Raw genomic sequence first — 72,089 nt, forward strand, 5'->3', positions numbered from 1 at the left:
CAGGTCGATGGGGAGTTTACCTGGCCGTGCGCGCATCAAATAAGCTGGGGAACATCCTGTTGAGCTGGTTGGGATATGATAGTAATTTCTCAGGCCATTAATTTATTTCTTCTAGTGGTAGGATCTGCAATAAATTGATCACCAGATGATTCAGTTTTTCACAAAGACCATTGCCTTTTGGATGGTATGCTGTAGTTCTGATCTTTTTACATCCATAGAGGGAGCAAAATTCTTGAAAGACTTCTGCTTCGAAGGCTGGACCTCTGTCTGTCAGCACTTGATCTGGGTAGCCATGGAGTCTGCAGAAATATTCTTGGAATGCCTTTGCAGCTGTTCTTGCTGTTTAGTCTTTCACCGGAATGACCACTAGGAAACGGGAATAGTGATCCACTATTGTTAAGGCATAGGTGTACCCTGATCGGCTTGGGGTTAGATGCATGTGGTCTAAGGCCACCAGTTCCAAAGGTTGTTTAGTGATGATGGGCTAAAAGGGGGCCCTTTGATTTGCAGAATTCTTTCTTCTGAGATTACATGGGCCACATTCCCTACAACACTGTTCAACAGACCATCTCATACCCGACCAGAAGAAGCGGTCGCGGAAGACTACTTCTAGCTTTTTCCAAACAAAGTGTCCCGCTTGATTGTGGTAAGCTTCCAAGTCCATGGGCACGTCTTTTCTGGGGACCATGATCTGCCATACCAGTTCATGCGTACGTGGGTTAATAGTTTTTGGATCAACTTGCTTTCAAAAAGGAACAGCTTCTTTCTCTCTTTCCACAACTGTTGGACATCCGCAGGCGTATCAGGAGCTGGACATGAATCTTCTTCTCCAAGGAGTTCTTTGACCATACATATAGCCGGGTCACTGCTCTGCGTCTCTGCCCAACCATGGTGAGGTAGTGGATTAAACTTCGTGAATGGCAAGACTTCTCCCTGTCACGTGTTTAGAGTCTTGGGAGGCACCATGGCGGTGGAATGCCGGCATCTCTATTTCTTCCAGATCTTCTAGATCTTCTGCTGGATCAGGAGCATTTGGCATATGGGACAAGGCATTGGCATTGGCGTTTTTAGTGCTAGCTCGGTATTTAATGACAAACTCATAATTGGACAACCGAGCCATCCATCTTTGTTCCAAGGCGCCGAGCCTGGCGGTCTCTAGATGGGTTAACGAATTATTGTCCGTATAGATGGTAAACTTAGATGAGGCCAAACAGTGCTTGAACCTCTCGGTCACTGCCCAAATGATAGCCAAGAATTCTAGCTTGAAGGAGCTATAGTTAGTAGGGTTCCTCTCAGTAGGACGAAGCTTCCGACTGGCAAAAGCAATGACTTTCTCCTTGATGCACTTGAGATAGGACAGCTCCTAACCCAACATTGCAGGCATCGGTGTGCAGGATAAATGGCTGATCATAGTCTGGATATGCTAAGATCTCTTCTCCAGTAAGTGCTTGCTTAAGGCTGTTGAATGACTCGTCCAACCTAGCATTGCACTCAATCAGGGGACTCTTGCTTCTGGCCTTTTTGGGTTGGCCAACTAGGAGATCTTGAAGTGGGGCTGCCAATTTAGTAAAGTCTTTGATAAAGCATCTGTAGTATCCCACTAGGCCTAGCAATTGTCTGACCTCTTAGATGTTGGTCGGTACTTGCCATGTCTCTGATGACAGTCACTTTGTCTGGGTCGGGTGCTACTGGGTCACCCTCGCTTCACCCAGGGCTGTGGGATACTCGGTACCGGGCCGGTGTCAGGGGGATGATGTGTCACAGCAGCTGCGACCCGGTCCGTGGCCCTGGGCGCCCAATATCAATGGCGGCGATGTAGTCAATGGTAGAATAGTTTATAAGGAAAGTTCGTGACGCCACCCGTGGTGTTTGGCAAATATGGTGTTGGGCCAACGCTGCATACAGGTCCACTGGGACTGATGGTGTGGTGCAGCAGAGATGGTATAGCTCCCCACAGGTGGAGCTGTAGTCCCAGGGCAGTGTAGGTGCAATGGATGAGGAGAGGCGCAGGATGGTGTAGATGTTGTTACCAAGGAATAGCGATGCGGGAATAACTGGAGGACACCAGAGAATGTGGTTCCAAAGCTTTACTCACTGTTTGCAGTTCACACAACTTCCTGCCTCCGTACTGTGTTCTCCAGGTCCGGGCTCCAGCCAACCTCCAGGCAGGACAGGACTCTCCCTTCCACACTCCACCAATATGTACTTTCACTGAACGACTCCTCAAATGCGCCTTTAGGTGCGAAGCACTCCAGTACTTAGTTACCCTGGAATGCCTCTCTCTAGATGTTCCTAGTCTTTACTTGTATGACAGACAGCTGTAGCCTGCTTCTGGGACTCCTCTCCTGAATCCCGGCTCTCTATCCATTTCGCTGTTGTGTCCCAAGTCTATGGTGGGAGTAAGGCGTTAGCGGCTCACTACTCCTCCGGTGTCTGTTGCCGGATATAAAGATCCAATCAACCTCGGGGACCGGGCCCCGGCCTTTGCGCTGAGAACCTATAGGCAGGGTTCCTATCCAATCCACTCCTCCTCTCTGTTCTCCTCCTTCGTTCCGATCTGTTCTATCTCTCTCTTATGGAATCTGTAGTCTTCAGTCTACGTCTCTTTCTCTTTTTCTTCTCTTCCTTTCCTGAGCTCGTTCCACTAAGACCAGTCCTCAGCCTCTCCTGACTGACTGCCTTCATCCGCCTTGAGCTCCTCTCAGGCTGACCTGCTGCTGTCAGCCTGCTCTCTTCCTCAGACCCTCGTCTGGCTGACCTACTTCTCTGGGACTCACCCCAGACTGACCTTCTGTCAGACTGACCTGAAATCCTACACTTTCCCTCTCTTTTATATCATCTAACTCCACCCGCCTCCCAGAACATCTCGTGTTATGAAGCAGGGTTCCATGAGGGGTGCTCTGCTAACCCCCAGCCTGTAGCTGTTAGGTGGCCCCACTGAACTATCCTGTGTGTGGAATGCAGGTGTGGAGCATGGTCAGGAGTTCCCACCTTACCTGGATGGTGGGGCACTACACCTTAGGAGAAGGTGCAGTACCTCTGTGGCGACTGAAGCCTCAGGGGCGCCACATACCCCCCCGTTAAACACAGCACGTCCGCGGGCTGTAAGACAACAAAAGATACAAGACAGGAACACACAAAAAATTTTAAATGCTGTTTAACAATACTTATCTAATCTTCCTAATGTAGGAGGCACATTTCTTAAACGTTACAAACAGGCTAACTTCCTATCTTAATATCAAAAGTTACTTTAAGTGCAATTCTCAATTATTTATTCAAGTGCAATTCTCAACTCAAAGTGCTATACTCAACACATTTTCTTTATTACATTTTCTATCAGTTATTCTCTTTTTCTTTCTTCTACTACTTCTGCTATTGCTGGACGCAAGACACTGTCCATCTACTCTTGGCCTGTCACCTGTCACTTGCAATTATTCAGTCTTTATTCAATTCTCACATTCTATCTCAAAATTTTCTAAGTCTCTATGTCAAAATATTCTATAAAAGACATTTACTTTTCATAAGGCATAACATTATCAAATACGTTATCAATAAAACATTCACAATTCTTGTAAGGCGCTGAACACTGCTCCCAGCCGGGATCTCTTGCAGTGTCCCTTAAGGTAGACATCATTCTTCGAAAAGTGTTCAAACATTATCTTCGCAAAGAGTCTTTGTATGTAAAACCATTATCTTCACAAAGAGGCTGCATACGTAAAACCAAGAAGGGGCACCAAAAGAGGTGCAAACTATTTACAGGCAAAGTTTTGGACCAATCAATGTCTATGGTCTCCACAGTGCTGTTTGTAGAAATGGCTGCCTATTAAAACAGGGCAACAAAGGTGCTACCGGGAAAACATTATAGCAAAATAGAAAGGCACAACTGGTGCAAACAGAAACCCTTCTGGGTACAAGATCTTCTTTAAGCAACTAGTGGTGGTCAGATTCAAGGTAGTCATTTGCAATCCGCAGGTACTCTTCTTCTTTCGGCGTCAATCCAGAGATCCCTGGTCTGGGCTGCCGAACTGGAGGTGATGCCAGAGTAGCCTGGTACTCAGGAGTAGGTGTTGCAACTGGGGAGGGAGGGACAACAGGCCGCTTCACATTGTATTTCTCCAGAAGCACCTGTGGTATACGGCGGATATTCAGGGCATACCACCCCATGAGGCCCTCATGCCGGGTGAACGTTATGTACTCCCCGGGTTGCAGCTTCCTGTCCGGATGCCCCCTTCTCAAATGGGGCTCCACGTCCCGCCGATTGAAGAACAGGTCGCCGATCTTCTTGGGGTCCGCAATAAACCCGAACCCCTTCTCCTAGTTCACATTCAGGATCTGCCCCCAACCAAGTGCATCCCGGGGTCCATAACGGCCAGCACGGGCCCTCTCCTTCTGGGCCAAGTCCGGGCCCAACACATCCTTCTTCCTCCGCTCCCTCTCCCAGTATTCTGCGGCCATTTTCATAAGGGCGGCCTGGCGATTTTCCCCATATGGCTCTTCCCGGGACCTGTCTTGGTCTACAGCACCAGCATCTCGGTCCCAAACCAGGTCCAAGACGACCTGGCAAGCCGCTGCGACTGCGGTACACCCCAGGGCCTCCCCAGGTGGAGGGACATCTGACATAATTGGGGCCTCCTGGCGGTGCGGTCTGGGTGTCGATAGTATAGCCGTGGCGGCTCCGGGTCTGCGGGGGCTTTAGTCGGGACCTGTGCAGCCGCAACAGATCCAACCGGGAGTTCCGCTTCCACTCCCCGGCCCTCCAGTGACTTCTTCGGTCAAGCGGCACTCAGCTGCACAGAAAGCGTGGAGGTGAAAACAAACGCTGCCGGAGGACAGTCCAATGCAGCGGTGTCAGGTACCGGTGTTGCGGGTACCGCAGGTGTAGGCCTCTCCTGGGCATGCTGCCGTCTCAGCTTCTCCAAGGCTCCTTTCTTCAGCTGCAGATGAGTGATCAGTTCTGTAACCTCATCTTCCAGCTGCTGGCAGATCAGTCTGGAGGTTGGGTCAGAGCCTTCAGCCATGGCGCCGGGGGTTTGCACTTCCCCGCACTCTGCAGGCCTCCTTCCCTCACTCTCTAAGATGGCATTCTGGCAGTCGTTTTCCTGCTCTGCCATTCTTCTCGCCACTGGCTTTCTCTGTCCCTCCTTCCGAGGGCGGCATCTTCTTCCCGCGACTCCATACCAAGCCAGTAGACGAACCCCTCGGGGGGTGGGCCATGCATTGGTCACATAGTAATTTAGGCAGGGACGGCCCAATACCATTCACGGTCTTTTCTTAGGACCTCCCTCTTCACGCCCTTCTTCTCCACACCAGCGGCCATTTCTAATGTCCATTTTACAGTCTATTAAATTTGGTCTTCTGCACATTTTCAAAAATTGTAAATCCAAGGCACACAGAACCCGCTGGCATCGGGTCTCGTTATCCTGTTCGATGGCATCGGGTCTCGTTATCCTGTTCGTGATGCCAAGTTGGGTCACCCTCGCTTCACCCAGGGCTGTGGGATACTCGGTACCGGGCCGGTGTCAGGGGGATGATGTGTCACAGCAGCTGCGACCCGGTCCGTGGCCCTGGGCGCCCAATATCAATGGCGGTGATGTAGTCAATGGTAGAATAGTTTATAAGGAAAGTTTGTGACGCCACCCGTGGTGTTTGGCAAATATGGTGTTGGGCCAACGTTGCATACAGGTCCACTGGGACTGATGGTGTGGTGCAGCAGAGATGGTGTAGCTCCCCACAGGTGGAGCTGTAGTCCCAGGGCAGTGTAGGTGCAATGGATGAGGAGAGGCGCAGGATGGTGTAGATGTTGTTACCAAGGTATAGCGATGCGGGAATAACTGGAGGACACCAGAGTATGCGGTTCCAAAGCTTTATTCACTGTTTGCAGTTTACACAACTGCCTGCCTCCGTACTGTGTTCTCCAGGTCCGGGCTCCAGCCAACCTCCAGGCAGGACAGGACTCTCCCTTCCACACTCCGCCAATATGTACCTTCACTGAACGACTCCTCAAATGCGCCTTTAGGTGCGAAGCACTCCAGTACTTAGTTACCCTGGAATGCCTCTCTCTAGATGTTCCTAGTCTTTACTTGTATGACAGACAGCTGTAGCCTGCTTCGGGGACTCCTCTCCTGAATCCCAGCTCTCTATCCGTTTTGCTGTTGTGTCCCAAGTCTATGGTGGGAGTAAGGCGTTAGCGGCTCACTACTCCTCCGGTGGTGCCTCAGGGGCGCCACACTACACGTTCTGAACTCACGACATGGCCTAAATATTGCACTTTGGGCTTTGGGAGATGACATTTAGATGGTTGTACCTTTAAGCCGAAGTTGGACAATGCCTCCAAGACCTCTGCCAGGTGTTGCAGATGTTCCTCATAGGTCCTGGAACATACACTCACATCGTCCAAGTACAATAGCACAGTCTCAAAGTTCATATGTCCCAGGCAACATTCCATAATTCTCTGAAAGGTCCCAGGAGCACTGCTCAATCCGAACGGCATGTAATTAAATTCACATAGCCCCATAGGAGTAGTGAACGCAGTGGTTAAGTCCTAAGTGGAGAAGTACCTAGCTGATTTTAACACTGCTAGAGACTCCTCTATGCGCGGTAAGGGGTATGCATCTTTTTGAGTAATTTTGTTAAGTTGTCTGTAATCTACACACATGCGCATTGTACCATCTTTCTTTTTGACTAACACCAGGGGAGCTGCCCAATTACTGTAGCTATCTCTGATTACCCCTGCTTGTTTCATTTCTCTTAGGCTACTTTCACACATCAGGTTTTCGGCGTCAGGCGCGATCCGGCGTCGTGCCGGAACGCCGGATCCGGCAAATGTTTAGTAAAACCGGATGTGACGGATCCGGTTTTCTGCCGGATCCGTCTTTTTCTTGACAGACAAAACCGGATCCGTCTCATCCGGTTCATCCGTTTTTCTATCCGTTTTTCGACGGATTACGCCGGATCCGGTTTTTAAAATTGACCCTTGTGGCCTTCCGAACGGGATTGGCTACTGGAAAACTAGATATAGCATGTTCCTACAGCCCTTCTTTGACAGGTTGTAGAGAAGAAAGTGCAGGTTGGAGAGAAGAGCAAGTTACTGGCGAAGATGGATGTTGTCATTGGAAATATTACCACTAGAAGTTCTGTGACGGTTTCAGGGACAATTTTCCACTATACTTTGTCACCTCAAGGCAGAGTACACTGGGATGACAGAGTGTGAGAGATTTTTGCCCTAAACTTGTGTACCTTCTGGACCAACAGTATATACCTTTGCCAACCAAAGTTGGCTATCTTGTCATGGTCTTACTATTTTTACCTTTAGGCCACAGGTGTGTACCTGGTTGTGTTTTATGCAAAGTATTTCACCTTTTAACAAAAGTTGTGTACATTGGTAGGAAATCACCAACAATAAACACAACTTTTTAAGTGAAATACTTTGCTTCAAACACAACCAGGAACACAACTGTGGCAAAAAGCTAAAATTTACCCACAGTTATACCTGGTTTTGAATACCTTTTTACCTTTGAAATACCCTGTATTTAACCTTTTTTTAAAACATAGTTCGCCGCAGAAAGAAATGACAGACAACCATTGTGAAACGATAATTTAACTTTTATTTAAATTTTTTTTTTTTTGTAGAATGTTTTTAAAGTGCAAAAAAACTTTTTTAGAAAGGTTTTAAACCCAATGGGCATTTTTATTACAAAAAACACACATTACAATTCTGTGTACTGTGGGGTGGAAATACTGCTGGAGGGGCTGCGGGACACTTCGACACTGGGTGTGTGGAGAGAGGACTGGGATCTTGGTGGGGAAGGAACAGTTAGAGGTGAAGGTGTGGAAAAAACTACAGAATGGGTGGACATGTGGGAAGCAGAAGAGGTGGTGGGTGGTGGAGTGGAGGGTTGGGCAGGGACTGTAGGAGCAGATGATGTTGATGGAAAGTTGTATGGGGAAGGAGTTTGGTACGGGGAAGGAGTTTGGTACGGGGAAGGAGTTTGGTACGGGGCAGGTTGCTGGAAGTGGGGAGATGACTGGTACTGGGGAGGTTGCTGGTACTGGGGAGGTTGCTGGTACTGGGCAGGTTGCTGGTATGTAGTAGGAGGGGGAGGATGAAAAGTGGCTGGAGGGGGTGCAGATGTAATAGGAGGGGGAGGATGGAAAGTGGCTGGAGGGGGTGCAGGTGGAGGAACTACAGTGGTGGGAGGTGGAGGTTGGGAGGTAACCTGCTGTAGAGCACCGTGGCACGAATGCATTACATGCATCTGCTGGGCAGGAGAGAGCGTTTCCATGCGCTCCACAACAGACCTGAAAAAGGTGTGGTTTGGCGAAGAACTTGCTTCTGAATGCATGGTTTGCAGAAGTGTCTTCACCTCCAGAATGCTGGAGTTGATCTGCTGAAAGCCTGCGGAGATTTGCTCTGACAAGACTTTGAGACAGTTCTGGAAAGATGCATTCAGATGCAATAACTCTTGCGCATAACTCTTTTCCTGACCCCTCTGCCGCTGTCGCCCAGTACCCGCAGGTGTACTAGAGGCGGCAGGGGCAGAAGGGTGGGGTAAAGGGAAAGCGATCTCCTCACCAGCAGCTTCATGTAATGTAGGCGGCCACGATGCTCCTGTGCTGGTGGATGGGACAGATGGGTCGAATGTGTGGGAAGGCAGGGAAGGTGCAGATGTACCGGGGCGGTCGAAGTGTCCCTCGGTGCCGGTCTCCTCAGGGATCGCCTCAGAAGGGTCCAATCGTGCAGGCTCCCGAGTGCTGCTCACCGTGCTGTGGAATAAAGAGAAAAAAAAACAATTAAAATACTGACATGGTATGGCCCTGGCTGAAAAAAAAAAGTTACATCTAACATTTTTTTCACATGTGGTGTGTAATATTTACCTTCTGGTGAGCATTGTTTCCCGGAGGAACGACAGGGCTTCTGCGTACTTGTACTTGCTCCTGCGTCCTCCAGATCCACTCGGGGCCCGCATCTCTTTATTGAACTCCTTCTTGAAACGATCCCTCACAGACCGCCACCGATTCACAATTCTGTTCCCTGAAACGAGAAAGGAGTGGTTAGTATACAACATCAGTGTTTCACAAACTCCAGTCCTCATGGTCCCCAGGGGTCATGTTTTCAGGATTTCAATAGTAAATAGAAATCCTGAACACATGATCCGTGGGGACCACGAGGACTGGAGTTCGGGAAACACTGGTTTACATCAAGCAACCGTTACTGTATATACTTACGCTCTTTAATCTGGTCCCGAGCTTCGAGGTCCTCCCAGCGGCCCACAAGGAGAGAACAGATTTCCTCCCAGAGTCGTCGGGTAATGATCAGGTCAGCGTGGCGGCGGTCAGCCATATTCCAGAGCGGCTCCCTTTCTCTGACGAGATCGATGAGGCGGTCCACATCAATCCCTCCATCCTCACCGTCAGAGTCGGGAGCACGCTGTGAAGGCTGTTAAAGAAAAAGACAAAAATAACATAATTAGCCTCCACAAAAGAAATGAAATAAAAAGTGCAAAAAAACAAAGCCAAAATATTTATACTTACACGCTGGTGACCGCCGCGTTGCTGTCGCCGACGACCCTGGGAGGCACTGCGAGGACCTCTTGGCCGAGCACCAGATTGGGAAGACTAGAGAAGAAAACAAAAAATGTTATGAGTTTGGATGTAGGCATTTGTTTGCTGTGTGTGGTCTGCAGAACATTGTTTTCTATGTGTTGTGTGTAGTGTGATGTTGTGTTTCTGCGTTTGATGCAAAAAACTTACGAATTGTGAGCCCACTCCAAGCGTCTGTCCACCCCTTCCTTCTTCTTCTGGGAGCTCCTCTTCATCTTGTGATTCCTGTTTTGAAATAAAAGGCAATGAATAGACATATATTACAGAGATGATGGATTTTGGAAATAAAAACTTACCGTCAAACGCTGACGATGCGAGGGAGGGCTCCCAGAAGAAGATGTGCTGTCCTGTTGATGGCCAGACTCCATGGCTGTGGGTATTGCTGCTGCCAGTGATGCCATTTCTGCTGCTGCTGCTGCTGCTGCATCTCTTTGGCGGCTGTTGAATAAAGAGAAACAAAGGGCCAATGAATATCTTGATATTCCATGGCCCTAGTTTGGAGGAATGGGGGATTTGATAATTACCGTCTCTCATCTGCTTCTGGACTCCCCTCCCGTTCAGCATGCTGCTCCATTTGGGGTGGTGCTGATGGTGCTGCTGCTGCATCTCTTTGGCGGCTGTTGAATAAAGAGAAACAAAGGGCCAATGAATATCTTGATATTCCATGGCCCTAGTTTGGAGGAATGGGGGATTTGATAATTACCGTCTCTCATCTGCTGCTGGCCTCCCCTCCTCAGCATGTTCTATTTGCTGCTCCATTTGGGGTGGTGGTGGTGCTGATGGTGCTGCAGTGGTCTCCTGCCTTCTCCTGCTTCGCTTGGTTGCTTTCTTGGGTGGCATGTTGGGTGTGGCTGTGGGTCCCACTGTCTTGCTTTTATATATGTCTTGTGGGCAGAGCTACTGAGCATGCTCAGACCAAAAAACCGGATCTGGCCTCCGGATCCGGCTTTCGCCGGATCCGGCGCTCATAGGCTTTCATTGTGTGAAAAAGCCGGACGCGCCGGATCCGGCGTGTCCGGCTTTTTCGCCGGAGACAAAAAACGTTACAGTAGACGTTTTTTCCAGATGCCGGATCGCGACACATTGCGACACATTGCCGGATCCGGCGAAAACCGGATGAAACGCATGGCCATCCGGCGCGATCCGGCGCAAATGCAAGTCAATGGGGGTGAAACCGGATCCGGCATTGCATTTCGCCGGATCCGGTTTCTGTCAAAAGCGCCGGATCGCGCCTGACGGCGAAAACCTGATGTGTGAAAGAGGCCTTAGCATACCTTTTGCACACTGATAATGAGCTGGAGGTACAGGACGATACCTTTCTTTGATAGGTGAGTGATCTCCAGTGGGGATGTTATGTTGAAACCCTTTCACCTGCCCAAAATCCAAGGGATGCTTATGGAAAACTACAGCCTGAATATCATTGTTGCTGACTGTGAATAGTTTGGCTACAGTTGCATAACGGGGCAAGCAAGCTTCCTCCTCTCCACAGTTCTGAACACGTACTGGGACCCTGCCCCTTTTAACCCCTTACCTACAATGGACGTAATATTCCGTCCATGTGACCCTGGACCTAATTACCATGGACGGAATATTACGTCCCAGCGATCAGCGGCCGGGTGTCAGCTGATTATCACAGCTGACACCCGGCACAATGTGTCAGGGGCGGTCACGGACCGCCCCCGACACTTTAACCCCTTGTACACCGCGATCAAACGCGATCGCGGTTGACGGGGGTTAAAGGGAAGCATCGGTAGGGAGGGGGCTCCCTCCGTGCTTCCCTGAGCCCCCAACGGCAGCGCAATGAGCAGCGCTGCTGCGGGGGTCTCTTTCCCTACAGGCCCCCGGATCCAAGATGGCGACGGGGGCCTTCGGGGGCCTGTAGGGAGCTGACTTCCTCACTGCCTGCAGGCATGAGGAAGTCTGCAGAACTGCCTGTGACAGATTGCTGATCTGTCACAGTGATCTGTGATGTGACAGATCAGCGATGTCCCACCTGGGACAAGGTAATAAAGTAAAAAAAAAAAGTGTTAAAAATAATTTTAAAAAAAATCGCTAAATAAATTAGTAAAAAAAAAAAAAAAATATTACCAAATAAATCCATTTAAAAAAAAACAAAAAAACAATAAAAGTACACATATTTGGTATTGCCGAGTCCGTAGCGACCCGCCCTATAAAACTGTCCCATTAGTTAACCCCTTTAGCGAAGCCCTTAAAAAATAAAAATAAAAAATGAAGCAAAAAATAATGATTTATTATCATACCACCGAACAAAAAGTGCAATAACGCGCGATCAAAAAGGCGCATATAAATATCCATGGTACCGCTGAAAACGGCATCTTGTCTCGCAAAAAACAAGCTGCCATACAGTGTCATCCGCAAAAAAATATAAAAGTTATAGCTCGCAGAATAAAGCGATAAAAAAATAATTATTTTTTATATAAAATTGTTTTCATTGCAAAAAACCGACAAAACATAAAAAAACGACCTAAATGAGGTATTGCTGTAACCGTGTCAACCCGAAGAATAAAACCGCTTTATCAATTTTACCGCACGCGGAATGGTGTAAACGCACCCCCCCAAAAGAAATTCATGAAACGCTGATTTTTGTTCATTCTGCGTCCCAAAAATCGGAATAAAAAGCGATCAAAAAATGTCACATGCCCGAAAATGGTACCAATGAAAACGTCAACTCGTCCCGCAAAAAATAAGACCTCACATGACTCGGTGGGTCAAAATACGGAAAAATTATAGCTCACAATATGTGGTGATGCAAAAACTATTTTTACAATAAAAAGCGTCTTTTAGCGTCTGACAGCCGCCAAACATAAAAATCGCCATAAATAGTAAATCAAACCCCCCGTTATCACCCCCTTAGTTAGGGAAAAATAATAAAACTAAAAGAAAATGTATTTATTTCCATTTTCCCATTAGGGTTAGGGCTAGGGTTAGGGTTAGGGTTAGGGCTAGGGTTAGGGCTAGGGCTCAGATTAGGGTTAGGGGTGTGTTGGGGTTAGGGTTGGAGTTATAATTGGGGGGTTTCCACTGTTTGGGCACATCAGGTGCTCTCCAAAGGCAACATGGCGTCTGATCTCAATTCCAGCCAATTCTGCGTTGAAAAAGTCAAATGGTGCTCCTTCCCTTCCAAGCTATGCATATGGGGTATCAGCCTACTCAGGACAAATTACAAAACAACTTTTGGGGTCCAATTTCTCCTGTTACCCTTAGGAAAATAAAAAATTGGGGGCAAAAATTTTGCGGAAAAAAATGATTTTTTTATTTTCATGCCCAGGCGTTATAAACTTCTGTGAAGCACTTGGGGGTTCAAAGTTCTCACCACACATCTAGATAAGTTCCGTGGGGGGTCTAGTTTCCAAAATGGGGTCACTTGTGGGGAGTTTCAATAGTTTAGGTACATCAGGGGCTCTCCAAACGCACATGACACCTGCAGACCATGCAATCAAAGTCTGCATTCCAAAACGTCACTACTTCCCTTCCGAGACCCGACGTGTGCCCATACAGTAGTTTTCTCCCACATATGAGGTATCAGCGTACTCAGGACAAATTGGACAACAACTTTTGGGGTCCAATTTCTCCTGTTACCCTTGGGAAAATAAAAAAATTGGAGACTAATTGATCATGTTTGTGGAAAAAATACGATTTTTTTATTTTCATGCCTGGGCATTATAAACTTCTGTGAAGCCCTTGGGGGTTCAAAGTGCTCACCACACATCTAGATAAGTTCCTCAGGGGGTCTAGTTTCCAAAATGGGGTCATTTGTGGGGGGTTTCCACTGTTTAGGTACATTAGGGGCTCTCCAAAGGCAACATGACACCCGCAGACCATTCCATCAAAGTCTGCATTCCAAAACGTCACTACTTCCCTTCCGAGCCCCGACGTGTCCCCATACAGTAGTTTTCTCCCACATATGGGGTGTCAGCGTACTCAGGACAAATTGGACAACAACTTTTGGGGTCCAATTTCTCCTGTTACCCTTGGGAAAATAAAAAAAATGGGGACTAAAAGATGATGTTTGTGGAAAAAATACGATTTTTTTATTTTCACGCCCGGGCGTTAGAAACTTCTGTGAAGCACTGGGGGGTTCAAAGTGCTCACCACACATCTAGATAAGTTCCTTGGGGGGTCTAGTTTCCAAAATGGTGTCATTTGTGGGGGGTTTCCACTGTTTTGGTACATCAGGGGCTTTCCAAACGCGACATGGTGTCCGATCTCAATTCCAGCCAAAAACGTCAAATGGTGCTGCTTCCCTTCCGAGCTCTGCCATGCGCCCAAATAGTGGTTTACCCCCACATGTGGGGTATCAGTGCACTCAGGATAAATTGCACAATATCTTTTAGGGTCCTGTTACTCTTGTAAAAATAAGAATTGAGGGTGAAAAGATCATTTTTGTGGAAAAAATATGATTTTTTAATTGTACGGCTGTATGTTATAAGCTTCTGTGAAGCCCTTAGGGGTTCAAAGTTCTCACCACACATCTAGATAAGTTCCTTGGGGGTCTAGATTCCAAAATGGTGTCATTTGTGGGGGGTTTCCACTGTTTTGGTACATCAGGGGTTTTCCAATCGCGACATGGTGTCCGATCTCAATTCTAGCCAAAAACGTCAAATGGCGCTGCTTCCCTTCCGAGCTCTGCTATGCGCCCAAATAGTCATTTACACCCACATATGGGGTATCAGCGTACTCAGGACAAATTGCACAATGACTTTTAGGGTCCTGTTACCCTTGGAAAAATAAAAATTGGGGGTGAAAAGATCATTTTTGTGGAAAAAATATGATTTTTTAATTGTACCGCTGTACGTTATAAACTTCTGTGAAGCCCTTGTGGGTTCAAAGTTCTCACCACATATATAGATAAGTTCCTTGGGGGGTCTAGTTTCCAAAATGGGGTCACTTGGGGGGGTTTCCACTGTTTAGGTACATCAGGGGCTCTCCAAACGCGACATGGCGTCCGATCTGAATTCCAGCCAAATTTGCATTGAAAAAGTCAATCGGCGCTCCTCCCTACTGAGGTCTGCCATGCGCCGAAACAGTGGTTCCCCCCCACATATCAGGTATCAGCGTACTCAGTACAAATTGCACAATAACTTTTGCAGTCCAATTTCTCCTGTTACCCTTGGTAAAATAAAGAAAATTGAACCTGAAATATTTTTTTTGTGAAAAAAAGTTAGATGTTCATTTTTTTTTAAATGTTCAAAAAAATTCCTGTGACGCACCTAAAGGGTTAATAAACTTCTTGAATGTGGTTTTGAGCACCTTAAGGGGTGCAGTTTTTAGAATGGTGTCACTTTTGGGTATTTTCTATCATATAGACCCCTCAAAGTGGCTTCAAATGTGATGTGGTCCTAAAAATAAAATGGTGTTGCAAAAATGAGAAATCGCTGGTCAATTTTTAACCCTTATAACTTCCAGACAAAAAAAATTTTGGTTCCAAAATTGTGCTGATGTAAAGTAAACATGTGCGAAATGTTATTTATTAAGTTTTTTGTGTGCCGTATCGCTGTGATTTAAGGGCATAAAAATTCAAAGTTGGAAAATTGCGAAATTTTCAAAATTTTCGCCAAATTTCCATTTTTTTCACGAATAAGCGCAAGTTATTTGAATGAAATTTTACCACTATCATGAAGTACAATACGTCATGAGAAAACAATGTCAGAATCACCGGGATCCATGGAAGCGTTTCAGGGTTATTACCTCATAAAGGGACAGTGGTCAGAAATGTAAAAATTGGCCCGGTCATGAACGTGCAAACCACCCTTAGTTTTTTTATTAACGATTATTTGAATTGTAACACAGATCATGTAGTGTATATTATAGAATGCAAACAGTGCAATTTAAAATATGTAGGTTCCACCATCAGAAAATTAAAGGAACGTGTCCGAGAACACATCTATGATGTAATTAATCCTACGGTGCGCAGCATATCCAATGCTTCCAAACACGTGCAAACCACCCTTGGTTGTGAAGGGGTTAACATCAACAATTCTCCTGGCCGTCAGCACAGTAGGTCTGCCATCTGAATAGACTGGTTCAAGGAGAGCTCTGCACCAGATGAGAGTCTCACTCCTAAGGGGAAGCATAATGGAGTAGGGATCACTCACTCTTAAGGCCCCATCACAAATAGCGATCTCGCTAGTGAGATCGCTGCTCAGTCACAAGTTTTGTGATGTAACAGCGATCTCACCACCGAGATCACAGTGTGTGACAGCGATCAGCGACCGGCCCCCTGCCGGTATCGCTGGTCGCTGTAGGAAAGCCCTGGACATTGTTTTGGTCGCAGGTCTCCCGCTGGCCAGCACGCATCGCTGCGTGCGACAGGCGGGAGACCAGCAATCAGCTGGTAACTAAGGTAAACGCAGGGTTTCTAAGCACTGTGCTGTGCTTAGAAACCCTCTGTGTACCTAAGTTACCAGCGCGCTGATGCAGGGAGCTGGTAACTAAGGTACACAGCGGGTTTCTAAGGGACGCAGGTCCCTTAGAAACCCTCTGTGTACCTTAGTTACCAGCTCCCTGCATCAGCGTGCTGATAACTAAAGTACACAGCGATGCCGCAGGTCCTGATCGCTGGTGACGCTGTCTGTTTGACAGCTCACCAGCGATCATGCAGCGACTCACCAGCGATCCTGACACGTTGATATCGTTGTCGGGATCGCTGTTGAGTCTCTATGTGTGACGGGGCCTTTACACTACCAATCTCTTCACCAGTTAACACCACCTGCTGTTGCTGCACAAGGGCCTTGATTTCTTTATTGAGGGCATGCTGCTCTTTTTACAGGGCCAACTCGGCTATGTCTTTCAAAATGGTGATGACCTCACAATTTTCAATCACTTTTGTGCCCAATGTTATGATAGGTTGACACTCTGCTCTTTCCACCTCTACCACCACGAGACCTTGAGCTTTGAGCTCCACCTTCCTCACATTAATGACAACCTCTTTGTCCCCCACCTGTGTCAGAGGTTGACCATTACTTGCTATTAATGACAAGTCACCATCAGGAAGTTGGATGAAATCAGCATCAGTCCACTATCTCTGGTACAGTGTGTGAGGCATTGTGGTTACCTGTGATCCAGTGTCCATGAGGGCGGTGAAGGGGATGCCATCCTGTTAGGCGTTTGGTTTCTGCATCTGCTCTGCAGGAATCCAGAGCCTCACATTCTACGGTCTCCTGCTGCCCATTCACTGCAGAGAAGATTACTTTGCAGCAGACCGCTCCAGAGACTAAGTTCCTCTGTGCTCCTTCTGAGCATGCTCATGAGACGATCTCCCATTGGCGTTCGGTAGTCATGTGCTCAGGTCCTGCTCCAGATCTCATTGGTCCATCTCGGAGATCTGGAAGCTTCCGGAAGGTCCCGGCTACTATAAAAAGCGCGCATGGCCATTCCGCCATGCGCTAGTATAGACTATACTTGCTATGTGTGAATGGTGACGGATGCATGATTCTGGTGACTGACTCATTTGAAACCCCTTCCCTTTGATAATACGCATGTGGATAGGGAATTAGTTTAGCAGTCAGCGCCAGTCAGTGGCAAGCCTTAAGCCACTCTGCTCACCGCACCGCTACGCTAGCGTCCGACATCACGCTTGCTTTGTCGTCGAGCGGCAGTGTCCTACGCCACACTGTGGTTTTTGTCTGCAGTTGAAAAATCGCATCTTTATTTCTGAAGCATTACGGGTGTCAAAAGTATCCCTTAATTTAGCAAAATGTCTTTCCCAGTCTTTTTATCAGTCACTGGCCAAGATTTAACTTCTCTCTGACTTGTAAGTATACTGACTTTCTGCTCCTCTGACATAGGCTAAATTTCAAACATGCTGCCCAGCTTCCCTTTGAAGTCATTTAAGGTGTGCGATTCGCCAGTGCACTGTGGCAGTCATGCCGCACCCGGTATATAAGGCATGGTGAGAGGCATTATGGGAGCTGCAGCTGCTGCACCCTGAGAGTCGCTGGGAATAGACATCTTCCCCCCCTAGTTAACCTTGCAGGGGTGCAACTCGCCACTTCAATTACTGCAGGTCTTTACTCCTGTAGGAATTTAGGGACACACGGAATCCTGTTTGTGATGCCAGGTTTTGTCTCACCCAGAGCGGGGTACTCAGATCGCCGGACAGCATTAGATTCGGTAAGTCACAGGGGTGGCGGCCGAGCCCGGTGCCCGTGCTCCAGGGACAGTGAAATGGGGATTGAAAAATAAAGTAAAAATAAAAGAAATTGGAAAAAGAGTACGTTACGCCAGTTGGAGTGTTCGACTGTAGTATAGCCGGCACTGCAGATCATCCCTGGGGGAGTAGATGGTGATGACAGTGCAGATATTTAACCCTCTCCCACCAGGGCTGACCCCCAGAGATTGTGATGGAAGAAGAAGGCACGGAGTAATAAGGCAGGAGACAAGGAAAGTCACTTTATCATTTACTGTAGTTCAGGTGCAGTTCAGAGGGGATATTACAACTCACCAGGTTACAGTCTGCTTTGCAAAATGGGAGTTATCCTTCCCTCTACTGTGACTCGGTGTAAGCTTCCTGCTATTCTAAACCCTTCAGGGACCAAGGCTTCCCAGAGTTTGGAACTTCCAGTATAGCCACTACTCACTGTGTTTTCCTCCTCTGGCATCTTGCAGCTTGGATCCTGTATGAAGCTCAAGTTCCTTCTTGCACAATCCTTCACTGATCCTAGTTTGCTGCAGTCTTCCCGGGGAAAACACTCTGCTGTTGGTTGTATAAACCCACACAGTCTCTCAGCTTACCACCCTGCTCTAAAGCATGGATGGCCTAGGGGATGACTCCCTGATTCTTCTTAGCTTTACTCCTGGATGGAGCACATGTCATGGCTTCCACGAGCGTTCTCCATCTTCCTCCACCCTTCTTCTTCTTCACTGAAACAACAACTCGACTCCTTCCCCTCCCAGTTAGGGTATGTCTGCAAACCTCTAAGCTTCGGACATGTAAGGGAGTGAGGTAAATTGTGTGTGTGTTGTGATCTCTAGCAGAGAAAGCATAACTCCCATTGCTCACAAAACACATCAAAAACAGTACATATTTAACACTTTTGTGGTGGCAAAGACATAGGGAATCACATTTGCACTCTGCACACACCTGGCTAAAAATCACGTGTGCGTGCACCGCGCTGCCAATATTCTGCCCCATGGTACATGCTACTGGCATGTATGCTCTGCACACACCCTGGCCTCTACTTCCGGTGCGCTCTCCATCTAGGTGCCTGGGCCGGCACCTCTGTTCCCCGGGTGTACACGCTTCTGCGTGCCCCTGGTTTCTACTTCCGGTGCATGCTCCCGCTCCATTCCTGGCATTCCCACACCACGACACCTGCTGTCCCCCCTCAAACCTGCGGTCCCTCAGGACCCGGCCTCACCGGAGTATCAACGTCACTCTGGCCACCACTGAATCAGGTATCTTACTTCCAGGACTCACGTCCAATGGGGTTTGGCATCTGGGCTCAAAAGGGAGTGTACCCATAACCAAGGCTTCAGAGGAGTTTTTTTAATTCACCCGGGCACCGATGTGCCACACGGGCTGCATGGCCACCATACGTCAACAGGGTGGGTGCACAAAGTGGCCTCTGAGGACTTCCCTGGGACATGTCAGCATCAGGCAGGATACACCCAATGTGGCCTCCGAGGCTCCAAACTTCACCCGGGCATTTGCCTCACGGGCTGTGGCCATGCATTCGCTTGGGGGGCATGGGAATACATGGCCCCCAAGGCAACAACCAGTACCTGGTGACCAATGTAGCTGACCCATCCGACCCAGGCATCCTCTTCTTTCTTCAAGAGTCTTCATCTTGAGGGTTTCCCATCAAGGACAGGAAACCAACTGATGCGGAGAGAAGAGCCGCCCCTTTTATCTTGAAGGTTTCCTGCCCTTGAAGGGCGGATCCCCTCTCTCGTGGTGCCGTCATGTATGATGGAAAAAAAAGTAATTTAACACTGTTACACACAAGTATATTCATGAAATAAAGCACCTCCGAGATGGTGCAGACAGCACAGCAGCAGGTGTCTATTATCTATTGCTGTTAAATGCCATGGGGCCATCTTGGAGGCTTATTGTAGTGAATTTACTTATGGCAAGCAAAACAAGTAGACATTACACATGAGATCATGCTGCAGTGCAGACGCTTTTCTACCCCCCCCCCACACCAATATAGTATTTACATGACAAAGGTGCAGGTCACTGAGGGCTCAGTGGAGAAGAGGGGGCCTGTCACCCCAGGTTCCATACTCTAAGGGGGCTCACCCAGAGTTATGCTACAATAACTATGAGCATGCTGTGCATGCCAATAATTACTCTGTAGCAGAGCAGTGAGAAAGTGATCTCCCTGCTCTGGCACCTGACTGCTATGGGGCCCATGAGCAGGATGGTGGTCTGGTGCCAACACAAGGCCCAGAACCCATCTCAAGTGCAACTAAATAGCCTAGATGCCAATACAGCTGACCGCATTGAGGAGTGTTATGCGTTGCAGGAACACATGACAGCAGCTCAGTATTGGGGTATCAGCAGGATGAGGATTTTGCGCAGGTTGGGAACATATGGACAGTGTTGAAGATATGTGAAATGTGTCGTTGTAATCTCTGCAGCCGAGTCCTGGCTGGAGAAGTCGTCATGTCAGTCTGGGCCAGAAAGAAAAACCATTAAGCAGTAGCGCAGCTACCGGGGGGCAGAGGCCCCACGCTGAGGGGGCCCACCAGGAGCTACACGGGACAGTCCCAATTTGGACCCCCCCACCCGCTGTCCTGCGCAGGATTTTACTTTCCCGCACTGCAGGGAGATAAGCCGCCACACCCACCGACCCCATCCTCGCCTTCCCACAGAGACCCGGCCACCGCAGCTCCTCACAGCCTGCAGTGAGGTTGCTAGGCTGTTCTGTGCACACAGGACATGTGATGAGGTCACAGGAGGGGAGGAGGAAGGGGTCATATGATCAGGGGCCTCCGTGTCTGGACTCTGCAGTGCTGGTTGTCATGGTGCTGAATGATGGAAGTTTATGTGTGGGGTCAGAAGGGGTTTACAGTGTGGATGTAGTGGAGCCGTGTCCGTGCGAGGTGTACGGAGCGGAGCCGCACGTGTATGAGGTATGCAGAGCGGAAATGTGTAAAAGGTGTGCAGAGCGTAGCCGTGTGTATGGAGTGTACGGAGAGGAGCTGTGTGTTTACGAGGTATGCGGAGCAGAGCTGTGTAAAAGGTGAACAGAGCATAGCTGCGTGTATGGGGGGGTACGGAGTGGAACTATGTGTGTACGAGGCATACGGAGCCGGATGTGTTCAAGGTGTACAGAGCAGAGGTGTGTATGGAGTGAAGCCGCGTGTGTATGAGGTGTACAGAGTGGAGCCATGTGTGTACGAGATGTATGGAGCAGAGCACTAAGTGTAGAGAGCTGGGCCATGTTTACAGCGCTGAGTAGAGATGTGTGTACGGAGCAGAGCCACGTGTGTACAGGTTGTGCGGAGCTGCATATGTACAAGGTGTACGGCGTAAAGCCGCATGTGTACGAGGTTTACAGGGTGGACCTATACGAGTGTACGAGGCATACAAAGCAGAATCGTGTATGAGGTGTGTGGAGCCATGTGTGTAAAAGGTGTATAGTGGGGAGCATTCATACCTCCCAACCGTCCCAGATCAAGTGGAACAGTCTTGATTTTGAGTCTGCCCCGGCCAGGAGGTTACTTTTCCCACTGACACGAGTACACAGCGGAGCACTTAAAATTCGCACGTGACGTTACACTGGGAGTGACGTGCTAGAAGCTGACTGGAAAGGAGGCAATTTTGGGAGATTGTCCGGAACCATGGTGGCACTTCCGGGAATGCTTCAGATCCATCACCGTGTCCTCCTCCGACAGCGGGATCGCCTTGGACTCGGTGATGCTGGCCATGTGAGCAGATCATGATATGTCCTGCACCGTGAGGCACTACAGTGTGAGCTGGACTGGTATAATATCTTTATTGAATCTTCCTTTCTTCACACTGTTCCTTTTTCATTCTCTGTTATTTCCCTTTTTTCTCCCCTCTGTTCTTTTTTTCTGTCCACTTTCTTTCCCCTCTTTGTTTCTATTTTCTCTTTTCCTCAGTACCAGTGTGCCAACAGTACCAGCCACTGTGCCCTCAGTACCAGTCAGTGTGGTCAGAAGTGCTAAATGGGTGGGACACAGGGCATTATTAAATGTAAAGTGGGCACTTACTATTAGAGGGGAACTTGAGTAGCTGACTCAAAGGGACACACAGGGTATTGCTTTCTAGGGGGCAAAGTGTGGGCAAAGTTTTCTAGGGCACTTGCACCTGGCATCACTATATTGTAGATCAGTGTTTCTCAACTTCAGTCCTCAAGACCCACCAACAGGTCATGTTTTCAGGATTTTTTTAGTATTGCACAGGTGATGCTGTTAATGCCTGAGAGCAGGTGATGAAATCACCTGTGCAATACTAAGGAAATCCTGAAAACTTGACCTGTTGGTGGGTCTTGAGGCCTGGAGTTGAGAACACTGTTGTAGAGGGTTGCTTTAGAATTTAAAGGGCACAGAGAACCACCCAGCAGGTGCAGTAATATGGACACATACCCCAATGCTGAACCACTGCTGCCATATCAGTAGGATGAAGGCGTTTGAGCAGGTTGGGGATAGATGGTGATGGAGCTGGAATTCTCTGCAGCCGAGTCCTGGCTGGAGAGTTGTCAGTCGGTCTGGGCCAGATGGAAAAGTGAACGATTCCATAAGAAAGTGTCTTACTGCTGACATTATCTGTACTGTAATCACTTATATGTTCTGTAGGACTGGTATCTACCACTGACCATATGGCAGTAATAGCAATATTGGTCTATAGAGATTTTCAGGAACAGCACAGTGACCTGCTGAGGTTCTCCTACATCCACTATTAGGGTGTGTCATCAAGTTGTAATCAAGGTTACCTGGTTAGGGGCCCACTCAGAAGTTTACCCCCCCCCCCAAAAAAAAAACAAAAACAAAACCCTAGCTACACTTCTGCCATCAAAAAGAACATCAGCTGTAAAGCTAGGTTCAGATTTTCGGATGTCAGAGATGGGAAGGGCTGCATAGTTACTCTGTGAAGCTCTTCCCACTGCCATACCTACATAACTGTCTTTAACATTGGGTACACAGGCCATGCGGATTTGTCATTTTGTCGCTGCAGTGACCCGAGTCAAACGCAACATGTTGTGGTCGCCGCAGCATCAAAACGATGCATCCACATATCCTGTATACCAAAATGTTAACGATAGGTACGCAGGCGGAGCTGAATGAGGTGGTGTGGAAGTGGGTGGAGCTTCATGAAGGAACTATGCAGCCCTCCTCAGCTCTGACATCTGCAAATCTGAACCTAGCCCATGGCACCATCTATAACTGTGCTGTAATCTTATATGTTCTGTCAGACTGGTATCAAACACTGACCATATGATGGTAATATCCATATTGGTCATTGTAGAGACATTTTCAGCAACAGCGCAGTCATCTGCTGAGGTTCTCCTACAGCCATTATTAGGGTGTGACACTCAGTTGTCATCAAAAATACCTGGTGAGGGGCCCACTAAAGTTCAGCCCCTTTGGAGCCAAAACCCTACCTACAACTCTGCCGTTAAGTCTTTTCTTGGAGCTGCCAGGCAAAGTGTTTCCATCCTATATTACCGCCTTTGATTCAGTCTTCCACAGGACATTTTTTAAGTTAAATCCAGACATGACACCTAGTAACATTGATTTACCACCATTGATTTATTACCATTATCTGGACAGAGACAAGAAACAGTACAGCAATGACTAAAGGAACCATAACCTTGAGTACTGTCAGTGCACCACACAGATATTACTAGACATGGTTAGGGTGGGAGAATAGCCTCAACAAGATAGTTGGATCCATTCACGGGCTCCAATACTTCCAAGATGAGGAGCCGAGGACCAGCATCAACAAGCTTGTAAATTCTGCTGTAATCCAAATGGAGACAGTTGATCCCGTTTACTGACTTGATAAACTGGCAGGCCTAGACAATGAGAAGGACATTTAGAATGACAATCAATAAGAAGTTTCCATCACCAACCCCTTGACTTTATACCTTCATCCCGGCTACATGAGCAGGGCCGCCAACATCCATAGTTTGAATATAACAAGGGCCTGTTCCTCGGGCCATAAACCCCCAACCTACATCATCACCCATGATCTGAAAGAAAGAATTATTGGGTTAAGACAACTCACTAATGTGTGGCAGAAGCAAAGTTAAAGTGGAAGGCCATTCAACCAGTTCTCAAAAAGGACCTTCGATGTGTAGTATTGAGGGAACAATGGCCCTTTTAAATAGCACATACTCGGGCAGCACGGTGGCTCAGTGGATAGCACTGCAGCGCTGGAGTCTTGGGTTCAAGTCCCACCAAGGAGTTTGTATGTTCTCCCTGTGTTTGCGTGGGTTTCCTCCCACATTCCAGAGACACACAGGGGGGGGGGGGCCCCCCTCACAATCTAAATTCCTATCGGGGACAGTGAATGTGTGCATACTGTAAAGCGCTGTGGAATATGTTACTGCTATATAAATATAAAGATTAAATTACTTGGGTCAGTTGTGAGATTACTGGTGCTACTACAGTCTGAATAGATCAGTGATCTGGCAAACATTTGACTTGGCTGTCAAATGCAATAGCACCTTCTGTCAACAGGCCAGTTGGTTTCAGTTCCCAATTTCATAACCATTTAACTCCTGTTCTTTCCATGGATTGTGGATTTGACATTGCAAACTGAATTTGCTGCTGTAGCCCATTTAATGCCAAGACACGCAACATGTCTTGTTGGCATTTGACATCAAGTAGTAACAGGTTAAGACCCAGATGGTGTCACTCTTCTATTCTAGAATTGTACAGAGAGCTGTGAGGTTTTATTCCAGTTTTTTGGTAGTTTGACAGTGCGGTCAGATGGCTGTATTACTCATGAGTATCATATTGCAATCCTTGGACTGGCCGTCTGCTCTCCTTACCCAAGCATATTTTTAGAGAGCCAATGGCCAGTCTGAGGATTGCAATGCGATCCTCACGTGAGCTGATGCCAGTCTGACTGCACCTAAAGTCCGCATAGTCTGAGGATCATTTTTTACTCCAATGACATTTAGAGTTTGTTGCCTTGTTACCAGAGGTTTGTTAAAGCTTGGAGAGCTCCATACTCACAAAAAGTGTTTTTTGGATGTACATTTTCCCTGGCATCTGCAGTTCCTCTACCGTTACAGGTCTTTTGGGCACTAGAATACAAAACAAGCAATGAAACCTTGGAACGATTGCCACAATAAGTTATGCCAGAAAAAAAAAAAAAAAAAATTAAAAATTTGCCAGATTCAAGTTATAGAACGTGAGCAGCAGCCAAAGTACCTAGAGTGACTCGCTTTATCGGCTTGTTGATTAATGGGTTGGGGCAAGAAACAGCACCTTCAGAACTGCTTCTTTTAAAGACTGGAGGTGGAGGCCCTGGATCATTTTCTCCAAAAGAAAAAAAACAAAAAACCCAAGTCACTTATTATAACGATTAGCCAAGAGTCACTTATAATGCTGGTGCCTCAGGGACCAGTTACTAGTGCAGGGTCTGACAACATTTGTGAGAACCACAGTGAAGCCCTGTGTCATCCTTTGCTTTCTCATTCCCAACCAAGAGTCCATTTTGCATGGACTTCTCCCTTTATGAAGACCATTTTCTGAATTCTCTTACCACACACAAAGCCAATACGGGGAAGCTCAGAGCCTAGCTTGCGCAGGCAGAACGGACTGTCTGGAGAATCTGGTCGGGGCTCGGATGAGGTATGCTCATCAAGGACCTCAATTAGTTTTCTTCTGCGTCGGACATTTATTGCAAACCGGTACAGCATATCTGAGTCGGAGAATTGATATTGCCCAGATACTGCAGAGAGATTAGAGGTCACCATCATTACACTTCATGTCACTCCCTGGGGGGGGGGGGGGGGGGTTTCCTCCTGTGGTTTTAAGTTCTACCTTGCAATCACTTACATCTGCTCCAAGGGAACTCTAGTGGCAATGGCCAACCATCCGTGAGCACCCAGATACTTACCACACTGCTTTAGGCCTGTTTCACACTTCCGTTTTTTCAAATCCGTCAAAATCTGTTGTTTTCCATAAAAAAACGGATCCGCCATTTTTAGCAGGATCCGGTTTTTTGGTCCCATAGACTTCCATTACAGTTACCGCGGATCCGTCAAAAAAACGGATCCGTTTCCGTCAAAAAAACGGAAACGGATCCGTTTGGCGGACACAAAAACGGAAGTGTGAAACAGGCCTTAGAGTGACATTAACCAAAATTAGAAGCCAATTTTGTAGTAGGGGACAAAACCCAACATTTGCCTTTCAGGTGGTCTAGGAAAGCCTGGCAGTGCTTCTGATGCAGTTATATGGCAACTATGAATTTTCTTATCCAGCTTTAAGCTGGTCTTTAGGAACCAATAAGCCAACAAAAAGGCTGAAAGTTGTTATGAGTATCTCAGTCATGACACCAATTCTGTATTACATTGCAATAGTGTTTACATGAAAAGTTCTGGAGTGCCCTAGCCGAAGTTTCCATGCAGCAGCCTTATTGCCCACTTCAAAGCTCTAGTGGAGAACAGCAACAGTTCTAATGTAATAGAAGCACAGCTCGAGATAGCTAGTTGTAGATGTGACTGGCTTCTTAAGCTCATCTGCCTAGTGGACAGATGCAGTACACCTAGACCGTCTGAGGGGGTGGTGGGGGGTAATGAAAAAAAAAATACCGTGCTGGATGATCCCATACTGTAGCATCGTTTTGCATAGTTTTTCACCGTCATCTCTAGAGGTAACTTCACAGTGATCTACCAGCCAATCCAAGACCTGTGAGCCGATGAAAGCCCTTTTATACTGTGCAGAGTCTTCTTCACGGACTTGAAGAATACAGTCTTCTTCCTTCATCATCCTGCCAATAGAGGGGGAAGATGCTTACAGTAATTTATGTTTTTATGACCACTGAACATTTAGCACAATAACTCCTTTAGAGATTAACATCTGTCAACATATGGTGGGTGGAATTACAGCTGTACCAGACCCTGCTGTAATTCCACAGCCCAGCTTCTAGGCCTAGACATATGCTACAAGTGTATGGAAGGTGGAGGATTCATGATTTACATGGAGAAGTTGAGTGAATTGGTATTCATATACAAAAAGAGTGGGAAGGCCAGCCACCTCTCCAGTGGCACATCAGGGCCCATTAGTTGTATCTATTATGCCTTCAGGCACACTGACATGATGTGCAATCCAGCATATAGTATAAACCACAGCTCTGTCTTCCAAAATAAGCAGGCTGTTCTCTGTAGTCCAACTTGTTTGATAAGAGTATAGAACATGCACAGTAAAACTACAAGGAATACAAATATCATGCATAAGTATTGGGCAGATGATCACAGCTAACACAATCACAGAAGTGTACATTGAGATGCAAACATTACATAGGAATACATTAGTTTATGATTACTTTTACTGAGAACTGGAAACTAAAGAGTTAGTGACATCTCTTGTCTGCTAGACAGTAAACACCTCTGAATCACTGCATTGCAAGATTAATCTTACCAGATATGCTTTAGCCGGGTAGTGACTCAAGTAGAGAAGTTGCAGGAAAAACAAAGGTTACACAGGAGGACAACACATGTGCATCCTATGGCCTTCCTTCATCCCAGAATACATTGCTTCTGTTAAAGTCACAGGGTTTATAATGCTATTGAAGACATTGCTATAAGTCCAGCCACCACTAGATGGTGTTATAATTAACCCAGCACATAACATTCTTTGCCCTATTAAGAGGGCAGAACAGTATCTGTATCTCATCTACCATACAGTATATTTTTGCTGTATCCTGTAGAGCTACCATAAATGAAAGACAAGGAAAAAAAAAAAAAAAAAAAACAACCACTTACATCTCAAAGAGCTTCTGACTTCGAAATACTATACTGATCTGCTCAGTGAAGTCTAAGGTGCCGTCATCAGTGCGAAACCGATAATAAAGTGGTTCATCCTTAAACTCTTTATACTCATCACATGCTGTTTGGAGGGAAGAAAATGCATTTGTAAGAATAAAGACAATGTTTTACGACTTCTCATACCTACCTGCTTTCTATGTGATGATTTGTTCTTCTTGCACTTCATACTTATCAAAAGCAATGATACAAAGTACCGCAGCATTATAAGCCCATTTTATTGAGATTAACTCATTAGGGTATGTGCACACGCTGCAGATCTGCAGCGGTTTTGGCTCTGTGGGTCCGCAGCAGATTTTGCTGCGTTGTACAGTACCTTTTTTTTTTTTTTTTCACATGAAATAAAAGTGTGCACATACCCTTAGTCTCCAGTACTAGTGCACTTTTTTTGCTTTAGCACAGCAATTTTGAGGCTCATTGCACTAATTATTCATAGTGATTGTGTTGTGGCACCCCTGAGGGTTCAGTCGCCACAGAGGTACTGCACCTCCTCCTGAGGTGTGGAACACCACCATCCAGGTAAGGTGGAGACACCCAACCACACTCCAATACCTGCACCCCACAAAGTAGTGTAGCAAAGCACCTTCGGCGGCTCCCTGCTTGGAGTGTAGCATAGCACCCCTTGGTGGCTCCAAAAACGTGCTGGGAGATGGGTGGAGTTTAGTTGACACAAAAGAGTGGGAAGAGTTGAGTCAGTCCTTCAGTCAGTGAGTGAGGATGGATGTAGAAGGACAGAGTATGAGACAGAAGATCCCTGGGAGAGGGATGGAAGAAGTGCTGCAGAAGGCCACAGTGATCTGGGTCTGCTAGCACAGGAAAGAGACAGAAAGGAAGCTTGATTCTCCATTGGGAAGAAGGATTAGCACGGAACATGAGAATAATGTGGCGCCCCTGAGGCTGTCACCATAGAGGTACTGCACCTTCTCCTAAGGTGTGGTGCCCCACCATCCAGGTAAGTTGGGGGCTCCTGGCCACGCTCCAACACAATAGAGTAGTTCAGCAAAACCACATTGCGGCTCCTTGCTTAGAGAGAAGCAGAGCACTTTTGGTGGTTCCCCGCTTAGAACACTAGACGTGCTGGGAGGTGGGTGGAGTTGAGAACATAAGAGTGGGACAGTTCCAGGATTGAGGTTCAGTTGAGAGGAAGTCACTCAGGAGTGTGGGGGGGGGGGGGGGGGGAGGGAGAATCCCTGGAAGAGGGATGGAGGAAGGAGTGCTGCAGCTGCCTCAGTGATTTGAGCCAGCTGGCACAGGAAAGAAGAAGGACATTGAACTGAAGCCTGAGCTTCCATAGAAGGGAAAAGACAAGTACAGAACATAGGAGTAAAAGGGAACACAGGATGTGGGTTAGAGGAAGAACCCTGCCTAGAAGTTCTAAGCGCAAGGCTGGGGCCCGGTCCCCGAGGTTGTATGGACACTAATGGTTCTGCAGCAGACACCAGTGGAGTAGTGGGCTGTAAATGCACTACTCCCATCTAAGACTTAAGGGCACAACAGCAACACAGATAGAGAGCCAGGACTTGAGTAGAGAGTCCCCGAAGCAGGCTACAGCTGTCTGCTGTGCAAGTAGAGTTCTTGGGAACATCTGTCAGGAGGAACTCCAGTGTAACAGTACTAGGAGATCTTCACACTTAAAGGCGCTATAGAGGAGACGTTCAGGAAAGGCACATAAGTTGGCAGAGTGTGGAAGGGAGCATTCCATCTTGCCTGGAGGTTGACCAAGTCCCTGACCCGGAGGACATGGCACAGAAGCGGGCACTACATGCCCTGGTGTCCTCCATTCCTTCCTGCGTCCATTCGCCTGGCACTGCTACATCAACTGTGCCAGACACTACACCATCTAAGTGTCTCCATATCTACTCTGCCCTGGGACAACAGCCCTGCCTGTGGAGGGCTATTCCATCCTTGCTGCACCACACCATCTGTCCCAGAGGATCTGTCTGCAGCATCGGCTTAACACCTCCCTTGCCGAACACCACAGGTGGCGTCATGAACTATTCATTTAACATTCCACCATTAACATCTTCCTATTACTTGGGCGCCCAGGGCCACGGTCCAGGTCACCGCTGCTGTGACACATCCCACTGATTCTGGCCCAGTACCGAGTACCCCACAGCCCTGGGAGGGAGACTCAATAAGAGAACAAGGACCAGGGTTAGAGGAGAACCCTTTTCAAGTTCTAAGCGCTAGGCCGGGTCCGGTCCCCGACTAATGGTCCTGCAGCAGACACCAGAGGAATAGAAGTAGTGACCACTTTATTCCCACTCAAGACTTGGGGGCACAACAGCAACATATTAGCGAGCCAGGACTTAGTAGCAAGGAGTCCCCGAAGCAGGCTACAGCTGTCTGCCGTACAAGTAGAGTTCATAGGAACATCTGACAGGAGGAACTCCAGTGTAACTCAGTACTTCATTCAAAGGCACTATAAGAGGAGACGTTCAGAAAAGGCACATATGTTGGCGGAGTGTTGGAAAGGAGTACTTCATCTTGCCTGGAAGTTGGCTGAGCTCCTGACCCAGAGGACACAGCACAGATGTGGGCACCTGTACCTGCAACAGACTGAGTAAAGCTTTGGAACTACATGCCCTGGTGTCCTCTACTTATTCCTGCGCCAACCTGCCCAGCACTGCTACATCCCTTGCGCCTGACACTACACCATCTATGTGTCACTTCTCAGCACTGCTACATCGCTGTGCCTGACACCGCACCATCTATGTCTCCTCCCTATCTGCACCTACACTGCCCTGGGACTACAGCCCTGCCTGTGGAGGGCTATAACATCTCTGCTGCACCACACCATCTGTCCCAGAGAATCTGTCTGCAGTGTCGGCTTACATCTCTATTGCCGAACACCACAGGTGGCGTCACAAATCACACTGAACATTTCCCTTTTACAATGGGCGCCCAGGGCCACGGACCAGGTCCCAGCTGCCGTGACATCTCCCATTGAAGCTCATCGGGCCTGGTACCGAGTACCCCACAGCCCTGGGAGGGCGACCCAGTATTTTACTAGGTCACATAGTGTAAAATATGCTATTTTAGCACCAAAAGATTTTGAATGATTTCTTTATGCAATATTTTGGCACTTTAATATTTATTATTTCATTTATATTGTGTTTTTGGTACCAATATATGTTTGAGTATAAGCTACATTTGTTAGCATGGTATATTTATATTATATTCATTTTGGGTTTGTGCTACATTACTACATGTGCTCCTTATATCAGCTGTATTATATTATATAGATTTTTTGATCATCATCTCAAAATAATTTACGATATTATATATTCATCTTTATTGCACACTTTTTTGGTAGGATTTTACTGCTTTATTAAAGCAGTATGTGAATTAGTGCAGGGCATAATCTAGCCTCAGCACAAGCCTTACATACATGAATATAGTAGATATATTCTTGCAGGTATTATAGCAGATCTATTCTTGTACACAGTACAAGTCAAGAGCCAACAATTGTTCATGCAATGTCCATGTTGTAGACACAGTTTAAAGGCAGCAAAATCATAAACCACCACATATGGAAGGCATGAAGAAGCACTTGTGAAAAACCTTAGGGTTCCTGAAAGTACCCATTTTACTTGTGTAAGCAGGGTGCGGGATGCAGAGCAAGGGTTATTAAAGACTGTTAACTGGGAGTATTCCATGCAGGGGAGGTTCAGTTAGATGGGGGATTAAACAGTACAAATTTGCAGAGGGTATTCTGAGTTAAAGAATAAAGGTTCAGGTAACAGCAGTTCCAGTGAATACAGCTAGCAAGTCAGAAGTCCCTCGACAAAGATAATAGCACCGGCAATGGCTGGCGTAGTGTTGTGGCACCCCAGAGGGTTCAGTCGCCACAGAGGTACTGCACCTCCTCCTGAGGTGTGGTACCCCAGTATCCAGTTAAGGTGTGGACACCTGACCACACTCCACTCACATCCCACATGCACACCAGTAGTGTAGCAGAGCAACCTTTGTGGCTCCCTGCTTGGAACATGGAGTGCTGGGAGGTGAGTGGAGCTTAGACTGATAAATCAGCAAATAGAGAAGTAAAACAACTTTTAATAGTGTATATAAAGAAGCTACCAAAAGATAAAGTGAAGTTAACACTGAATCATTTGCCACAGACTAACAGTGTCTGTATATATTTCCACACCAGATTACCCAGAGTATATACACACACGTGACTTATTCTACTTTTGGACATAGAATAAGTCACATGTATATACTCTAGGTGCTGGTGTGGAAATATATACAGACACTGTGGCAAATGATTGTGTTTTTTTTAACTTCACTTTCTTTTGGTAGCTTTTTTTATATACACTATTAAAAGTTATGTTTCATTATTTCTCTATTTGCTGATTTATCAATCTATATTGTGAGAAACTGTGGATCTTTATTCCACAGAGTGCTGTATTTCCTGGAGCTTAGACTGCACAAGAGAGCGGGAGAATATTAGGAAACCGTCAGTCTGTGAGGGGAGATCCCCTGAGAGGGATGGAGTGAAGGAAGTGCTGCAGCAGACTCCTGTGACCTGGAGCTGCTAGCACAGGAAAGAGCATAGAAAGCCTGATTCTTCAGAAGGAAGAAAGATTAGTGCAGAACGCAAGGAGAAGAGAAGGACTAGGGTCAGAGCAGAGCCCTTCCTCAAGTTTGAAACACATGGCTGGGGTCCAGTCCCTGAGGTTGTATGGATACAGATGTTCCTGCAGCAGAAACCGAGGCATAGAAGTCGTCACCACTTTATTCCCATCTAAGACTTGGGGGCACAACAGCAGCGTGGGTGAGCCGGGACATGATAGCAAGGAGTCCCCGAAGCAGGCTACAGCTGTCTGCTGTACAAGTAGAGTTCTAAGTAACATCAAGAAGGAGGAACTTGAGTTTAATACGCAACTACAAGTACTTCAGACTAGGCGTTAGTGTGGAGACGTTCAGAGAAGGCACATGTTTGAGGAGTGCTGGAAAGGTGTACCTTGCTTGGGAGTTGGCTGAGCCCCTGACCTGGAGGACAGCACCGAAGCGGGCACCTGTGCGCACCAGACTGAGTAGAGCCTTGGAACTACATGCCCTTGTGTCCTCCACTTATTCTTGTGCCTTACACCTAGCTCTGCTACATCTACTTCTTTACACCATCTCCCTACTTGCCAACCTCATCTACTCTGCCCTGAGAATACAGCTCCACCAGGGGGGGGGGGGGGGGCAGGTGGCAAACATCATTGCTGCACCACACCATCTGTCCCAGAGAAGCAACCCTGCAGCGCTGGTCAAACTGACCAGAAACCACAGGTGGCATCACAAGTCATCTCAACAACTTTATCTCCATCACTCTACCCCTTTTACATTGACCGCCTGAGGCCATGGACCGAGTCACAGCCACTGACATCTCCCATTGGAATCAACGGGCCCGGCACCAAGTGCCCCATGGCCTCTGGGGGCGAGTCAGTGTCTTTTCCAAAGGGCTCATCTTTTGGTGGCAGTGGTTCGTCTCTGGTACCTTCTGCTGCCCCTAGTCCATATGCTGCAGTGGCTGACAAGGGTGCGGGCTACAGTCTTGAATGAGCCTAATGTGGCCCAGCAAGTATAAACTGGCATAGTCAGGGTGCAAGTGTTCCCCATACCCGCACCCCCATGTGGCACGTGTGCTGTACTCAGACATGGAGCATCTGGTTCCTTGCTCTCTGGTAGTCAATGGACACACTGCACATCCCTCTTTCTGGTCCCCACTGTTGGCAACAGGAGACGGCGGACACTGGCCTGCATGATGTTGGTGCTCCCAGGATGGAGCGCTTCTCTCCCTGGACTGCTGAACACACTCCCCTGAGTGCTGCAGTCCCTCTGCAGATGGTGGTAAACTCCCCCAATGTGGCCTCTTGCAGCATCGGTGTTCTGTGTGGAGGGGAAGCAGAGCATGCTGCTCACCTGACTGCGCACTGCCCTGGATGGGCACCAAAACTCCCTGCTGTTGCGCACTTTACCTTTTATATCTCCCCACCTCTCCAGGTTCAGAGGATGGTCTGGCTTCCTATGTCCTCCCCCAGGCAACAGGGGATGCAGCCTTGTCAGGTCCAGACATGACACGTAGGTATCTGTGGTCTGGTCATCCCCCTTACACTTGGACAGCCACAGCAATCCTGCAGGCACAGGAGCAGTGCACACACAATCACTGCTTAAGGCTGGGGTCACTTGCAACTGCAGTGTGGGAAACTCTTGCATCAATACCCAGCATTCAGGACCAGAGTGTTCAGCTGCATAGAAATATATGCAGCCACACACTCCGGTCGTGCCGAGTATTGATGAGAGAGACTCGCAAGTGTGACATCTGACTAAAAGATGGTAGTGACAGCCAGGTCTCAGCCAGCAGTGGTGCCTGCACTGCCCTTGGCAGCTTAACTCGCCAAGTGCCATGTTCAATAGCAATTCCAGCATTAAAAGGCAGGGGGGGGGGGGGGGGGCGGGCGAGCTCTTTCTAATTGGTGCGCCTATGACAACATTATGGGGGAATGATGGTTGCAGTGATGCAGGTGGTCACAAGACAACCTCATCATCTGTCAGCTACAGATGCCTGCCTAGACTATGCCCAGAGCATGGTGTAAGGCTTCTGTCAGTTAATGACAGGTATAATGCATTGCAATATACCAGCAATTAGTAAAAACTTAAATTCATAAAGTCACATGGCACACAGATAATAGTGAGGTGTCCAAGCAGGGTTCCAATCTTAATGATAGTAAAGCACACTGTAGGATGCATGGCAATAGATGTGGAGTTTTACAATTTAACCAGTCTGGAGAAAACAGCTAGTGAAGTTTCAGCCCAATACAGAAAATTGCTGTAAAGACAATTGTACAAGAAAGCAAGATTATCCATCTTGAAAATACATTAGTGGGGTCAGGAGAGGCATGAATGGCCATAACAGTCCAATAAGCCTATATACTTTGGACAATTCACACGGTTCTTAAACCGTCATAACATGGCACCTTCATACTGCCCCTTCCCCCCCCCCCCCCCCCCCCATGCAGATGAGTCTCAGCCACACTGCTTTCCACATCTTACTAGAGTCTACAGTAGTAATGAGCACAAGTGCTCTTTACTCATGTTTGTCTATGGTAGTCAGGTACACACCAAGTATCACAGATGCTGGAGTGACATGTTAGAATCCCTGCGGCTGCGTGTTTCTCAGTTGTCTGACAGCCATAAAACACATGGGCCCAGGGACTTAAACAGGTCACCTGCAATATTTGATGTATACCTGAGCACCCTAGGAAAGCTTGAGTAATGAGCACTTGTGCTCACAGGTTGGTTTAAATAATCTTATTGACCTTAGTCCCTCTAGAACACTCACCACAGTACTTCAGTCGTAAAAGCCAATCACATATTGATCCCCTAGCAGTCACTACACTGTTTTTTACATCTCCTTTGCCATTCTGGTCCACAGTTATGATTAACATAATTGGATACTGTATAGATATTTAATCCCACCACACTTCAAAGATCAAACTTTCAGTTGTCTGTGCTGTTCACCTTCTGATCTGTTTATTCTTATTTTGTACATTAACTGCATTTATGCAATTTCAAGATTGATAATGTTTGTATAATTGTCTTCAACAATTATTTGATAAAGGGCCATATTTGATCAAGTTGTTAGCCATTTTGCCAGACTGATTAAGCTGCAAGTAAATGGCACATCTATTGCCACGCATCTTACCGAGTGCAGAGGTCTACCACTTCAGCTGAGAACTGGACTCACCAGGTCACACTTGTGGTGAGCAAGGAGCCATTTTTGCAGCATGCTACAATTCCCCCGTCACTGCTCAGAACAAGCGGTGACAGGAGGTGTAGCGGACACCAAGCAGAGATCCAGGAATAGGACAGTACTGGCAGCCCAATATTGCACTATTGTCAGGCTACCGCACTGTTCTCACAACAGAAGTCCCTGCCGCAGCACTTCTGATTGGAGAAAGCACTGCAAATGGCAGAGACAGCGTGGTAGGCTGGGATTAACAGAACTGCCCTCTTAGGGTGAGTGCACACGCTGCGGATTCACAGGTAAAGTGACCTGCGGATTTGCCAGCAGTTTTTCCCTGTGGATTGACACCTGGACAATGGAACAGGTGTCAAAACCGCTGCAGAATCCACAGAAAGAATTGACATGCTGCAGATTTAAAACTGTGGAAAGATCCGCAGCATGTGCACAGCGGATTTGAAATCCCATTGGCTAACATTGTACTGTACAGTGTCTGTGGAACTACTGCGGATCCGCAGGGCCAAATCTGCAACGTGTGCACATACCCTTATCTAATCCCATCATGTGATACAGTCCATGTACCCAACTCCAGAATTGGCACGGCCAGCTATCCTGACAGTCCACGTTCCAATCACTTTGCAGTCATCAACAAAAGGTCTCCACTCTGAATCTTACCTTAAGCCTTCGTTATCCTTTTGCAAGTGCCCAGGAGTGGGGTGGGGTGGGGGGGGAGGGAGGAGAGAGGATTTCAAATGAAATTACTACAAAGTTTTTAAAAAAAAAATAAAAAAAAAAAAATGAATGCTTCATTTTTAAAAAGTTTAACAAGATAACGAGATATGATGTAATTTCATGTCTCTGCTTTTGATTCAGGCTCAGGAGCCGTACATGCATCATTAGGGAAAGGGTTAGTAGTATTACAAGAGGCATCTCAGTCACTAGATCTCACCATGATGAACTACATTGGAATCCATGAACACTTGCATGATTTTGATTGCAGTTTCTCGATCTGTAGCCTCCTTGTGCTTTATTAGCCAACTAATCAGGTCATTGGCCACAAAGCAGTTACCATAGGTGAATGATAGTCGTTGCCTTTCCTTTATCATCCTAGCATTGTGTAATCGCTGCCTGCAGGGGGAAAAAAAAAAAAAAAAAAAAAAAAAAAAAAAAAAAAAAAAGATAAAAATGGAAGAGGCATCACGTTTGGCAACAAGTAGGTCATTTGCAAGACAGCCCGTGCATAAAGAGGTTTCAATCTTCCTATTGAATACTGAGAAACGTTGTATCACCCTCTCTTGAATGAAGGGTCATAAATTAGGTTGGGAAAAAAAAAAAAAAAAAAAAAAAAAAAAAAAAAAAAAAAAAAAACCAGATGGGACTAGTCTGCAACTTACCACACAGCACATAGGGAATGGTCATAGCATGTGCGCTGCAGGGATATAGTTTGGCAGTCTGACTACTTTTTGCAGTTGAAAACCCTCTAACGGCATGAAAGAATGTCAAATTAATTATTTCACCTATTTATATCAAACTCCTCTTGCCAATAGTTTACAGAGGTGCACAAACTTATGTTCCAAGCCATATTGTTATTCTGGATCCAATTAGACAACACAATTAGTTACCAGTCACCTTTAAGGCACAGCTGTGCCACAAGTGTCTGATCAGCAAATTCTCCTTACAGGACTCTTCCCTCCACTGATCAGCACTTTAAGGCTGTGTTCACACACAGCGTTTAGCGGTTTTTACCGTGGTTTTCACTATAAAACCGCTAAAAATAAGCTTACCCGTCATTTCCAAGCATTTTGCACATTGATGCGTTTTTTACCGTGAAAACTGCACCGCAGCATGCTAATTAATTTTGCAGATTTTTCTGCAGTTTTGGCTTCTTCCATGCGGTTTGAAACCGCTGTGGAAAAAAACGCATAAAAAAACTCCATGGAAAAATAGGTGCGGTTTCTGGGAAGGGATTCAGGTTTTTGAGCAGAAATTTTCTGCAACGTGTGCACTTAACCTAAGGCTCTGTGCACACCATCAGCTTTTGAAGCTGCATCAGACAGCATCTTACAGTTCCAGCAGAGCAGATGGGATTTATACAGGTCATGTCCTTATTTTGTTGCGGTATAAGCCGATCTGCGGTGCAGGTTTCAAATCTGCAACATGTCAGATTTCTCTCGCGAGGACACAGTTTTAGTACAGATATTCCCCACAGAGTAGCATTTAATGCAGCCAAGACCCTAGGCGGGGGGGGGGGGTTCCACATGGAAAGTTTGAGAAAAAAAAAAAAAAAAAAAAAAAAAAAAAAAAAAAAAAAAGGGGGGGGGGGGGGGGGGGGGAAGTTCCCTTGCAGCACCATTTTCCAAGACCTGGGTTTTACACTATTCATGCAGCATCAGACCTGCCTCTCAGCTACCAGCCACTACTCTTCTATATGTGGCTGCACACTAAGGGTATGTGCACACTTTGCGGTTTCTGCTGCGTTTCCGCAGCGTTTTTGGCTCTGTACAGTACCTTTATTTCCTATGGAAATAAAAAAAAGGCTGTGCACATGCTGCGTTTTTCCGCGCATTTTTGCTGTGGTTTTCAAAACGCAGCATGTCAATTGTTTGGTGCAGAAATGCTGCAGTTTTACACCTCATCCATTATGAGGTGTAAAACCGCAGAAAAACTGCAGCACTTTGTCCTGCGGATTTTCTGCGGTTTTCTCTACAAAATCCTCAGAGACAAAAAAAAAAAAAAAAAAAAAACACTATGTGTGCACATACCCATATACTTAGGCAGACAAGCATTTGCTTTCCATCTAGTGGGGGGCCACACATAGCATTACAGGCCACAGCTTGTGCCCCAAGTCTCCATCAGTTTACCTCAGCTGTTCCCCAGCCAGGATAATCTCTGTCTCTCTCTGGTAGGTTTCTGCTCTTTCCTGAAAACTGCTGCTCAGAATCTCCATCTTGTCTCCAGTAGGAGACCCTCTAGGCTTAGGTACAGGTATTTCAGCCACCATGGTACTCAGTTTCTGATCGGGCTCAGCCATCTCAGCTGCTGTTTCCCAATCTTTCTCCTCCTGCAATCCAGAGCCTCAAGCCAACTATCCCATCACTCAGTTCAGTTGGCAATTTATATTGTATCACCCCTCCCCCACCCCATCCTGAACAGATCATCCATCCAATCCACCGCCGCCCTATCTCGATCACCCAGGTGTCCTCTGATGGTAGCCGGAGAGCTAACTGTATGTCTACGTTCACATGTCCTGGAAACGTTGCAGATTTTATACAAGGATCTTCAGGGTGTGTGCACACGCTGAGGAATGCTCTGTGGATTTTTCCGCGTGGATTTAGTAAAATCCGCAGGTCAGAAGACCTGCGGTTTATCTGCGAATTAGCCTGCGGGTTTGCCCTGTGGTTTATCATCTCTACAATGGAGGAGATAGCAAACCGCAGCGGAATCTGCAGAAAAGAATGACATGTCAATTCTTTCTGCGGATTTGAAGCCGCAGAAAATCCACACGGAAAATTCCACAGCGTCTGCACTGCGGTTTTCATTTTGCATAGAAAATAAAGGTACTGTACACCGCAGCAGAAACTGCTGAGGATGCGCAGGGCCAAATCCGCTGCGGATCCGCGTCAGAATCCGCAGCGTGTGCACACACCCTCCGAGCCTGATGCAGAATTTAGTAGCGGCAAAGAGGATATTTTAACAAGTTAAAGGGGTTGTCCACTACTTAGAAGTGAACCCTTTCTTGAAATTCTCCGCACATGTACAGCTGAAGTCGAAAACAGGTGATGTCAGGATCTGTCTCAAATAATCACGGGTGGTGCAAAGCGCTGCCTGCGATTGATAACTTGTTCAATCTCTGACAGTGGCATTTAACACACGCCTGCGTGGGGATGCATCATTCCATGCACGCATCCGCGGCTTTGATGTGATCCCTGATCGTCGATGGGTTATTATGACAGAAGCGGGTCTATGAAAGAAAGACTTCCAAACTTGTCATTCCGGACCTCCCCTGAAACCCATCCTGTGGCCAGGCTTCAAAGGAGACTGTGATATTTGCTATATACAGCAGCTTCAAGTCCCCTAAGGGGACTAACAAGTACAGTGAAAAGTTTTAAAAAGTTCAAATCACCCTCCTTTTCACCTATTAAACATAAAGAAAAAGAAAATTATATTAAAAAATAATAGAAAAATACACATATGTCATATTACTGCATTCAGAAAAATCTGATCCATCAAAATATAACAATAATCCAAACAGTAAACACTGTAAATGGAAAAAAAAATGTTAAAATTAAGTTTTTTTTTGGTCACTACAATACCCCAAAAAATGCTGTAGCAAGCGATCAAAACTTCATATCTATCTTAAAATGATATAAAAAACAGCCGTCTTGCCCAGCAAAAAAAAAAGCTGTGACACATCTCCACTGGCCGAAAAATTAAAATGTTACGAATGTCAAAAAATGGCAACACAACTCCTAAATTTTTTTCCTTTCAAACTTCAGATTTTTTTTCCATACTAAAATAATAATAAAAAAACTTGACATGATTGGTATTGCTATCATTATTACAGTGCAACATGCCCTGTAAAAACAATTCCCAAAAAACAATGTCAGAATTGCCTTATCACAATTTCTCCCCACATGGAATTCTTTTCCCGTTTTCTAGTAAGAGATATGGTAAAGAGAATGGTGCTGTTCAAAAGTACGACTTGTTCCCAAAAAATAAGCCCTCATATGGCTATGGGGACAGAAAAAAACCTTACGGCACTGAGAAGAAGGGGTGAAAAAAAAAATGAAAGTGCAAAACTGGAAAGCATTTCCCATGTGGCACACAAATGCATGAAATGTCTTCTAGCTGCAGCGAAATTACAGCAGAAAATGCCTCCCCAATGCCACATGCCATAGTGGAGCACATCGCAGCAACTCCGGGCATAGAAATCGATCAGAAAATACGTCCCAAAACAGATAAAGAGCAGATTACAGATGGCATTTTCCTTTGCAGAGCATAGATTGGAAGCTGGATTTGTGAAATTCACCCTTCTTGGCTTCTTGACTTTGTTTGTGATGATGTTCGGGGGTCTTACTCACTGGACCATTGCTCTCACAGAGCTCAGACGCAGAGGGGGAATGATAGTAGAGGGAGTGTCAGCAGACGGCTTCTCCCATCATTATTTTCAACTGTATGGGCAAATGGTTGAAAATTCAATGCAGTGGGGGGGTCATTCACACTGACACCAGGTCCCCTCCAACTCGTGATCTGTGGCACTGGTGTGGCGCCCCTGAGGGTTCAGTCGCCACAGAGGTACTGCACCTCCTCCTGAGGTGTGGTACCCCACCATTCAGGTAAGGTGGAGACTCCTGACCACGCTCCAACACCTGCATCCCACACAACATAGTAGTGTAGCAAAGCACCCTTTGGTGGCTCCCTGCTTGGAACACGAAGCGTGCTGGGAGGCGGGTGGAGTTTAGTATGCACCAAAAGAGCGGGAAGAGTTTAGGATTTAGTCAGTCTGACTCAGTCAGTCTAACAGAGTCAGTGGAAGAGTGAAGATCCCCTGAGTGGGATGGATGAAGGAAGTGCTGCAGCCGACCTCAGTGACCTGGGTCCGCTGGCACAAGAAAGAGACATTGATAGGAAGCCTGACTCTCTTCATAAGAAGGAAGGATTAGTACGGAACGTAAGGGGAGGAGGGCTAAGGATTAGGGTTAGAGCAGAACCCTTCCCAAGTTCACAGCGCAAGGCCGGGGTCCGGCCCCGAAAGGTTGTATGGATACTAATGGTCCTGCAGCAGACACCGGAGGAATAGAAGTTGTCACCACTTTATTCCCACACAAGACTTGGGGGCACAACAGCAACATTAGTGAACCGGGACTTAGTAGCAAGGAGTCCCCGAAGCAGGCTACAGCTGTCTGCCATACAAGTAGAGTTCATAGGAACATCTGACAGGAGGAACTCCAGTGTAACTCAGTACTGAGAGAACTTCACTATAGGCGCAAAATGGAGACGTTCAGAAAAGGCACTTATGTTGGCGGAGTGTTGGAACGGAGTACTTCATCTTGCCTGGTGGTTGGCTGAGCCCCTGACCCGGAGGACACGGCATGGATGCGGGCACCTGTATGCTCAACAGACTGCGAGTAAAGCTTTGGAACTACATGCCCTAGTGTCCTCCACTTATTCCTGCGCCAACACACTCAGCACTGCTACATCGCTGTGCCTGACACTGGACCATCTACGTCTCTTCCCTATCTCTGCACCTACACTGCCCTGGGACTACAGCCCTACCTGTGGAGGGCCACACCATCATTGCTGCACCACACCATCTCTCCCAGAGGATCTGTCTGCAGCGTCAGCTTAACATCTTCATTGACGAACACCTCAGGTGGCGTCACGAATCATTCACTCATAAACTTTAATCTGCATTCGCACACTCAACATTTCCCCCTTTTACAATGGACACCCGGGGCCATGGACCGGGTCACAGCTACCGTGACATCTCTCATTGAAATCCACCGGGCCCGGCTCCGAGTACCCTGCCAACCTGGCGGGCCCTCCATTTCTGGCGTCACGAACAGGATGATGAAGCCCGGTGCCACCGGGTTCTGTGTGCCTGAATTTTATTGGACTTAAACATTGCTGAAAATGTGCAGAATAACCAAATTAATAGACTGTAAAATGGACTCTCAAAATGGCCGCCGGCGCTGTGAAGAAGGGCGTGACAACATGGGTGGTTCTAAGAAAAGACCGCAAACTGTCCTGGGCCTCCCCTGCCTGAACTTCTATGCAACTGCAACATGGCCCACCCCCCGAGGGGTTCGTATACTGGCCTGGTATGGAGGAGTAGGAACAAGACGCCACCCCCAGAAGGAGGAGCAAGAGCCGGTGGTGGGAAAGGAGCCCGGGAAGAAGGAGAGAGAATGCCAGGACGCCATGTTGGAAGAAGCACGGAGGCCAGGAGATCGCAGAGGAGAAGAACACCTCTCCACCGGCACAACAGTCACAAGCACTGGCCCGCTGGAAACCATGAACGTGGAGCAGCTGGAGGAAGAGATTGCCCAGCTGAATGACAGCCTGCAGCTGAGGCAGGCCTTGCTGAAGCAGCGGAGGCAGCGCGCCCAGGAGGGGCCTGCTGAAGAGGTACCTGTCACCGCTGCACCAGCCTCATCGCCGGCAGCATCTGCTACCCCCGCGGCACCCGTAACATTGCCGCCAGCGTTTGCTGCCGCATCCACACTGGCACCGCTGCCGGACACCGCCGCCTGCCAGGAGGTGTTATCCTCGAGTCCAGGGACCGATATCGCTGTGGAGGATGCTCCACCTGACCTGCTGCCGACACCTGCGGCGGGCCCGAGCAGCCATGAGGAAAAAGGTACTGCCGTCGCCCCTAAGTCCTAGGAAGCCCTGTCAGGCCCCATCGGGTCCCCACCTTTCCCAATAGACACTGCAGCCGCTTCAATAACATCAGCAGCCCCAACAATCACCACTGCAGCCTCCATGTCCATAGCAGCAGTGACACCAGCTGCGCCCCCACCAACACAGTGCACACCAGCCACACAGACACCGGGTGTGAAATCCATGATCCTGGTGCTAGGCAAGGTGCCTAGGGACAGAAATGGTCCTATGCTTGCTCAGGTCTTAAGTGGCAGCACCCAAGTTTCACCAGCAGTTAGACCAAAAGCCAAGGCAGCAGAGATACCACCTGAAGCTGAAGTACAACATCCAATGGTACAAGTTGCTACCCCTGCTGTTCCACAAGCAGTCATCCCCAAAATTCCAGCTGACTACTGGCAATTCCTTAATCCGCCAGGAGATGGACATCCAGATCTTCTCCCCTGGAAGCAGCCAAAGAGACAAGCTTCCACTACCCCAGGAGGGGATCCCCAATAAAGAAACACTCCAGTAACTAACTAATTGTTACCCAGGAGGGTATTTGCACCATTGTGCCTTCTTTGTTATCGTGTTTTCTTTGGTTTTACAAGTTTTTGCCTAGTTGCGTTGGCAGCATATTTTTCATTGAACTGCAGAGATCATGGACAATGGATGATCCACAAACTGTGTTTGTAAATAGTTGCACCTCTTAAGGTGCCCTCTCTTGGTTTTACATAGATCTTTTATGAATAAGAACTACCTCATCATGGAGCATAGCTCCAATCCAAGGACACTGCAAGAAATCCTGGCTGGGAGCGGTGTCCAGCACGTGCAAGAATTATTGATGTCTTAATGTGAAGTATTGTGTGATGTGTCTTATAAAAATGTTGATGGATTTTATAGAGAGCTTACTTGATAGTAGTATTTAGGTATTTGATTAGGAATGGATATTTTACAGAATTTGATAATGTTGAATAAAGATGTAAAATTTTGAGTAAAGATTTGAATTCAGGTGACGAACCAGGCATCAGCGGTTGTCATCCAAGTCTAGTAGAGACAGTAAAAGAAAATGTGAAGAAAAATGTGTTGATGATAGTACTTGAAGTGGTAGTGAGTTTACTTCCATAGCACTTTAAAATTAGGTAATTATAGATAGCCTGTTAAATTGTTTGCAGCGTTCAAGAGTGAGTGCCTCCCACATTGGGAAGTTTAGATAAGAATTGTTTATCAAGCATTTCAAAACATTTTTGTATGTTCCTTCGTTTGTCTGATTTTGTTTCACTTGCAGCCCGCGGACGTGCTGTGTTTAATGGTGGGGTATGTGGCGCCCCTGAGGGTTCAGTCGCCACAGAGTTACTGCACCTCCTCCAGTGGTGTGGTACCCCACCATTCAGGTAAGGTGGAGACTCCTGGCCACGCTCCAACACCTGCATCCTACACAACATAGTAGTGTAGCAAAGCACCCTTTGATGGCTCCCTGCTTGGAACACGAAGCGTGCTGGGAGGCTGGTGAAGTTTAGTATGCACCAAAAGAGCGGGAAGAGTTTAGGATTTAGTCAGTCTGACTCAGTCTGACAGAGTCAGTGGAAGAGTGAAGATCCCCTGATTGGGATGGATGAAGAAAGTGCTGCAGCCGACCTCAGTGACCTGGGTCCGCTGGCACAAGAAAGAGACTTTGATGGGAAGCCTGACTCTCTCCATAGGATGGAAGGAAGGAAGGATTAGTACAGAACGTAAGGAGAGGAGGACTAAGGATCAGGGTTAGAGCAGAACCCTTCCCAAGTTCACAGCGCAAGGCCGGGGTCCGGTCCCCGAGGTTGTATGGATACTAATGGTCCTGCAGCAGACACCGGAGGAATAGAAGTTGTCACCACTTTATTCCCACACAAGACTTGGGGGCACAACAGCAACGATAGTGAGCCGGGACTTAGTAGCAAGGAGTCCCCGAAGCAGGCTACAGCTGTCTGCCGTACAAGTAGGGTTCATAGGAACATCTGACAGGAGGAACTCCAGTGTAACTCAGTACTGAGAGAACTTCACTATAGGCGCAAAAGGGAGACATTCAGAAAAGGCACTTATGTTGGCGGAGTGTTGGAACGGAGTACTTCATCTTGCCTGGTGGTTGGCTGAGCCCCTGACCCGGAGGACACGGCACTGAGGCAGGCACCTGTATGCTCAACAGACTGTGAGTAAAGCTTTGGAACTACATGCCCGGGTGTCCTCCACTTATTCCTGCGCCAACACACTCAGCACTGCTACATCGCTGTGCCTGACACCGCACCATCTACGTCTCCTCCCTATCTCTGCACCTACACTGCCCTGGGACTACAGCCCTACCTGTGGAGGGCCACACCATCATTGCTGCACCACACCATCTGTCCCAGAGGATCTGTCTGCAGCGTCGGCTTAACATCTTCATTGCCGAACACCACAGGTGGCGTCACGAATCATTCACTCATAAACTTTAATCAGCATTCGCACACTCAACATTTCCCCCTTTTACAAAGGATGCCCAGGGCTACCGTGACATCTCCCATTGAAATCCACCTGGTCCGGCTCCAAGTACCCCGCCGACCTGGCGAAGACCCTGGGGGTGCTCCACTGGCCATTGGTGATACGCCACTGAGTGCTCCCCATTTGTCCGGGGCTCCAGTACTTGTCTGAGTGTGATGTGTGGTGACACTGTTCCTGTGTCCATGTTTCAACCAGGAAAAGCAGATAACTTATCATCTGTAGTTGTCATCCATATGGCATTCATTTTTTATACATCAGCACTGCAGTTATTAACATTTAAAAGATCAATTCCAGTTTCCTATGTATAAGAATTGCAAGGTAGCCATATAAATCAGACGCTATATAGTTGATCCATTTGGAATCCAATTTTTTTTTTAGCACTGATTGAATTGAATAGAAGACTAGTGCATGCTGTTATTTTTTCACGTAGAAAAGTGGTCCATTGAAAAAATAAATACAAACGATCATCTGAATAGCCCTACTGATTATCATTGGTCTGAGTGCTGTCAATTTTATTTAAGGATACCACACAAACCGAAAATAGGGATGTGTGAACTGAGCCTTACTGCGATGTATAATTTCACTGGCTTGCAGCTTCTCCAGTGAAAACCGCTGTCCGCTTTCCCATTCAGTAGGAGCAGGTCCTGCGTTAGGGCGGGGCAAACTAGGCATTTTCAGCAGACCACATGACCAGTAAGGAGCCCATGATCAGGCTCCGCCCCACTCGATATCCTACATTCAACTGTATCAGCATCAGCATCGCTAGAATCCGATACAGTTGAAAGCAATGATGCATCACTATGCTGTGCCAGGCAGTTGAGCTGCTGAGGAGTCACGTGGCAGAGACCGGAGCAGCGAAGGTACAGGGAAAGGTGTTGTTATTTTTTTTTAATCAGTAAGTATGTGGTGGCCATAATACAGGAGTACTATGGGGTGTGCATTATATTATAATAACTGAAGAGCCCAGCGCTGCCCGGGCATAGTAACTAATTACTGTTAGTTATAACAAATTATAATGATTTTATCTATCTATCTATAGATATATATATATATATCTATATATATGGAAAAAAAGGAAAAAAAATAGGCAACACTCAAATTAAATGTGAAAACAGTGGATACTTTACTGATCCTCAGGTGGCAACGTTTCAACGGTGACCCGTCTTTGTCAAGCGTTGAAAACCATTGAAACGTTGCCACCTGAGGATCAGTAAAGTATCCACTGTTTTCACATTTAATTTGAGTGCTACCTATTTTTTTTCCTTTTGTTAATTTGGCTGTTTGGACACTGCTGAATAGGTTTTGCACCTACTACATTATTTTGGTAGTGCTGCCCTTTTTTCTTGATTTATATATATATATATATATATATATATATAAAGCTGAGTGTATAGCCCCGCCCATTCCACATAGCCACATTCACTATAATATCCCACAACATCCCATCAGCCAGAGCCACCGGACAACTACCACTAATATCCCACATCATCCCGTCAGCCAGAGACACCGGACTACTACCCCTAATATCCCACATCATCCCATCAGCCAGAGCTACCGGACTACTACCATTAATATCCCACATCATCCCCTCAGCCAGAACCAGAGCGCTGAGTGGAACAGTTCTAACTTCCATAGTGGGGATCCCTTTAAGAGAGGCCTGGCGCCAGAACCAGAGTGCTGAGTGGATATGCCCTGACTTCCATACCAATGATCCCTTTATTAGGAGCCTGGGGTGAAAATCAGAGCACTGAGGGATTTACCCTAACTTCCATACCGGAGATCCCTTTAAGAGAGGCCTTGGGTCAGTACCAAAGCGCAGAGAGGATTTTCCCTCACTTCCGTACCGAGGATCCCTTTAAGAGGGGACTTGGGTCAGAATCAGAGCGCTGAGTGGATTTGCCCTATCTTCCATACCGGGGATTCCTTTAAGAGAGCCTGGGATCAGAACTAGAGCGCTGAGTGAATTTGCCCTGATTTGCATACCAATGATCCCTTTAATAGAACCGTGGAGTCAGAATCAGAGCACCGAGGTATTTGCCCTAACTTCCATGCAGGAGATCCCTTTAAGAGAGCCTGGGGTTAGCACCAGAGCATTTGAAGGCAATTGCCCTGACTTCCATACTGGGGATCCCTTTACGAGAGTCCTGGGGTCAGAATTAAAGAGCTGGATGGATTTGCCCTGACTGCCATACCGGAGATCCCTTTAAGAAGGGCCTGGGGTCAGTACCAAAGCGCAGAGTGGATTTGCCCTAAATTCCATACCAATGATCCCTTTAAGAGACCCTGGGGTCAGAACCACAGAGCTGAGTGGAACGGTCCTAACTTCCTTACCGGGGATCCCTTTAAGAGAGGCCTGGGGTCAAAACCAAAGCGCTGGATGGATTTGCGCTGACTTCCATATCAATGATCCCTTTAAGAGGCAAGATGTGCCTATAGGATGGAGGATGTGTGATGGTATATGGGCACAGGAGGGGGGATTCATTTCTGTCATGTGCTCTGTGCTCCTTTCAGGGGGGTAGACAATGGCTGGGAACTTATGTTCCTGAAGATGCTATATTTCTCCCACCATGTCAGTGTCTGCTGAGGTGTTGTCAAGTGGGAAAACTGTTGGTCATAGCAACCAATCACAGCTCAGCTTCTTTTAACCAGCTCTGGTGAAATGAGAGATGCTTAGTGATTGTTTGCAAGGAAAACGGTTGCTCATAGCAACCAATCACAGCTCAGCTTCTTTTGAACAGCTCTGGTGAAATGAAAGATGCTTCGTGAGTGGTTGGTGATACACCCACACACACACACATTCATTTTTATATATAGAGATGGGGCTGCATGATACTATAAGGAACCTGTAATATACCATATGTGGGCTAAATTATGCTATGTGGGATGTGCATTATGCTATGTGGGGCTACATTATACTATATGAGGCTGCATTATACTATAAGAAGGCTGCATTATACTATACTGAGCTGCATTATACTATGTGGGCTGCATTACATTGTAAGCAGGCTGCATTATACCATGTGTTTGGTGCATTACACTATATCGGGCTGCATTATACTATATATACTATATGGGTCTACATTATATCATATGCGGTGTGCATAATATCATATGGGGGCTGCATTACACCATATGGGGTCTGCATTTTACCATATGGGGGCTGCATTATACTATGTGGGATATGCATTATACTATATGGGGCTGCATTATACCATATGGGGACTTCATTATACTATATGGGGCTACAGTATACCATATGGGGGCTGTATTATACTCTTTCAAGGAATATGTGCTGGGCATTATACTATATGTACTACTAGCTGAAGAGCCCGGCGCTACCCGGGCATAGTAACTAACTGTGGTTAGTTATAGCAAATTATAATTATCCTCCATCCCATAGTCCCGTGCCCATATACCCATCATACATATCCGCCATCCAATAGTCCCGTGCCCATATACCCATCATGCATATCCTCCATCCCATAGTCCAGTGCCCATATACCCATCACACATCCTCCATCTCATAGTCCCGTGCCCATATACCCATCATACATATCCTCCATCCCATAGTCCAGTGCCCATATACCCATCACACATCCTCCATCCCATAGTCAACCATTATGACATCATAATGAGCGCCGGGGCTTGCAACCTATGATGACATCAGCGTCGCCATGGCAACCATTATGACATCATAATGAGGGGCGGGGCTTGATACACACACACTTTTTCCCCATTATGTAGATAGGGGCAAAATTGTTTGGTGAATTGGAATGCGCAGGGTTAAAATTTCGCCTCACAACATAGCCTATGACGCTCTCGGGGTCCAGACGTGTGACTGTGCCAAATTTTGTGGCTGTAGCTGCGACGGTGCAGATGCCAATCCCAGACATACATACATACATACATACACACACTTGAGCTTTATATATTAGATATGGGGCTGCATTATACAAATGGGGCAGCATTATACTCTATTGAGGACTATATGCTGTGCTTTATTCTATATGTACTATAAGGGGACTGCATTATACTCTATTGAGGGCTATGTGCTGTGCATTATACTATATGTACTATATGGGGGCTGCATTATACTCTGTCGAGGAGTATGTGAAGCATTATACCATGTCCATGTGTACTACATGGAACCTGCATTATAGCCTATAAAGGACTATGAAGTTCATTATTCTTATAGAGGACTATGGGGAGTGCATTATACTATTTGAAGGACTATGGGGTGCATTATACTCTGGGGCGCGCATTATACTATATGGAGGACTATGGGTCGCATTATACTATGTGGTAGACTATAGGTTGTGCATAGTTGTAACGAATGGAAGCGGAGGCAGAGATGGTGAAGTTCACATTCGTTTTTATTTTTTAAGTGGAAACTCGGGACCACGGTCCGGGGGGCTCCGAAGGGGGCGTGACTAGTGAGCCCCGGGCACCCGTAGTAAAGCCCCTCAGGCAGGGCCAGAATGGAATACCCGGAGGACACAGGTGCTACCCCCAGTAAGACCCCGAACACGTGGCAGCTGTCCCAGCGGGACCAAAAGGGATAACAAAAGTTACAGCAGAGTCCGTAATGCACTGGGTCCTGGATCCGGTTAGTTAGTAAGGAGTCAGTTCCAGTGACCTTCACACAGTCCTTGGACTCGGATGGCTGTAGGTGGAACAGGATGGCTTAGGCCCAGATGGTTGCTGATATAACCAGGTAACACAGGATACTGATATGCTGTGGAAACAGAGAGCATTAGACAATGCACAGAGACTGCAGATGCAGTGCAGACAGATTAGCATGAGAACCGGATGTAGCAATGATAGATACTCGTCGCTCCGGCGCTCTCCCTATGGAGGAGAGGCCAGAAATAGCAGCCAGTGCGCTGCCATTGGTTGATTGCATTTTTTGAATAATGCACGCTGCCCCTTTAAGAAGGCAAGAGAGCGGGCGGGCGTGCCCTAATAGTCTTAGTTACAGATCTCCTCACAGGACGCCAGGAGGAGGAGGCAGGAGGGAGGACAGAATGCTGAGCAGCAGCATGAGAGGCTCAAGGTGAGTGCCCAGAATGGAGAGCAGCAGCAGGCCTGGACGCAGCGCCAGGACGGGGGCCAGGTGTAACAGCGGCAGACCTGGGCGCAACGCCAGGACGGGGACCGGGTGTAACAGTATCCCCCTCTTTACACCCCCTCTTCTTCAAGCCTGCGTAGAACCGTTTAAGGAGAAGAGGAGCCTGGATGTTCTCCCTAGGCTCCCAAGATCTCTCCTTAGGACCAAAACCCTTCCAGTCCACCAGGTAGTAGGTCTTACCCCTAACTTTTTTTACGGCCAGGATATGTTTTACCTCAAAAACATCATCCTCCGAGACAGGGTCAGGAGTGGTACCCGGATCATTAAAGAAGGGACTCAAAACTACTGGTTTGAGGAGAGAAACATGAAAGGAGTTAGGCACACGTAGGGAAGTGGGCAACTTCAACTTGTACGAGACTGGATTGATCTGTCTCAAGATCTCAAATGGTCCGATGAACCGGGGACCCAATTTGTAGGACGGCATCTTTAACCGGATGTACTTAGAAGAGAGCCATACCTTGTCTCCGGGGCGAAAGATAGGCGCATCCAAACGTCTCTTGTCTGCATGCCTTTTCATACGCTGGGAGGCTTTCTCCAGAGCAGTTTTGGTATCCCTCCAGACCTTAGAAAAATCTTCGGAGAAAGTATCGGCAGCTGGAACGCCAGATGATCCGGAGATGGGAAGAGGTATTCCGGGTTGCAATCCGAAGACAATCTGAAATGGAGACTTTCCAGAAGATTCACTTACTTGATTGTTGTAAGAAAATTAGGCCCAGGACAGTAAGTCTACCCAGTCGTCATGATGGGCGTTGACAAAGTGACGCAGGAATCCAGCCAGGATTTGATTTGCCTTCTCCACTTGTCCATTGGACTGGGGATGGTACGCTGAGGAAAAATCCAGTTCAATTCTTACCAGTTTACAAACTGCTCTCCAGAATCGTGAGGTGAACTGGACTCCTCTGTCGGACACGATGTGGAGAGGGAAACCATGAAGATGGAAGATGTGCCGGATGAACAGGTCCGCCAACTCAGGAGCAGTTGGAAGACCGGGTAGTGGAACGAAGTGAGCCATTTTAGAGAAGCGATCCACCACTACCCACACCACAGAACAGCCAGATGAGATCGGGAGATCTGTGATGAAGTCTGTCGCGTTATGCTGCCAGGGGGCAGACGGAATTGGAAGAGGCTGAAGCCTACCTGCGGGTAGATGCTTGGCCGTCTTGTTACGAGCACAGGAAGACCAGGCTGTGACGTACTCCAGAATGTCCTTAGCCATGGCAGGCCACCAGTAGTACCAGGAGATGAGTTGCAGAGTCTTTCTCTGGCCGGCATGACCAGCCAACTTGTACAAGTTATCCCACCGAAGGACACGAGTATGCTCAGAAGCTGACATGAAAGTCTTCACGGGAGGCAGCCGGGCAAGATCAGTAGAAGCGACCGCGACTAACCTTGAGGGTTCAATGATGTGCTGTGGTTCTTCTTCTTGATCAGGAGGTAGAAAGGCTCTGGAAATTGCATCTGCTTTGACATTTTTGTCAGCTGGGCGAAAATGAAGAACAAAGTTAAAACGAGCAAAAAACAAAGCCCAGCTGGCTTGACGAGGATTCAGCCTTTGTGCAGTTTGGAGGTAAGCAAGGTTTTTGTGATCGGTGTATACGACTACCTGATGAAGAGCTCCTTCTAGAAGATGCCTCCACTCCTGCAGAGCCAATTTGATAGCCAACAATTCCCGATCTCCAACAGAATAATTCCTCTCTGCGGAAGAAAAAACCTTGGAAAAAAAACCACAGGAATGCATTGGCCCGGAGGACGATTTCTGGGTTAGTACAGCTCCCGCACCTACTGAAAAGGCATCGACCTCAAGAAAAAATTGTTCATTGGATTTAGGACGATGAAGAACAGGTGCGACAGCAAAGGCCTTTTTGAGAGAAACAAAGGCCTCCTCAGCCTCAGGAGGCCAATCCTTCGGATTTGTACCTTTCCTGGTTAGAGCTGAGATGGGCACCACTCGGGTGGAGAAGTTAGGAATGAATTGCCTGTAGTAGTTGGCGAAGCCCAGGAATCGCTGTATGGCCTTCAACCCAGACGGACGAGGCCACTTGAGTACAGCCGATAGCTTCTCTGGATCCATTTTTAATCCTGTGGAGGAAACAATGTAACCGAGGAAAGGCAGAGAGGATTGTTCAAAGAGGCACTTTTCAAACTTGGCGTACAGTCTGTTCTCCCTGAGCCTCTGTAAGACCAGGCGCACTTGTCTGCGATGCGAGACCAAGTCAGTAGAAAAAATCAGAACGTCGTCTAGGTAGAGAACAACACAGGTGTAAAGCAGATCCCTGAAAATGTCATTGATGAACTCTTGGAAAACAGCGGGAGCATTGCTTAGACCAAACGGCATTACTAGGTACTCATAGTGGCCATCACGAGTGTTGAAGGCTGTTTTCCATTCGTCTCCATCTCTGATTCGGATGAAATTGCAAGCCCCTCTGAGATCCAGCTTGGTGAAGATCCTGGCCCCTCGGAGACGGTCAAACAGTTCTGAAATTAGAGGCAAAGGGTACCTGTTTTTTACCGGGATCTGGTTCAGTCCTCGGTAGTCGATAGAGGGCCGCAGGAATCCGTCCTTTTTCTTCACGAAGAAGAAGCCTGCTCCTGCCAGTGACGATGATTTTCAGATAAACCCTCTGGCCAAGTTCTCCTGGATGTAGTCCGACATAGCCTGAGTCTCTGCCTGGGAAAGAGGGTAAACTCTCCCACGGGGAGGAGATGTTCCAGGAAGAAGGTCTATTGGACAGTCATACGACCTGTTGGGAGGAAGTTTTTCAGCCTCCTTTTTCCCAAAGACATCCGAGAAGGACAGATGGTAATCCAGGCAGGGTAGCAGGTTGGACCGGGGGTGAGGTGTCATGTCGGACACTGTTCACACCAGGGTGTCCGGCAGACAGCGGTAATACCCTATTCCACTACAGTATTGTCATGTCGGACACTGTTCACACCAGGGTGCCCGGCAGACAGCGGTTATACCCTATTCCACTACAGTATGCTCAGGGACTTTGTTGGGTATTCTGTTCCAGTCGGGATAGGGTTAACCAGGGTGTCATGCTGGCTGAGGGCTGGGCCACGCCCTTGGTCTTTAAATAGTCCGTCCTGACTATGGGCGTCGCCGACTATAGCTTTTGCCTAGTGCTAGCAATACCGGTCAGCAGTGGTGGTTTTGGAGCGTCAGATATCTGGTGCAGTATATCTCTCAGTTGTTCTTTCTCCTATCTGTTATATATATATATATATATATATATATATATTTGGTTGCCCTTGCACATTATTGTATTCCCTTGTGTATTAACGGTGTGGTGTTTCTTTTACCCCTGTCCATATGTATTTGTGGGGTCTGGTGTCTGGTCCCCTCACTGGGTGGAGGGTGGTGGGTTCAGCTTAGGGCTGGACAGGAGACAGGGACAGGGTGGAGGCCCAGGCAGGCACACCTTCAGTATAAACCCTGGGTTGAGGGACAGACAGGGTTTTCCCTAGCCTGAGGGACACCGCAGGGGTCCCGGGGTTTTAGCCTAAAGTAACCTAGGCATACCATGACATTATAGTCGGCCCAAATACTAAAGTAAAAAAAAAAAATAAAAAAAAAAGTATAGATAGGGAATATAGGGGTTACTTACTATGGATCCTATACTTTCCCTAACCAAGCAGCTGGAGGCTCTATCCATACAGGTCACTGAACTTAGGGGGGCGGTCCAGCAACAAGGCCTGTCAGCTCCTGCAGTACCTGCTGAGGCTGCAGCCAGGGCAGCTGAACCCAAGTTTCCCCTTCCTGAACGATTTGCTGGTGATCATGGTAAGTTCACGGTTTTTCGTGAATCATGCAAATTGTATTTCCGTATGTGTCCACATTCCTCAGGTAATGAGGCTCAACGCGTGGGCTTGGTGATTTCTTTGCTGAGTGGTGACCCACAGGCTTGGGCCTTTTCACTCCCTTCTGACTCACCGGCATTTGAGTCTGTAGATTTTTTTTTCTCTGCTCTGGGTTTGATCTATGACGATCCGGATAGATTAAACTTAGCAGAGTCTAAGATACGCTCACTACTACAGGGTGAGCGACCAGCTGAGGATTACTGCACGGAATTCCGGCGCTGGGCGGTGGACACGCAGTGGAATGACCCTGCGCTTAGAAGTCAATTTTTGCATGGGGTTTCTGGAAGGGTTAAACAGACTCTCCTAATGTACGAGACTCCCGCCTCTCTGGAGGTTGCGATGGCACTTGTAGTACGCATAGACTGCCGTCTCCTTCAGGGGGCGCTGGTTTCGTTGCCTCCGGGAGGTGGGGGAGTTGTAGGTGAGGTTGCCTCGGGTGAATCCGTGGAAACCATGCAGATCGCTGGTATAGCACAGTCACCGAGTAACAAGCCTAAACGTCCTTGGCACAGAAGGCAGGGGGTTTGTTTTTTTTGTGGCAAAGGAGGACATTTTATTAACGCTTGCCCCCTGGTACCTAAGAAGGGCGCGCCGGCGGAAAACTGTTAGGCTCAGAGGGTTTGGAGGAGTCTAGTCTGAGCCTTTGTGTATCCTCCGTCATGGTTTCCCAGTGTATGCTCCCTGCTAGGGTAGCACTTGGGGGGCAAATGCTCTCTATTACAGTGTTTGTTGATAGTGGCTCAGCTGCCAATCTCATTGATGAGAAGTTCGCGCATACAGCGGGATTTCCGGTGGAGAAATTGCCGAACCCCATCCGGGTGGTTAGTTACCATCAATGCTTCCCCGTTGTCTCAAGGGGAGATCACAGAGTGTGTGTTGGATATACAACTCCACATTGGGGTATTACACTCAGAGCGGGTAACTTGTAAGGTGCTTAGTAACTTACCGGCTCAGATGGTTCTGGGCTTTCCATGGTTGTCAATGCATAATCCTGTTATTGATTGGAAGACCCAGGACATAATTCAGTGGAGCAGGGAGTGTCAGGAGAGGTGCCTGGCTGCATGTATTTCCGCTTTGACTCCCAGTATCCCGGAGCCGTTGCTGGACTATGCGGATGTATTTTCTGAGAAAGGTTGTTCAGAACTACCACCGCATCGCCCCTATGACTGTGCTATTAGGTTGAAACCAGGGGCCAAGTTACCAAAAGCTAGAATGTTTAATATCTCTTTTCCCGAGAGGCTAGCTCTCAAGGAGTACATTGCGGATAGTCTGAGCAAGGGTCATATTAGACCTTCCTCTTCTCCTCTGGCTGCTGGCTTCTTCTTTGTTAAAAAGAAGGATGGCGGTTTACGCCCGTGTCTGGATTTCAGAGAACTCAACCAGATTACGGTTCGTGATCCTTACCCTATGCCACTTATACCCAATTTGTTCAACCAAGTGGTTGGTGCCAAGTGGTTCTCCAAACTGGACCTCAGGGGGGCATACAATCTTATAAGAGTCCGTCAGGGGGATGAGTGGAAGACGGCATTCAATACCCCTGAGGGTCACTTTGAGAGTTTGGTAATGCCGTTTGGGTTGACTATGGCACCGGCGGTCTTTCAACACTTCATTAATGATGTCTTCTCTCAGTTGTTGGGGAGGTTCGTTATAATTTATCTTGACGACATCCTCATTTTCTCTCGCGACCATGATACACATATAGAGCATGTTAGACAGGTCCTGCAGTTGCTCAGAGAGAACAGTCTCTATGTCAAGCTTGAAAAATGTGTGTTTGTCGTACAGGAGCTACCGTTCTTGGGTTATATAATCTCCGCCTCAGGGTTTAAGATGGACACCGCAAAGGTGCAGGTGATACTACATTGGGATCGGCCTGATAATCTTAAGGCGCTTCAGCGATTTCTTGGCTTCTCCAATTACTATAGGAAATTTATTAAGAATTTCTCTATGATTGCCAAACCACTTACTGACATGACTAAGAAGGGTACCGACTTTTCTGACTGGTCTGAGCCTGCGGTACAGGCGTTTGAATTCCTCAAGAATAGTTTTGCCTCAGCGCCCATTCTGGTGCAGCCCGATGTCTCCTTACCGTTTGTCGTGGAGGTGGATGCATCGGAGGTTGGAGTGGGGGCTGTACTGTCTCAGGGCCCATCTTGGGCCAAGTTGCATCTGTGTGCCTACTTCTCCAAGAAGCTGTCGCCTGCGGAGCGTAATTATGATATTGGCAACAGGGAATTGTTGGCCATCAAGTTGGCATTTGAGGAGTGGCGACACTTCTTGGAGGGGGCTGTTCATCAGATTACTGTGATAACCGACCATAAGAATTTGCTTTATTTAAAATCTGCTAAGTGCCTGTCCTCCAGACAGGCTCGCTGGGCATTATTCTTCACCCGGTTCAACTTCATTGTTACCTATCGACCTGGTTCGAAGAATATTAAGGCAGACGCTTTATCCAGGTGTTTTCCTGGTGGAGAGTTATGTGAAGAGCCGGTGACTATTCTCCAAAAGGGTGTGGTGGTATCTGCCATCACGACAGAAATTGAGGCAGAGATTGCGGAGGCTCAGGAGGAGGTACCGCCGGGGTTGCCTGCTAATAAATCTTTTGTGCCACTACATCTACGCTCTAGAGTGTTAGGCGAACATCATGACACGGTACTGGCAGGTCATCCAGGGGTTAAGAGCACTCTGGAACTGGTATCGCGTCGTTTTTGGTGGCCTAAAATCCGGCAGGATGTGGCCTCATATGTGTCTGCCTGTACCACGTGCGCACGGGCCAAGACTCCTCGTTCCCGTCCCGCTGGTAGGTTGCAGCCTCTCGGGGTGCCCAGTAAGCCATGGACTGAGATTTCCATGGATTTTATTACAGACTTGCCCGCCTCGGCGGGGAACTCGGTCATTTTGGTAATTGTTGATAGGTTCTCCAAAATGTCACATTTCGTTGCTTTACCATCTTTGCCCAATGCTAAGACTCTTGCTCAGATATTTATTCGCGAGGTGGTCAGACTTCATGGTGTCCCGTCTGACATTGTGTCTGATCGAGGTACGCAGTTTGTGGCAAAGTTTTGGAGAGCTTTTTGTTCTCGCCTTGGGATCAAATTGTCTCATTCATCGGCTTTCCACCCTCAGTCGAATGGGCAGACTGAGCGGATGAACCAAAACCTGGAGCAATACTTGCCCTGCTTTGTTTCCGACAATCAGGAAGAGTGGTCAGCGTTTCTTCCTCTGGCAGAATTCGCAATAAACAACCATTGCCAGGAATCGTCTGGGGAATCTCCTTTTTTTTGTGTGTATGGTCAACATCCTCAATTTTGTACCTTGCTTCAGGGGTGCTCGGTTGGCGTCCCTGAGGAGGACCAGTTGGGAGCTCAATTGTCGTCTGTTTGGAGGAGAGTCAAGCAGCGCTTGTTGAAGGTTCGTTCCAGGTACAAACGGGTGGCTGACTGCAGACGTGTGCCAGGTCCGGACCTGTGTGTGGGTGATTGGGTGTGGTTATCTACAAGGAACATCAAGCTCAAGATACCGTCACTTAAGTTGGGTCCCAGGTTCATTGGCCCATTTAGGATCTCCGCAGTGATCAACCCCGTGGCATTTCGTTTGGAGTTGCCGGCTGTGTATAAGATTCATAATGTGTTTCACAGAGCATTGCTAAAAAAGGTCGTGGGTTTGGTGGATGGTTCTCCCGGGCCACCACCTCCCGTCTTGGTGGATGGCGCGTTGGAATTTGAGGTGTCCAAAGTGGTGGACTCTAGGGTTGTGCATCGCACTCTACAGTACCTGGTCCACTGGCGTGGCTATGGTCCTGAGGAGAGGACATGGGTGCCGGCCTCAGACATTCATGCTGATCGACTGGTTACTATGTTCCATCGTCGCCATCTGGACAAGCCAGGTCCTCGACATGGTGAGGTTCCGGAGGTCCCTCGTAGAAGGCGGGGTACTGTCATGTCGGACACTGTTCACACCAGGGTGTCCGGCAGACAGCGGTAATACCCTATTCCACTACAGTATTGTCATGTCGGACACTGTTCACACCAGGGTGTCCGGCAGACAGCGGTTATACCCTATTCCACTACAAGATAAAAAAGAAAGTTTTTTCAGCTCACCCCAAGGAGACAGCTATAAGTCCGATCGGTGCATGGAATGTGGAAACAGGATCCCTCTGCAGCAAAGCGTAATATGGAAAAAAAAAAAAAATTCCAGCATCCAGATCAGTAATTAGATTAAAAAAAATTTTATTCCTTTATTCCAAAATTTAAAAAAATCATAAGATTCTCCATCATGATGAGAGACGCATCAGGACGTGTAGTTGGACGCGTTTCGGACAAAAAAACCAGTCCTTATTCTAAGACAACACATAATACATCTGAACACATGCTTTTAAAGGGAAAAGGAAGTCAAGGAACAATGAAGACTAAACATAGCCAGCTGATTAATGGGAGGTAGTAAGTCAAAATCACACTTACAAAACACTCAAAATCTCACTCCTAATATTCATACCCGTTGGAACTCTGCTTTGTAACAATAACATCCATTTTGCCTCTCGGCGTAATAATAAATCATTTAAATTTCCACCTACCCTTTTTGTCTGCACCTTCTCTATGGCATTAACCCTAAAGTTGCTGAGATCTCCTTTATGTACATGCAAAAAATGTCGAGAAGCAGCAGACAAACTGCGTGTAGTGTAGTGTGATCATACTAGTGTCAATAGACATGCTAATAAATATTTTTCAGACAGTTCAGCAAGTATAACTAATTGGTTACCCACTTGTGGATCTTTTAAGTGTGCTCAGAAAAACTGTGGGCTATGTAGGTTCATGTGGAACACAGAAAAAATAGTATCTTCTGTTAATGGAAAGGAATTTAAAATAAAATCTTTTTTGAACTGTGGTTCTACTGGTGTGATCTATGTCATAACATGCGTGGATTGTAATATTCAGTATGTGGGAAATACTTCACGCACCTTGAGACGTCGTATTTCCGAGCACGTTTATGACGTAGGTCTGGGTTTGATCTATGACGATCTGGATAGATTAAACTTAGCAGAGTCTAAGATACGCTCACTACTACAGGGTGAGCGACCAGCTGAGGATTACTGCACGGAATTCCGGCGCTGGGCGGTGGACACGCAGTGGAATGACCCTGCGCTTAGAAGTCAATTTTTGCATGGGGTTTCTGGAAGGGTTAAACAGACTCTCCTAATGTACGAGACTCCTGCCTCTCTGGAGGCTGCAATGGCACTTGTAGTACGCATAGACCGCCGTCTCCGTCAGGGGGTGCTGGTTTCCGGGAGGTGGGGGAGTTGTAGGTGAGGTTGCCTCGGGTGAATCCGTGGAAACCATGCAGATCGCTGGTATAGCACAGTCACCGAGTAACAAGCCTAAACGTCCTTGGCACAGAAGGCAGGGGGTTTGTTTTTTTTGTGGCAAAGGAGGACATTTTATTAACGCTTGCCCCCTGGTACCTAAGAAGGGCGCGCCGGCGGAAAACTGTTAGGCTCAGAGGGTTTGGAGGAGTCTAGTCTGAGCCTTTGTGTATCCTCCGTCATGGTTTTCCAGTGTATGCTCCCTGCTTGGGTAGGGTGGTGGGTTCAGCTTAGGGCTGGACAGGAGACAGGGACAGGGTGGAGGCCCAGGCAGGCACACCTTCAGTGTAAACCCTGGGTTGAGGGACAGACAGGGTTTTCCCTAGTCTGAGGGACACCGCAGGGGTCCCGGGGTTTTAGCCTAAAGTAACCTAGGCATACCATGACATGAGGCTGGTTCAATCTAGGTTAAAGAATGGCCCGAGCAGGAATCTCCCCAACGTAGAATTTCGCCTGTTCTCCAATTTAGGACTGGTTCATGTTTCTGAAACCAAAGCAAACTTTGAAGCAAGGGGTGAGACAAACCAGGGTACACATAAAAACAGATTCTTTCAGAATGCATAAGACCTACCCGGAGTTCCACTGGTTCAGTCTGGAACTGGACGGGTTCAGTCAGAGGCTGGGCATCGACAGCGGTTACCCACAACGGGTTGGGAAGAGCCTGAACTGGTAAGTGGTAGCGATCCACAAGAGTCTGCTGGATAAAGCTTCCGGCGGCTCCGGAGTCCAACAGACAGAGTCCAGAAAATTTTATTGCTCCGCAGGTCACGGAGACTGAGATCTGCAACGAAGGAGAGGAACGTTCTCTACCTAGGATGGCCTCCCCTCCGAGCCTAGTCACAGGAGTTTTCCGACTTCTTTGGACAGGAGCGGATCAGGTGTTCGGAACTACCACAGTACAGACAGCTTCCGTTTTTGCGACACGCCTCCTGACGGCGGCTGGCCAGACTTACTCGATCTACCTCCACAGCTTCAGGAGAAGAGGATGAGGTCGACGTCTTGGATGAATTAGAGTCCAGGTGGTAGGACCTCCTGTCACGCTTAATCTCCATGGAACGCTCCTGAAAACGCATGTCAATCCGGGTCGCCAAGGAAATCAGGTCATCCAAGATGGTAGGTCTGTCCCATCCAGCCAGATCATCCTTAATTTTTCCAGATAGGCCCTCCCAGAAGGTTGCCAGCAAGGACTCATTGTTCCAAGATAACTCAGACGAGAGGGTGCGGAACTGAACAGCATACTGAGCCACCGTGAGGGTTCCTTGGCGTAAGCGAAGCAGGGCAGAAGCGGTCGACGTTACCCGGCCAGGTTCACCAAAGGTCCTGCGAAAAGTTTCTAGGAAAGATTGAAGATCATTAACCAGCGGGTCTCCTCTCTCCCATAACGGATTCAGCCAGGCGAGAGCCTCTCCTGCTAGATGTGACATAATGAAGCCCACTTTGGCACGGTCAGAAGCAAACATATGCCCCAATATTTTGAAGTGTAGGGTACACTGATTGAGAAAACCCCAACACTGAGTGGGATCACCATGGAAGCGGGTAGGAGCCGCCAGGCGGGGGCCCTTGCTTGTCATGACAGCAGGTACCTGGGTGTTGCTAGGTGAATCAGGAGCAGCCGGGTTCTGCAGAGAATCCATGCGGGTGGACAGGTTACGTAGATACGTCGTGATCTTATCCTGTTGATCTCTTAAACGGGTCACCTCTGGGCACAACTCCAACGTCGGAGGCCTCTGGGGTCCAGCAGATTCCATGGCCGGAGCAATCTGTAATGAATGGAAGGGAGAGAGGGTGAAGTTCACATTCGTTTTTATTTTTTAAATGGAACCTCGGGACCACGGTCTGGGGGGCTCCGAAGGGGGTGTGACTAGTGAGCCCCGGGCACCCATAGTAAAGCCCCTCGGAGGACACAGGTGCTACCTCCAGTTAGATCCCAAACACGTGGCAGCTGTCCCAGTGGGATCAAAAGGGATAACAAAAGTTACAGCAGAGTCCGTAATGCGCTGGGTCCTGGATCCGGTTAGTTGGTAAGGAGTCGGTTCCAGTGACCTTCACACAGTCCTTGGTCTCATATGGCTGTAGGCAGAACGGGATGGCTTAGGCCCAGATGGTTTCTGATATAACCAGGTAACACAGGATACTGATATGCTGTGGAAACAGAGAGCATTAGACAATGCACAGAGACTGCAGATGCAGTGCAGACAGGTTAGCATGAGAACCGGATGTAGCAATGATAGATACTCGTTGCTCCGGCGCTCTCCCTATGGAGGCGAGGCCAGAAATAGCAGCCAGTGCTCTGCCATTGGTTGATTGCATTTTTTTAATAATGCACGCCGTCCTTTTAAGAAGGTAAGAGAGCGGGCAGGCGTGCCCTAATAGCCTTAGTTACAGATCTCCACATAGGACGCCAGGAGGAGGAGGCAGGAGGGAGGACAGAATGCTGAGCAGCAGCATGAGAGGCTCGAGGTGAGTGCCCAAAATGGAGAGCAACGGCAGGCCTGGATGCAGCGCCAGGACGGGGGCCAGGTGTAACAGCGGCAGACCTGGGCACAGCGCCAGGACGGGGACCGGGTGTAACAATAGTAATGGTCGCCACTACTTGGTGCTCGCCCAAGTATCACTGCTTGGGGTACACGGCGAGCACCGAGTATTTCCTGGATTACTCGGCGGGAACTCGGGGCTCCACCCAGCATTTTTGGCAGACTTTAGAGACCCAATCATGGTGCAGGGATTGTCTGCCAGGCTATGAAACGCCGCAGCCATCTTTGTTGTGGTCGTGCAGTGATTGGCTTGCCGCACAGCATCATCGGGGTATAAAGGACCAGACACCACCCTGATTGGTGCATTCAACTCTGGATTGAGAGAGTGTAGGGATAGCAGCTGCCTTGATAGGGTCAGAATTGGGCATTTCTTAGTTAGTGTGGGGTCTACCATCCTAATTACTCACAACCAGCTAAACCAACAGTCCTTGTAAGGACTAATTGTGAAGTATATAGGTTCCAGTGTTAGACAGACAGGGTAGTGTACGTCGCTGTATACACATCAGTGCAAGGCCTGCAGGAACTGTATGTGTGTATACAGAGCATTGCATATATCATATCTGTGCGTGCTGAAAGTTTTGCTAGTTTACGGCTTTTGTCACTTTTTTGCCTGGCTGTTAGTTTTGGTTAAATAAAGCAGTATTTAGGTAAAGAAAACACATAGAGGCCACACATTTTTTGGTGCGGTATCTCTGTGCCAGCTCATATCTGTGTGTGGTGATAGTTTGGAAAGGACGGTCCAGCTCAAAAGGGTAAAATACAAAACATTTTATTTAGATATCCATAAAATAGGTATACAGAATACAAAAATGCATAAACCCGACCGGAAAACCGGAGGGAAGGTTGAGGAGACACTGTACGCGTTTCGAACGAAAAGTTCTTAAACTCAGTATAACTCCAAGGGAAGGGGTGTGGGAATATAACTAGTACACACAGGTGGCAAAAATTAGCATGTGACGCACATTTAAAACCACCAAATAAAACTAAGGCTGTGTGCACACGCTGCGGATTCTGCTGCGGATTCATCCGCGTGGATTTTGCAAAATCCGCAGATAAATCCGGTTTATCTGCGGATTGCCCTGCGATTTTTCATCTCCACAATGGAGGAGATGGTAAACCACTGCGGATTCCGCAGAAAGAACTGACATGCAATTCTTTCTGCGGATTTGAAACCGCAGCAAATTCCGCAGGATCTTCACAGCGGTTTTTAATTCCCATATGGAACAATGGTACTGTACACCGCAGCAGAAACTTCTGCGGAACCGCAGGGCCAAATCCGCTGCAGATCCGCAGCAGAATCCGCAGCGTGTGCACACACCCTAACACAATCAATAATGCTACATGAGTTCTTTCTGTAAATTCAATCCAGTGGGAACATCTAGAAGAAGAATCCATAAGGCTTCTTTGTCCCATGGTTGTTTTTCTCTATTTCCTCCACGAATGTGTCTCTTTACCTATTCAATAGCAAAAACATTGAAAAACGACAAATCTCTATTGTGTGACATAATAAAGTGTTTGGAAGCATTGGATGCTGCGCACTGTAGGATTAATAATATCATAGATGTGTTCTCGGACACGTCCCTTTAATTTTCTGATGGTGGAACCTACATATTTCAAATTGCACTGTTTGCATTCTATAATATACACTACATGATCTGTGTTACAATTCAAATAATCATTAATAAAAAAACTTTATTGGTTAAACAATTAGAAAAAGACAGCGTTTTAGTCGATTGTGAACAGGTTTTACATGGAAAAAAAACGCATCTGAAAAGTGCTATAAGTAAGCACTAAAGTAGGGCTATTATTTTTAGACCTAGAATGAGATCTATTTCCTTCATTAGATAAAGATGCATCATGTGAACCTGGTTCAACATCTATAAGGGAATCACGCGTTTTTTTTCCACAATTTTATGCGCTCTATGGAGAGACCATTTGGGATAGTTGCGATTCCTCAGTCTGTTCTGAATGCAGACACTTTCCTGTTCATAGGAGAGAGTTGCCGCAATTGCGTTTTGCTCGAATAAGCTCACCAGCAGGGATTGATTTGATAGTGTGAACAGGGTGGAAACTGTCTGCATGCAGAATGGTGTTTCCTGCAGTTTTCTTTCGGTAAGTAGAACTGGCAATAGTACAAGAAGGTGTTCCTACCAAACACAGATCCAAAAAACATAGTTTTGCTGTCAGACGAAAACATACATTTTAAATTAAAAGGATTAGAATTTAAATAATCCATGAAAAAATGTATGTGGTTCACGTCTCCCTTCCAGATTAACAGAAGGTCATCTATAAATCTGGAATAATATTGAATAGAATCTGTAAAAGGATTAATAATATTGTAAATGTACAACTCCTCCCACCACGACATAACAAGGTTTGCAACAGAAGGGGAGAATTTCTCCCCCTTGGAAACACCTGAATTCTGTAAAAATATGTGTTATTGAAAGAAAAATAATTGTGAGTAAGAAAAGAGCGCATAAAATTGTGGAAAAAAAACCGCGTGATTCCCTTATAGATGTTGAACCAGGTTCACATGATGCATTTTTGTCTAATGAAGGAAATAGATCTAATTCTTGATCTAATTCTAGGTCTAAAAATAATAGCCCCACTCTAGTACTCACTTATAGCACTTTTATTTATGTCCATCTCAGATATAGTATCTCGCAATCTAAATTTACTCAGAAGTGATGACACTATGGACAAAATTCTAGCAAAAGGGATTTAAATTGTTTCCAGAAGGGCTCTCACACTCGGTAATTTTCTGTCACCTTGTCTTCTCAGATCCAATAAGCGCACTAAAACACATTGGCTGGCAACTAAGGGTTTTTTCAGATGCGGTCATTTTCCATGTAAAACCTGTTCACATTCGACTAAAACGCTGTCTTTTTCTAATTGTTTAACCCCTTACTGCCATGTGACGTACTATCCCATCCATGTGCCCTGGGACTTAATTCCCAGGGACGGGATAGTACGTCACAGCGATCAGCGGTGCCCACGTGGTGAGCGCTGCTTATCGCGGCCGGGTGTCAGCTAATTATCACAGCTGACAGCTGGCATAATGTGTCAGGGGCGGTCACGGACCGCCCCCGACACGTTAACCCCTTGCACACCGAGATCAAACACCATCGCGGTGTACCGGGGGTTAAAGGGAAGCATCGGCAGGGAGGTGGCTCCCTCCGGCTTCCCTGAGCCCCCCACAGCAGCGCGATGTGCAGCGCTGCTGCGGGGGTCTCTTTCCCTACAGGTTCCCGGATCCAAGATGGAGACGGAGACCTTCGGGGGCCTGTAAGGAGCTGACTTCCTCAGTGCCTGCAAAGCGCAGGCATGAGGAAGTCTGCGTCTATGCCTGTGACAGATTGCTGATCTGTCACAGTGATCTGTGATGTGACAGATCAGTGTTCTGTCACAGGACAGGGATGTCCCCCCTGGGACAACCTAATAAACTTAAAAAAAAAAAGTGTAAGAATAATTTTAAAAAAATCGCTAAATAAATTAGAAAAAAAAATATTCAAAACAATAGAAGTACACATATTTCATATCGCCACGTCCGTAACGACCTGCCCTATAAAACTTCCCAATTAGTTAACCCCTTTAGCAAACCCCTTAAAAAATAAGAAGAAAAAACAAAGCAAAAACTAATGATTTATTATCATAACGCCAAACAAAAAGTGCAATAACGCGCGATCAAAAAGACGCATATAAATATCCATGGTACCGCTGAAAACGTCATCTTGTCCCGCAAAAAAAGAGCCATCACACAGCATCATCAGCAAAAAAATAAAAAAGTTATAGCTCACAGAATAAAGCGATGCAAAAATAATTATTTTTTATATAAAATTGTTTTCAGTGCATAAAAGCCCCAAAACATAAAAAAAGACGTAAAAGAGGTATTGCTGTAACTGTACCGACCCGAAGAATAAAACCGCTTTATCAATTTTACCGCATGCGGAACGGTGTAAACGCACCCCCCAAAAGAAATTCATGAAACGCTGGTTTTTGTTCATTCTGCGTCCCAAAAATCGGAATAAAAAGCGATCAAAAAATGTCACGTGCCCGAAAATGGTACCAATAAAAACATCAACTCGCCCCGCAAAATATAAGACCTCATATGACTTGGTGGGTCAAGATACGGAAAAATTATAGCTCTCAATATGTGGTGATGCAAAAACTATTTTTACAATAAAATGCGTCTTTTAGCGTATGACAGCTGCCAAACAGAAAAACCAGCCATATATAGTAAATCAAATCCCCCATTATCACCCCCTTAGTTAGGGAAAAATAATAAAATTAAAAGAAAATGTATTTATTTCCATTTTCCCATTAGGGTTAGGGAAAGGGTTAGGGCTAGGGTTAGGGCTAGGGCTACGGTTAGGGCTAGGGTTAGGGCTTGGGTTAGGGCTGAGATTAGGGTTAGGGGTGTGTTGGGGTTAGGGTTGGAGTTAGAATTGGGGGTTTCCACTGTTTGGGCACATCAGGTGCTCTCCAAATGCAACATGGCGTCTGATCTCAATTCCAGCCAATTCTGCGTTGAAAAAGTCAAATGGTGCTCCTTCCCTTCCAAGCTTTGCCATGCGCTCAAACAGTGTTTTACCCTCACATATGGAGTATCAGCCTACCCAGGACAAATTGCAAAACAACTTTTGGGGTCCAATTTCTCCTGTTACCCTTGGGAAAATAAAAAATTGGGGGCAAAAATATCATTTTTGTGGAAAAAAATGTTTTTTTATTTTCACGCCCGGGTGTTATAAACTTCTGTGAAGCACTTGGGGGTTCAAAGTGCTCACCACACATCTAGATAAGTTCCTTACGGGGTCTAGTTTCCAAAATGGGGTCATTTGTGGGGGGGTTTCCACTGTTTAGGTACATTAGGGGCTCTCCAAAGGCAACATGACACCTGAAGACCATTTCATCAAAGTCTGCATTCCAAAACATCACTACTTCCCTTCCGAGCCCCGACGTGTGTCCATACAGTAGTTTTCCCACATATGGGGTGTCAGCGTACTCAGGACAAATTGGACAACAACTTTTGGGTTCCAGTTTCTCCTGGTAACCTTGGGAAAATTTTAAAAATGGGGACTAAAAGATCATGTTTGTGGAAAAAATGATTTTTTTTATTTTCACGCCAGGGCATTATAAACTTCTATGAAGCCCTTGGGGGTTCAAAGTGCTCACCACACATCAGGAGAAGTTCCTTGGGGGGTCTAGTTTCCAAAATGGTGTCATTTGTGGGGGGTTTCCACTGTTTAGGCACATCAGGGGCTTTCCAAATGCGGCATGGCATCCGATCCCAATTCCAGCCAATATTCCTTTACCCCCACATGTGGGGTATCAGTGTACTCAGGACAAATTGCACAATAACTTTTGGGGTCCTGCTACCCTTGGAAAAATAAAAATTGAGGGTGAAAAGATAATTTTTGTGGAAAAAATATGATTTTTTAATTGTACGGCTGTATGTTATAAACTTCTGTGAAGCACTTGGGGGTTCAAAGTTCTCACCACACATCTAGATAAGTTCCTTGGGGGGTCTAGTTTCCAAAATGGTGTCAGTTGTGGGGAGTTTCCACTGTTTTGGCACATCAGAGGCTTTCCAAACGCGACATGGCATCCGATCTCAATTTCAGCCAACAAAGTCAAATGGTGCTGCTTCCCTTCCGAGCTCTGCCATGCGCCCAAATAGTCGTTTACACCCACATATGGGGTATCAGCGTACTCAGAACAAATTGCACAATAACTTTTAGAGTCCTGTTAACCTTGGGAAAATAAAAATTAGGGGTGAATAGATAATTTTTGTGGAAAAAATATGATTTTTTAATTGTACAGCTGTACGTTATAACTAGTGTTGAGCGATACCGTTCGATACCCAAAAATATCGTATCGGATGGTATCGCCCGATACGAAAAAAATATCGGGTATCGCCGATTCCGATACCGGAAGTCCCATTCAAGTCAATGGGACTTCCGGTATCGGAATTTAAAAAAGCCCTTTATTTCCTTGTTGGCTAATTCTACGTAATTGAAAACAAATAATAGTCATGTAGAATGTATTGTGGGAGGTGGAGGAGACATTAAAGGCATAGTGGTTTATTCAAATAACATGGCATAGCATTAATTCCAAATTTTTTTTTCAAGATGTTCGGAGTTAAAAAGATATTGACTAGGTCAACTTTTTATATTTTGTCAGATATGTATGTTTCACAACTTCCATGCTCTTCAACTTCATTTTTTTCATCAACTTTTTCTTCACCTTATTCATCTTCTTCACCTTCTTCCCATTAATTTTTTTTTTCATTCTTCATATTCTTCTTATTCAGCTATTATTAATTTTCATATGCTATTTCTTCATCTTCTTCCTATTCTTCTATTTCTTCTTTTTCTTATGGTGACAGGCATTCCTGTAGTACTTATCTATAAAAGTTATAAGATTACACCTTACGTTCTGCCTGTCACAAAAGATTTACAACAGGATTTGTCCGCATTCAGTTTGGCCTGCAGCAGCAGGCATTTTCCAGGGGCACAACGAGGAGGAACGGACTCACCCCCATTTACTGCTTAGTCTTCTTCTGCTTATAATTTTGATTTCTTCTATGCTGATTTTTAGTCTTATGCTTAATGTTCTTCTGCTTTCTGTTCTTCTGCTTTTGCTTCTTCTGCTTCTTGTTCTTCTGTCTTTTGTTCTGTATCTTGGTGGTTGTCTTCATGTTCTTTGTCTTCTTGGTCTTATTATTTAGGGTCATATTTCTGGTCTTCTTTGGTGTGGTCTTCAGGGTCGTCATCATCAGGGTCGTCGTCATGGAGATCAATAAGGATTACCAAAGACAATTTCAAAAAGCTTGATCTTGGAAATGTAGCAGAAGGTACAAGAAGGCTGAGAAACTGGCGAGAACCAGCTGACAGTACTGGAACCCGTTGTGGCAGCAGAAGGAACAATAGCCAATGGCACTACTGAGGAATAGCTGACGGTGCTGGACCCCGGTTACTATGCAGGAGGTACCTGTGCTAGAAACCACTACCAAGGACCAGCTGACGTTGCTGGACCTCGGATACCGAGATGGAGGCACCTAGGCCAAAGGCTGTGGCGAGAACCAGCAGACAGTGCTGGCACCCGGATGGGTAGCAGAAGGAACAAGAGCCAATGGCACTACCGAGGACCAACTGACGGTGATGGACCACGGTTACTAAGCAGAAGGTACCTGTGCTAAAAAGCACTACCAAGGACCAGCTGACGGTGCTGGACTTCAGATACCGAGATGGAGGCACCTAGGCCAAAGGCTCTGGCGAGAACCAGCTGACAGTGCTGGCACCTGGATGGGTAGCAGAAGGAACAAGAGCCAATGGCACTACCGAGGACCAACTGATGGTGCTGGACCACGGTGGACCTCGGATACCGAGATGGAGGCACCTAGGCCAAAGGCTCTGGTGAGAACCAGCTGACAGTGCTGGAACCCGGGTGGGTAGCAGAAGGTACCCATCCAAAGCAAAGTAGCCAGGCCGCAAGCCGGCCTCAGTTACCGAAACCCACAGTCCTACAGGGGGTCCATGTCCCATTGGCACTACGGATCCAGCCTTCAGTGCCAGTTCCCGCAGGCCACATAGGAGTCACCTAAACTGCAGGCACCGTAGAGTCGGCTAACCCGGCCGCAAGACGACAGGACAACGGATTGGTGGCATAGTGACCTTGACACTACCCGGAAACAGCTGGCGTGCTGGAACCAGGCTGGGCAACAGGGAGTACCCGTGCCAAAGACACTGCCGAGAACCAGCTGACGGTGCTGGAACCCAGATGGGTAGCAAAAGCTACAAGAGACAATGGCACTACCGAGGAACAGCTGACGTTGCTGGACCACGGTTACTAGGCAGGAGGTACCTGTGCTAGAAAGCACTACCAAGGACCAGCTGACGGTGCTGGACCTTCAGATACCGAGATGGAGGCACCTAGGCCAAAGGCTCTGGCGAGAACCAGCTGACAGTGCTGGAACCCGGGTGGGTAGCAGAAGGTACCCATCCAAAGCAAAGTAGCCAGGCCACAAGCCGGCCGCAGTTACCGAAACCCACAGTCCTACAGGGGGTCCATGTCCCATTGGCACTACAGATACAGCCTTCAGTGCCAGTTCCCGCAGCCCACATAGGAGTCACCTAAACTGCAGGCACCGTAGAGTCGGCTAACCCGGCCGCAAGACGACTGGACAACGGATTGGTGGCATAGTGACCTTGACACTACCCGGAAACAGCTGGTGTGCTGGAACCAGGCTGGGCAACAGGGAGTACCCATGCCAAAGACACTGCCGAGAACCAGCTGACGGTGCTGGAACCCAGATGGTTAGCAAAAGCTACAAGAGCCAATGGCACTACCGAGGAACAGCTGACGTTGCTGGACCACGGTTACTAGGCAGGAGGTACCTGTGCTAGAAAGCACTACCAAGGACCAGCTGACGGTGCTGGACCTTCGGATACCGAGATGGAGGCACCTAGGCCAAAGGCTCTGGCGAGAACCAGCTGACAGTGCTGGAACCCGGGTGGGTAGCAGAAGGTACCCATCCAAAGCAAAGTAGCCAGGCCGCAAGCCGGCCGCAGTTACCGAAACCCACAGTCCTACAGGGGGTCCATGTCCCATTAGCACTACGGATCCAGCCTTCAGTGCCAGTTCCCGCAGCCCACATAGGAGTCACCTAAACTGCAGGCACCGTAGAGTCGGCTAACCTGGCCGCAAAACGACAGGACAATGGATTGGTGGCATAGTGACCTTGACACTACCCGGAAACAGCTGGCGTGCTGGAACCAGGCTGGGCAACAGGGAGTACCCATGCCAAAGACACTGCCGAGAACCAGCTGACAGTGCTGGAACCCGGGTGGGTAGCAGAAGGTACCCATCCAAAGCAAACTAGCCAGGCCGCAAGCCGGCCGCAGTTACCGAAACCCACAGTCCTACAGGGGGTCCATGTCCCATTGGCACTACGGATCCAGCCTTCAGTGCCAGTTCCCACAACCCACTTAGGAGTCACCTAAACTGCAGGCACCCTAGAGTCGGCTAACCCGGCCGCAAGACGACAGGACAACGGATTGGTGGCATAGTGACCTTGACACTACCCGGAAACAGCTGGCGTGCTGGAACCAGGCTGGGCAACAGGGAGTACCCGTGCCAAAGACACTGCCGAGAACCAGCCGACGGTGCTGGAACCCAGATGGGTAGCAAAAGCTACAAGAGCCAATGGCACTACCGAGGAACAGCTGACATTGCTGGACCACGGTTACTAGGCAGGAGGTACCTGTGCTAGAAAGCACTACCAAGGACCAGCTGACAGTGCTGGACCTTCGGATACCGAGATGGAGGCACCTAGGCCAAAGGCTCTGGCGAGAACCAGCTGACAGTGCTGGAACCCGGGTGGGTAGCAGAAGGTACCCATCCAAAGCAAAGTAGCCAGGCCGCAAGCCGGCCGCAGTTACCGAAACCCACAGTCCTACAGGGGGTCCATGTCCCATTGGCACTACGGATCCAGCCTTCAGTGCCTGTTCCCGCAGCCCACATAGGAGTCACCTAAACTGCAGGCACCGTAGAGTCGGCTATCCCGGCCGCAAGACGACAGGACAACGGATTGGTGGCATAGTGACCTTGACACTACCCGGAAACAGCTGGCGTGCTGGAACCAGGCTGGGCAACAGGGAGTACCCGTGCCAAAGACACTGCCGAGCACCAACTGGCGTTGTTGGAACCCAGGGACAATCATGGTGAAGGCTGAGGCCTACTTGGTGGTAGTTTTAGATTGTTTGTAGGCTACAACACACTGTCAACGTGCTCCAATTAGGCATCTGTCTCCACTCTGTTTCCAGGATTTCACGTGACCACCAACACCGCCAGTTTATGCGTACAGTAGCCGTCTGCCCAATCCACACGTGTTCCTGTGTTACTGGGGTTCTGTAAAGTCAGCAGATCCCCTGATGTGTGTCTGCCACTGTCTCCTGCTCTGTCCACATTCCCACCGCTTGCAGTGGGAAGGTGGACAGCGCAGGAGACAGTGCCG

At 47.4% G+C, this 72,089-nt stretch overlaps 1 protein-coding gene across 2 annotated transcripts; it reads right to left on the reverse strand.

Annotated features, from left to right (window-relative positions):
• Positions 1-23,316: 23,316 nt before the first annotated feature.
• DEPTOR (DEP domain containing MTOR interacting protein) lies at positions 23,317-38,419 on the reverse strand. Of its 2 annotated transcripts, XM_073562400.1 has the most exons (9): positions 38,187-38,418; positions 36,275-36,453; positions 27,531-27,654; positions 26,358-26,536; positions 25,307-25,495; positions 24,973-25,080; positions 24,775-24,845; positions 23,679-23,783; positions 23,317-23,606 (listed from the first exon to the last, which is right to left on the reverse strand). In XM_073562400.1, the coding sequence occupies exons 1-9, from the start codon at positions 38,354-38,356 to the stop codon at positions 23,445-23,447; spliced, it is 1,287 nt and encodes a 428-aa protein (XP_073418501.1). In that variant the 5' UTR covers positions 38,357-38,418; the 3' UTR covers positions 23,317-23,444. The 2 variants fall into 2 exon arrangements, with proteins under 2 accessions (XP_073418501.1, XP_073418502.1); XM_073562401.1 differs by lacking the exon at positions 24,973-25,080 and having other exon boundaries at positions 38,187-38,419.
• Positions 38,420-72,089: the final 33,670 nt, after the last annotated feature.

Source organism: Dendrobates tinctorius, unplaced genomic scaffold (genome assembly GCF_039654945.1).
Source record: "Dendrobates tinctorius isolate UK_male_01 unplaced genomic scaffold, ASM3965494v1 ptg000350l, whole genome shotgun sequence".
NCBI classification, from domain to species: Eukaryota; Metazoa; Chordata; class Amphibia; order Anura; family Dendrobatidae; genus Dendrobates; species Dendrobates tinctorius.

Coding starts and splice junctions, on each gene's coding strand:
- DEPTOR (XM_073562400.1), bottom strand. CDS start 38,356: ATGGCTGAGCCCGATCAGAAACTGAGTACCATGGTGGCTGAAATACCT. Junction 36,454..38,186: donor CTGGCTGGGGAACAGCTGAG/GTAAACTGATGG, acceptor TTCCCCCTGCAG/GCAGCGATTACACAATGCTA. Junction 27,655..36,274: donor TTCCAATGTAGTTCATCATG/GTGAGATCTAGT, acceptor CCCTCCAAACAG/CATGTGATGAGTATAAAGAG.